This window comes from Rhea pennata, unplaced genomic scaffold (assembly GCF_028389875.1).
Source record: "Rhea pennata isolate bPtePen1 unplaced genomic scaffold, bPtePen1.pri scaffold_26, whole genome shotgun sequence".
NCBI lineage: Eukaryota > Metazoa > Chordata > Aves > Rheiformes > Rheidae > Rhea > Rhea pennata.
The window spans coordinates 3,447,516-3,516,962 of record NW_026907677.1 but is presented as its reverse complement, the minus strand read 5'-3'; the positions used below and the strand labels follow the sequence as shown (position 1 = coordinate 3,516,962).

The 69,447-nt window shown below is 55.6% G+C and overlaps 1 protein-coding gene and 3 non-coding genes across 4 annotated transcripts; 2 read left to right on the top strand and 2 right to left on the bottom strand.

Moving 5' to 3' along the window:
• Nucleotides 1-8,164: 8,164 nt before the first annotated feature.
• Nucleotides 8,165-9,100, bottom strand: LOC134154362 (olfactory receptor 14C36-like). Its single transcript, XM_062601113.1, has one exon. It carries the CDS (start codon nucleotides 9,098-9,100, stop codon nucleotides 8,165-8,167), a length of 936 nt encoding a protein of 311 aa, XP_062457097.1.
• A 23,956-nt stretch (nucleotides 9,101-33,056) lies between these two features.
• TRNAA-UGC (transfer RNA alanine (anticodon UGC)) lies at nucleotides 33,057-33,128 on the bottom strand. The gene has a single exon. It is a non-coding gene; the product is annotated as a tRNA-Ala (tRNA).
• Nucleotides 33,129-49,250: 16,122 nt separating this feature from the next.
• Nucleotides 49,251-49,322, top strand: TRNAA-UGC (transfer RNA alanine (anticodon UGC)). Its single transcript has one exon. It is a non-coding gene; the product is annotated as a tRNA-Ala (tRNA).
• Nucleotides 49,323-59,024: 9,702 nt separating this feature from the next.
• TRNAA-CGC (transfer RNA alanine (anticodon CGC)) lies at nucleotides 59,025-59,096 on the top strand. Its single transcript has one exon. It is a non-coding gene; the product is annotated as a tRNA-Ala (tRNA).
• The last annotated feature ends 10,351 nt before the right edge of the window (nucleotides 59,097-69,447 follow it).

The following is a 69,447-nucleotide window of genomic DNA, read 5'->3' as shown; positions in this document are numbered from 1 at the left end:
AGAGGAGGAAGAACCTAAAGAATAAATGTGGCATCTCCAGCACAGTTGAGATCAGCTGCCAATGCTTATTCTCCTGGGGGCTGGGCACTGGTGCCATCACTTGGGGCTGGCGCACGGCTCCTTTCATAGAGTCTTCAGGGCTGGCTGGAAGGATGTGGTGCCCGACATAACAACCTTGAGTGGCTTGGCCATGGATCTGGCCTGTTCTGACCTGGCTGGCTGCTGCTCTCAGGAGCCACAGAGGTGAGGAGCGATGCTGGGTCTGCCTGGCTGGTGGCACTGGGGCCAGCCAGCTCTGAGTGCTGTAAGGCTGTAAGGGTGAGTGAGAAGGGCAGCAGCATGGCCCACTGTGCCTAGGGCCACAGAGGCCAGAGAGGTGCCCCAGCCCTCCTGGGGGCAGAGATGCTTGTCAGCACCTGCTGCCAGGCCCTGCCTGGCCTCACCCCAGGGGCCCAGGGGCCCCTAGGTGCTTGCCTCTCCTTGGGGCCTGGTTGGCACAGCCAGCCCATTCCCAGGGGCCAGGAGCTTTCCCCCGGGAGCAGCAGCCTCCATGGCGCCTGTGGGAGCAGGGGAGGAGACCCAGCGCTCCTGCCAAATGCAGTGTTGGGCTGTGGGAGCACTGAGACAGAGCCGTGGTCCTCTGTGGCTCAGACAGCCTCTGCTGGCAGTGCCTGCCCTGGGCTTGGGCTTAGGCTCTGCCAGCGCAAGGGCTGGAGCTAGCTGCAGCTGCGTTTGCTGGAGAGGAAGCAGCTTTAACTGCTTCTGATTTCTTAGGAGTAGGAAGGGTGAAGCTAGAGCTGCCAGGAGACTAGAGCCCCGCAAGCTGTAAAAATGTAGCCAAGTATTTCCACAGCTGGAGCATGCATGCCCATGAGGGCTGGAAAAGCAGCTGTTCCCCACACTGCTGTCAGGGCAGGAACTCCATTCAGACATGCTGACGAAAGCGTGGATGAGCTCTGGCCCCGGCGCCTGGCTCTAGAGGAGTGCTGTGTGCCTGAGACATGGGTCTCCTGCCTGGCCCAGGTGCCAGGTCCAGCCTCTGAGCAGCCTGCCACTGCCCCTGGGGCAGGACCTGCCCTGCAGGACCTGATGGGCAAGCAGCAGGCACATTGCTGTTGCTTATGCTTGCAAGGTCACTTCTGCCTCACAAGCTGACAGGCTAAAACAGCAGCAACACTGCTTCTGTTTGAGCTGCTGAGGTCACTTGTGCTGCAGCGTCTCCCAGGCCCACAGCACGCACATGACTTTTATGCTGACAGCAAGGTCACGGCTGCCTCAGTACCTGAAGGCCAGTATGAGGCAGTTGTCCCTGGACTTGAGGAGAGCAAACATTGCCTTCTTCAGGGACCTGCTTGGGAGAATCCCATGGGATAGGTCCTAAAAGGAAGAGGGGAAAGTGGAAGAAAGCTGGTTAACATGCAAGGAGCTCCTCCTCCAAGCTCAGGAGTGGTCCACCCCAAGGAGCAAGAAGTCGAGCAAAGCGGACACAAGACCTGCATGCACGAGCAGGGAGCTCCTGGCAAAACTCCAACATAACAGGGAGTACATAGAAGGTGGAAGCAGGGACAGGTAGCCTGGGAGGAAAACAGTCATAATGTCCCAGGACACACAGACGGGGCCTAGGCCCATCTGGAGTTTAATCGGGTGAGGGATGTCAAAGCCAACAAGAAGGGCTTCTAGAAATATATCTGTAACAAAAGGTTGCTGAATGGGCCAAGGGCCCTGGCAACAGAGGACACAGAAAAGGCAGAGAGCCTGAGTGCTGCCTTTGCCTCAGGTTTTACTCCTCACATCGGCAGTAAAACTTCACTGCTCAGACCAGCCCTCAGCAATCCTAGGCCCTGGAGAACACGGGGAAAGTCTGGAGAAAGGAAGACTTTCCCTTGCTGGAGGAGGATCAGGTTAGCAGTCACTTCAGCACACTGGACATCTACAAGTCCATGGGCCCTGACATGGACATCCATCCAGGAGTGCTGAGGAAGCTGGCCAATGTCATTGCAAGGCCACCCTCAAGCATCTGCAAAAGGGCAAGGTGATCAGGAGAGGTGCCCGAGGGCTGGAAGAAAGCCAGTGTCACTCCAGTCTTCAGAAAGGGCAACAAAGAGGACCCAGGGAGCTACAGGCCAGTCAGCCTCACTTCCATCCCTGGAAAGGTGATGGAGCAGCTCTTCCAGGACACCATTTCCAAGCACATGAAGAGCAAGATGGTGATATTGACCAGCAGCAGTCAGCATGGATTCACCATGGGGAAATCATACTTAACCAACCTGATAGCCTCCTATGATGGAATGACTGGCTGGGGAGATGAGGGGAGAGCAGTGGATGTTGTCTCCCCTGACTCCAGCAAGGCTTTTGGCACTGTCTCCCGTAACATTCTCGTAGGCAAGCTGAGGAAGTATGGGCAAGAGGAGTAGGCAGTGAGGTGGACTGAAAACTGGCCCAGTGGCAGAGCTCAGAGGGCAGAGCGCAAAGTCTAGCTGGAAGCCAGCAGCGTCCGCTGGGGTCAGTACAGGGGCCAGTCTTGTTCAGCTTATTCATGACCCGGATGATGGGACAGAGCTCACCCTCAGCAAGTGTGCTAATGATACAAGTTTGCTGAGCAGGCTCTGATGCTATTCAGAGGGACCTCGACAGGCTGGAGAAACAGGCAGAGAGGAACCTCATGAAGTTCAGTAAAGCAAATGCAGGGTCCTGCACCTAGGGAGGAATAACCCCATGCTCTACTACAGACTCCACTGGGAAGCAGTGCCGCAGAGAAGGACCTGGCGGACACCAAGCTGACCACGAGCCAGCAAGGTGCCCCTGTGCCAAAGGCAACTAAAGGTATCCTGGGTTGCCTTAGAAAGAGCATTGCAGGCAGGTCGACAGAGGTGATCCTCCCCCCCTGCTCAGCCCTGCTGAGGCCACACCAGCAGTACTGAGTCCAGTTCCACATTCCCAGGTATGAGAGATGGAGCTACTGGAGCAAGCCCAGTGAATAGCCACTAACAGGCAAAAAATGGAAACACAGGAAGATCTAACTCTAATCACGGTGATCTTGCTTCCCTTTAGCCCTTCCCGGCTTGTCACACTGCAATAGCTTGTGTGTCATGAGTACGCCTCAAAGTGCATGAGTGACACTTTCTCCTCTGGTGGCATTCCTGTATTTCACACCTCGTACAACTTCACCTGAAGCCTGCGTATGCCAAGTGACAGCTGGGCATAGAAGAAGCTGAGCACAAGAAAGAGGTTTTCGACTCTGCTTGCTCTTGTTCTGGGCATCGGCCTGTTCAGGTTGGGCTGCCTCTGTCAAGGTTTGCTCACTTGAAAAAGATGCAAAGCAAAGAGATAAGTGAGAGTGTGTGTGTGTGTGTGTGTGCGCGCGCGTGCGTGCGTGTGGAGGGACGGGGGAGGGGAGGGAGATGCAGGGCAGGAGGTTGGAATTGCAAAGGTGCAGAAAGCAGAGACCTGAAGAAAGGGAGCTATGAACAAAGTTGCACAGGATGCTGCTCTCCTGCTATAGGCAAAGCAGGCAACGGAGATCAAGAAGACAAAAGACACTTTTCCCTTCCCTTAAAATTTGTCAGGCAATAGTCTGTAATTGATCCATGGTATTAGCTTCTCACGGACATGGACACACAACTCAGGGGCATGATTTCACTTGGACTTAGACAAGTACAAGGGGAGAGGGCAGCGGGAAGATGCTACGACCTGGCTCTGCAGCACACTGCAGGGCAGGGGTCTCGTGACATGTAAATGACCATGATGACGATCAAGCCCACCTGCCGAAGGTCAGCGCTGTGGCTAAGCTCTTTTCCCCCTGTTAGGGTGGTCAGGAGGGGACATTAGCGGGTGGTGTCACAGTCAACTGAGGGGCATGGGAAACCATGCTGCCACAGCACGTGGCCCTTCCTCTACAGTCCTGCGCTCCTGCTGTCACAGGATGGCTGGTCTGTGCTGAGAGGGATTTCTGGCTGGAAACAAGCCCCGGGGAGGATGAAGAGGGTCACAGGGGAGGAGAACTGCTGCTTCCAGGCCTTGCCTGGACCCACAGCAGCTGGCAGACACATCCTGAAGCCGTGAACATGGAGAGAGTTCTAGCCTGGGGGTTTTCACGCTGCATTAGGCAGGAGACGCTGGCAATATTGGCAGTGCCTGGCGGGGCACAACCGTCCCCTCCATCAGCTGGTGCCAGCAATCTGCTGTCCTTCCTGGAGGGAAGGTCCTTCGAACACAAATCCTCCTTCGGCCCTCACACATCAGCTCTCCTCTCCTCTTCACCTTCCTTCTGGCGAGGACACACAGGTCACTCCTTCTCCCATAGCCCAAGACCATTGCAAATTCCTGGCTGCCCTCCAGCTCACCTGCAGCCACTCGCACGTTCACTGACACTGCATCTGAGGACACTCAGGTCTGTCCTGCAGCCATCAGCACAGCTACTCAGCACTGCTGGCCCCACACACAGCCTGCCAGTCTCCCAAGAAAGCCCTCCTCCAGCACCCCTCCAACACCACACAAAGCCAGGCAGGACACACTTTAGTCCCTTGAGCCTCACAAAAGTCCCATTGAGCAGGAGAAAGGCATTTGCAGAGTAAGACCCCATGGAGGTGAGCAATGTACATGGGCAGTAGAAACACAACCCTCATCCCCCTGGAAACTCCTGCTCCTCCTGGGGCTCAAGTTTCAGCCCTGCATCTTCCACGGGGACAGATGGGCAGGGGGCTGGGAGGGTAGGAGCTGCCTTGGGGCAGGGGCTGTCAGCAGGAAGGCTCCTGGTCTCAGGACTAGAGGCAAAATCTGAGTCCTGGCTCTCCCCAGAGCCCCCAGAGTCACCCCTGCCCTGCCCCACTGCTTCAGGGATGTGCTGGTGACTCCATCCCCGCCACCATCAGCAGCAGTGGTATTATTCCCTCACATCTACACTAGGGATCCAGGCCCCTCCCACAACTGCTTCCCAGCTCCATACATGGGGCCCCAGCACAAGTGCTCCAGTCTGGAGTGGAGCCAAAATATCCCCAGCCCCAGGATGTGCTACTGCCCACAGAGGGCCTGTGCAGGCCCTAGGGCTGGAGGAGCTCCCAGCCCAGCATGGGGATGTGCTGCCATGGGAGAGGGTGCTGGTGACAGCCTCTGCCTCCCTCCTCTCGTGGAGGCCAAGATCCTGCTGTTTGCAGTGCTGCAGAGCTCTGGCTGTTCCCAGCAGGGAGCCCAACTTTGCCCTGCCCATGCTAGGGGATGGAGGGGGCTCACACAACCCCACTGCTGGGCTGTGGCTTGGCTGCCAGGGCAGAGGAGAGCTGCCCCTCCCGGGACCCAGGGCTGAAACCCTCCTGCAAAGCAGAGCCAGCTCTGGGCAGCACTGGGGCTGCGGGGGTTATCGTCTGCCTCCTCGAGAGAGGCACCAGACTCTGGGCAGACGTGTCTGGCTTTGTCTCCCGGCCTGATGGTGACTGCCGTGGGGGAGAGGTGAGCTGTGCTGGGCAGCTTGGCAGGGAGAGGAGAGCTGCCAGCAGTCATATGGCCTCATGCTTTCCTGTGACTGGGAAGGCTGAAATCAGTAAATGAGTGGAGGATGGATGCGTAAGAGGCAGGGTGAGGGGGAGGACAAAAGTGAGGAAGGAAAAAGTAGCAATGGGGAAAGTAGGGAATACAAATCACAGCTTAGGAAGGAAAAATTAACACCAGGAAAAAAAGCTGTTCCCAGAAACAGCCCGTTATTCCCTCGCTGGGGCTCATCAAGAGATCAAAGCTTTTTCTATAAGCGCACAAACCACAGCCCACGAGACCTCAGCAGTCCGCACCATGCTCTCCCTGCAGCAGCACCCAAGCCAGGAAGACAGTGGTTTCTCTCTGGGCTTGCTTCCCCAAGCAGGCTCACAGCACATAGCCACTGTGCCAGCTCCAGCCTCACACCTGCTCCCAGGGATGGGGCTGCAGGGGCTGCTCCTGCTGCCTTTGCAGACACAGGTGCCACAAACAGGTCCTAGAGGTGGCCTTTTCCCCGCAGGTGACCAAAACACTCCTGGGCCCCTCTACTCAGGGCCAGGCAGGGGGACAGGGGTCCCCTGTGCACCAGAGTCCCAGTGCTCACAGCTCACAGCACCACTGCAGCCCAGGGCCATCAGCACTTGGGACCTCTCTGTCTCTCTCTAACTCCTATCCGCCACACACTACCATTTATGCAAAACAGCACACACCTCTCATTGCAGTTTCTCATTACTGGTATGGCATCTCACACCATCCCACTGTGCTGCTATTGCATACCTTCATGCATTTCAGAGCCATTAAACCTTCACATTTGGTAAGGTATTGTACTTTTCTACTCACTGAGTGGCTTGCAGCTCCTTCACTGCCCACCCTGCTGCCCAGGACAGCACCAGAGCCCTGACCCTGTAGTACCTCCGGTAGCTCCTGCTGCCCCAGGCAGAGCGCACTCTGATCTGAGATGGTGCTCAAACTTGTTTCTTGCACTCATTTTCTCTCTCTGAGCTCTGTCCTGCTTGTCTCCTGGGATGTCCCTGCTCCCCAGAGAGTCTTTCCCCAGGTGAGTGGGTCTGTGCTGACCTGCACAGCAGTTCATGCACCCCTCCCCTCTGCTCCTCACAGGGTCTTGCACTACTGCTACACTGCAGTGCTATCAGATGGTGGGATTACAGCACCGTGGGGTGACCCCTGACTCCTCACTGGCTGTGCTGGTTGGGGTAGGAAGGAGAACCAGACAGACATGGCTCAGCACCACCGACACTGCTAGCACGTGTTTGTGCTCATGGATGTGCTGAGAGTGATCCCAGGGTGTTTGCAATGGCAGCAGATGTGTTTTTGTGTGCCCTAGCTCTGGCCTGTGGTGTTACATGAGAGTGCATGGATCACTCTCCAGCCCCCTTTCCCTAGGTGTCCCAGGTCCCCACTGCTTCTGCAGGGATTGCAGAGCCCTCCTTTCCTATGCATACCTGGGTATAGGGCTTTATGTGACTCCACCATGAAACATCCCTCACTTTGTGAGGCTCCACTCCCTGCCCACCCCTGAGGCACACACTCTTCCTAGAGATCCCCCGAGCTCTCCTGGTGGCCAGCTTCCTTTCCAGAAGGATGGCATCTGTGAGCAGCCCCAGACAGGCATCACAGAGACCACTCACCATCTCTGCTTGCACTGGTCACCACGAAAGGAGCCCCAAATCCAGCCCTCGGTCCCTGGTGGATCACACTGGGACTCTGAGCTCATCCTGCTGGGCCCATGGAGTTCACAAGCAGGACAGCAGGCCCTTTTGTGCTGCAACCCTTGGGTGTGTTTTTTACTCTCCTTTCTGAAGAAAGGCAAGACTCACGGCACAGCACGGAGGAGATCCCCTTTTATTACAAAACGTTATTTGGGACCCCAGGTCTGACATAAAGGTGCCCATTGCCTCGTCCTGCCTGTGCTCACAGGAATGCACGGGGAAGCATAACCATACCACCACCACATTAGGAGAGCTCTTAGGTCGTATATACACACTAGAGCACAGCAGCACAGTGTGGCAATGAAGAGAACAGCTCCGAACAGAGAAAATCCTGCTGTTGTTGGGCAGACGTGTTTCCAGGAAAGCTGCAGCCCCCATGTGACAGCTGCAGGGAGGAAATACTTGCTGTGGTAGAGGGAGAATGGTCCTGCAGAGCATAGGGTCTGTCCCCACAGGCTGCATCCAGACACTCCTCCACTTCTGCTCTGTGCACTGCAGCCCTGTAGAGGGAAGGGACTGGCCCACTGTGATAGCTGCCTGCCACCCTTGCAGAAGAGGCATGTGAGATCACACTCTGACTGTGGCCAGGGGAGTTGAGCTCTCCTAATGCACATGGGACCCATGCTGTCAACCCATCTGTACTTGCGCAAGCCTGACTCTTCCCCCCGAGCTCCTTTGGTATCACTGCTGAAAGAGACACTGCAGTGGGAAACTCTCCTCGTTGCACTGGGGCATCCGAGGGAGCTCAGACTAGTATGCCTTTGAGGTTCCCTCCTCCCTGCTGATGAAGGGGGAAGCCTGGCTTCCTCCTTCAGCACAGTCGCTGGGTCAGATTCAAATGAGAGTTTCCAGAGGACAAGTAGCACTTTTATTTTTTTTTTACAGGAGTGTAAATAATAAAAAAATGAATAACACATAGCTTTGATGCCAAATACGCTGGAAATGGGAAGGAGGTGCACATAGGGCAGTTACTGCTCCCGACATTGTACCCACCTGATCCGCTTCCTCACTGCATCTTGCAGCTCCTTGTTCCTCATGCTGTAGAAGAGCGGGTTTACTGTTGGAGGCACAACAGAGTACAGAACTGCCATCACCAGATCCAGAGATGGGGAGGAGATGGAGGGCGGCTTCAGATGGGCAAACGTAATAGTGCTGACAAAGAGGGAGACCACAGCCAGGTGAGGGAGGCACATGGAAAAGGCTTTGTGTCGGCCCTGCTCAGATGGGATCCTCAGCACAGCAGTGAAGATCTCCACATAGGACAGCACAGTGAAAACAAAACACCCAGAGACTAAACAGGCACTAACCACAATAAGCCTGACTTCCCTGAGGCTGGTGTCTGAGCAGGAGAGCTTGAGGATCTGGGCAATTCCACAGAAGAACTGCTCTAGGACGTTGCCTTGGCAGAGCGGTATTGAAAATGTGTTAGCAGTGTGCAGGACAGCACAGAGAAAACCACTGGCCCAGGCAGCTGCTGCCATTTTGACACAAGCTCTGCTGCCCATGAGGGTCCCATAGTGCAAGGGTCTGCAGATGGCAATATAGCGGTCATAGGCCATGGCAGTGAGAAGAAAATACTCAGCAAAAATGAAAAGGACAAGAAAAAAGAGCTGGGCAGCACATCCTGAGTAGGAAATGGCTCTGGTGTCCCACAGGGAATTGGCCATGGATTTGGGGACAGTGGTGGAGATGGTGCCAAGGTCAAGGATGGAGAGGTTGAGGAGGAAGAAGTACATAGGGGTGTGGAGGCGGTGGTTGCAGGCTATGGTTGTGATGATGAGGCCATTGCCCAGGAAGGCAGCCAGGTAGATGCCCAAGAAGAGCGCAAAGTGCAGGAGCTGCAGCTCCCGCGTGTTGGCAAATGCCTGGAGGAGGAACCTGTTGAAGGAGCTGCTGTTGGACATTTGCTCCCCCTAGGCATGGGGGATCGTCCAAAAAGACAAGACATAGACAAGTTAGGACAGAATTCTCTGGGCCAAACTTTCTATTTCTTAGTACTCTGCCCCTCCAAAAAACATGTATCACCTGTCCCCACCTTGGTTTGCAGCCCAGCCAGATATCCCACAGTCAAATGGTTAAAGGTCCTAAGGATGGGATGTTCTGAAGAGAGAATTGGCTCATTGCTAGCCCCTCTCCCCTGCTCCTCCCCCCGCCCCAGCACTGCCCAGAGCCACAGAAGCTGGAGGGGGACTTGATTACCTTTCTCAAATATACATCTCTATGGCAGGACCTGCAGGGTCAGTGTCTGAATTGCATCTCAAACACTCCTGCCCAGGGAGTCCAAGTGGAAGGACAAGAACAGCATAGACAGGTAGGGAAATACAGGGCAGTATCGTGGCATTTCTTCTGAGGGAGGCAGGAACATGGAGACTCAGGGGAACACTCAGGGTTTTCTCCTCTCCTGGGTGTCCATCAGCCAAGGAAAAACCTCATGCCATGGATCCTACAGGCTTGAGGGCAGAGAGCTGGAACAGGTTGCCCAGAGGGGTTGTGTTTGTGGAGTCTCCTTTTCTGGAGATACTTAAAACCCGCCTGGATGCAATCCTGTCTAATATGCTGTAGGTGACCCTGCTTGAGCAGGGAGGTTGGACTAGATGATCTCCAGAGGTCCCTTCCCACCTTACCCATTCTGTGATTTGGTGAGCTGATGGGTGAGAAGAGGAGATGTTGAAGTCTGCAGTTTCCTCCCACACTTTGACCATGACTGCTGCCTGGAGCTATCCCTGCAGGGAGGCGTTTCTCTGTCCCCACGTCTCTCTCCTGTCACTGCTCACAAACCCCATTCCCCTCATGGGGCGCTCAACCTTGCCCTGCAGACACCTCCCAGGGGCAGGCAACTGCCCAGGGGCATCTCAGTGACACAGGGGCTAAGGAGCAGGTGAGATATATCCTGATGAGGCTGGAAAGGTGATGCTCGTTCTGTCTGTAGGCTGTGGGCTGAAGAGATTTGCTGAGTTCCCTCCAGAATTGCAGCTCGCTCACTGTCAAGTTTTGGAGCCTCAGTTGCCTGTCTAAATCTGACAGATCCAGCAACATTTCATCCCACCCACAGACATACGACTGAAGGTAGAGACTCATGGATGTCCCTTCCCTTTCAAGTATGCCCTGCCTTGACCTTCCTTTTGGAAACCCCCCTCCAGAATGTTCGCAGGGTGAGCTGGAGCTGTGAACAGCCCTGACCCAGGCAGCATCCCCTCCACAGCAGAATAACCTGTCCTGCAGGGGTGTGATCCTCCCACCCAGAGCTCCTCCCCACAGCACTGTGGGGAGTTCCCTGGGCACGCTGAGTGTTGACCCTCGCAGGTGGCAGAGTCACTGCCCTGGGCACACTGCACCCTGTGGTGCAGAAACACTGCTCTGAATTACAGCCCTGGGCAGACCTGAGTGCACTCCCTGGCTTCACAGCCCTGCAGCATCCCTGGAAGAAGGAAGCAGGATGCCCCGTCCCTCTGACAGGGTCCCTAGGAATCCCTGCTCTGAAGCACCAGCTGCTCCACACCAGAAAAATGGGGATACCCATTGTGAAAGGTCCTATAGGCCATGGAATGTGCTAGCTTCAGAGAAAGCCTCAGGGTACCTCACCTGCACTGCCCTGCAGCCACAGACTTACTGTGTTAAGGGCGGCAAGGATTTATCTCCCAGTGAGCTCTCAGCTGTCCTCCCACTCCTGATTGCCTTTAACTTCCTTCTGTCTCACTCATCTTGCTCACCTTGCTTGTCTCCTCTGAGCACCTGCCAAGTGCACACCTGCAGCCCTGCTGCTGTATGCAGAGGAGCTGCTCCTGGGCAGAGTTGCTTCTCAGCAGTGCTGCCACATTGCCATGAGCTCATCCCTCCATCTCAGGAGCCTGGCCCTGCTTGGGAATAGTTGCCCAGCTGAAGGTGTGACTTTATCTGTCCTTCGGACTCCCTCCTCCTGGGAAATGTTCACTGAAGCAGACTGAAACAATCATCTCTAGTCTCTCCCTAGGAGAGACTGAAGAGACACCGATTCCAGCATTGTAATTTGTCACATCAGGGGATGGTTTTCTAAGGGAGGTGGAAATGTCCCACTCTGGAAGACTCTATTCTCAGCTCAGGACACCCCAAGAGGGACAAGAAGGGAGTTTGTTTCCCCATGGCTCAGGTACAGTTCAGATGAATCAATCCAGGCATCATATGCCCTTTAGAAGTCCCTGGTCTGGAATGGGATTCAGATCCCTCCTTTGGACTCCACAAAACACAGGTGGTGGCATTCTCATTGCCCACACTGAACTGTGAACAACACAGATGTCTGCATGCAAGCTCCCTGTCTACACTCCCATTATTATCAATGGAGATGGAGGGTGGGAATCAACTGTTCAGACAAAAGCACCTTGTGAAATATGAAGAGACAGCAGTGATCCAAGATACGTGACAGTGTCTACCTACTCTGAAGGAGAAGCTGTGAGCCCCGTGTCCTTCTAGAGCCTGAGGTGAGAGCCAGGTGAGGAATTTTCTTGGCTCCCCGAAATGACACTGGATGCCTACTATGACTAGAGCTCTGCTCTCTAGGAAGCTGAGACTCGTGCACATCTCTACATTGCAGATAGTTAATGTAATTCAGGGCAGACACTTGATTTAGTGACAGAAAATAGATGAGCAGGACCATGTCAGATGCTCGGGGTGTCCAGCACAACCACCGCTCTAGCAGACACAGCATGGGACCTACACCCCTCCAGACTCTGGAGACAAGAGAGAAAGTCTGGAGAAAGGAAGACTTTCCCTTGGTTGAGGAGGATCAGGTTAGAGAACATTTAGGCAAACTTAACATCCACAAATCCATGGGCTCCAATTGGATGCACCCACCAGTACTGAGGGAGCTGGTGGATGTTACTGCTAAGCCACACTCCATCATCCTTGAAATATTATGGAGAACAGAGAGATGCCTGCAGCCTGGAAGAAAGCCAGTGTCACTCCAGTCTTCAGCCAGGGTGAGAAGGATGACCCAGGAAACTACAGGCCAGTCAGCTTCACCTCCATCCCTGGAAAGCTGATGGAGTAGCTCACCCTGCAGGTCACCTCTAAGCATATGATCATGCTTAGAAGGAAAAGAAGGTGATCAGGAGTAGTCAGCATGGATTCATGGAACTGAGATGTGGTGGGACCACTCATACAGCTAGAGGGCTGTGAGGGCAGGGTCCAAACTCTTCAGGAGAGACTGCTTGAAAGGTAGTTTCAGACAGGATGGAGCTTTTCTTGGTTTTGGCAAACAGCATGAGAAGGGGAAACAACTACAAACTGCAGCTTGTAACGTGCAGATGTGACTTCAGGAAAAGAAATGTCACCTGAAGTGTAGTGCTTTAGTGCAACAGGTCACCCTGAGGGAGTCTGTGATCAGCTACTGGCTTTGTGTTTCAAGGAAAAGCAAGTGAGGGCAGGGAGACATCAGTAAAGGCAGAGAGATCCTGCAGTGGTAGTGAGGTGAGGGAGCAGGTTGGGTGTCTACAGTCTGCAAGGAAAGAGGAGGAGGTATGAGACAGCGTAGGACAGCCTGTGGTGGAAACAACCAAGGGTGAAAGCCGAGGCTGAAAGCTCCCAGCAGAACTGAGGTCTTTGTCCTTTGGCTATGGCTGTTGTCTCTGCCACTAAGACCTCTGAGAAGAGGTTGTTTCCTTACGCCACTGAGGCCTTGCTGCCTCCTTGTTCCCGGGAAACCCAGGAGGTGCTGTACCATTGTCCTGCTCTCGGTATGGCGCACCCCCACACTCACATTGCCCTAGGAAGAGGCCTGAGCACAGCGCGAGGGAAAGCATCACCCTACCCAGGGCCAGGGTGTCAGTGCCTGGCCATTTTGATTGACCAAACTCACCCAGCTTTGCATGACATTGGGGCCACCTGCACATTTCCCTTGCCTACTTGCAGCTAGTGCCTCCAACTTTTGGGTGTAATCGGCCCCTGGGGAGGCTTTCTGAGTAATGGCCCTCAGTGGGACTCATTAATGCTCCAAGAAGCTTTGGCATTTGCTGCTGACTTTAACTACTTGAGAGGTTTGTTCAGTCTCCTTTCAGTACCTGAGGCTCTGGATCAGCACCAAATACACTTGACGGGTCATTAAAATACTCAAAGCCCTAGCAACCCTTCTCACTCCCCCTGATTTTCTTCAGTTCTTGGGTGGCTCATGGGAGAGGTCTCAGGAGTGTATTTACAAGAGCAAGCTGTCAATGAAGACCTGAAAAAGAAAGGGCTTCTGCTTTTTAAGCTCTCTTTACTTTTCGGGTTACAGAGAAAGTGATAGCCACACTCTCCAGATCATAGTAACCTGGAGTGTCTCTGCCAGAATGAAGTCTGAGCATGGAGGAAAAGCAGTAGTTTTGACAGGAGACATGTATGGACAACCTTCCTCCTCACTTCCCAAACCCAGACAATCTTATGCCTCTTGGTGGCCTATCAGCTACTCAGGCACACAGGACCTCGCAACCACTCATCCCAGACAGCAGTCAGGTGCTCCCATCAGCTTCACCTATAGAAGTGACCTCACAACCACTTTCCCATCCATGTTCCTGCTCCCGGTCCATCACCTGCAGAGACAGAAGTCACAAAGTCACCTCTAGGTCAGGGCCTCCTCCCATTCAAGGAGCTTCTGAGAAACAATCTCATTAAAATGTCACAAAAATATCAGCCTCCTGGTGGCCTACTAGCTCACCAGATACAACTGATTTTGTAATCACCTACCAAGCCAATGGGCCTCCTGCTGCTCTTTCCTCTTCCCTTATGGAAATGACCTCAGCATGTTCTGAATGACCTCACAATCAACACCCTAGCCCTGCGCCTCTTGGTGGCCGATCAGGTCCTCGCACAGAACTGACCACACAAACAGTTACCTGAGGCATGAGCCAAGGGCAGACCTATGGGCTGCTCAGACAGAGGTGACCTTACAATCATCTACCAAGCTCGTGTGGACACTCATGACCCTTCAGCTTCTCACATGGACCAAGTTTCCTTTCTTGCTTATGAGATCACTTCTGTCTCAGCCTCTGATAGGCTAGTAGCAGCATCATGGCTGGGGCATGGGCGTGTGAGGACACTCCTGCCTTAGTAGCTGATAGAGCAGCAGCAGGCACATGTCTTGGATGCTGATTATGAGGTTCCTTGTATCTCATTAGGAGTAGTCAGCATAGATTCACCATGGGGAAATCACGCTTAAGCAACCTGACAGTCTTCTGTGATGGAACGACTGGCTGGGTAGATGATAGAAGAGCAGCAGATATTGTCTCCCTTGATTTCAGCAAAGCTTTTGACACTATCTTCTCCCATAACATCCTCACAGGTAAACTTAGGAAGCCTGGGCTAGATGAGTGCACAGCGAGGTGCATTCACAACTGAATGGCAGAGTTCAGAGGGTTGTGATCAGCGGTGCAGAGTCTAGTTGGAGGCCTTCAGCTAGTGGTGTCCCCTCAGGGCTCCGTACTAGGGCCAGTCTTCTTCAGCTTAGTCATCAGTGACCTGGATGAAAGGACAGAGTGCCTCCTCAGCAAGTGTGCTGATGATACCAGATTGGGAGGAGCAGCTGATACACCAATGGGCTGTGCTGCCATTCAGCAGAACTAGACAGGCAGGAGAGTTGGGCAGAAAGGAACCTCATGAAGTTCAGCAGAGGCAAGTGCAGGGTCCTTCACCTAGGGAGGAATAACCCCAGGCAGCAGTACAGACTGAGGCTGACCTGCTGGAACGGAGAAGGACCTGCAGGTCCTGGTGGACAACAAGTTGACTATGAGCCAGTAATCTGCCCTTATGTTCAAGAAGGCCAACAGTATCCTGGGGTGTATTAGGAAGAGTGTTGCCAGCAGGTCCAAGGAGGTAATGCTCCCCTCTACTCAGCCCTGGTGAGGCCACATCTGGAATACTGCGTCCAGTTCTGGGCTCCTCTGTACAAGGGAGACATGGCACTATTGGAGAGAGTCCAGCGCACGACCACGAAGAGGATTAGAGGACTGGAGGATCTCTCTTACGAGAGTGCTGCCAAGATCCCACAGCCCATGCCAGAGTGAGAAAAATCCAGGTTCTGCGGGTGGTCTCCCTGTTCGACAGCAAGCAAGAGTCAACGCTACAGCCCACCCTGGCAGAGTGCTCCATGCACATGGGGAAGAGCTCTCTTTCGGGGTGATGCGGCCAGGCCCTTCCTGATATGAGGGCTCACCCCTTCCCAGTGTCAGGCTGGAACGCTGCAGCAGGCAGAAGGACCCTCTTGTACTGGGTGCCCTCAACTTGACCAAGAGCAATTCATGCTCTGCACAGCTGAGTGTTAGAGCGGATACAGGAAGATGAGGTTTCCTGCCAGTTCCTCCCAAACCTCCTCTGCACCCAGACAGCTCAGCATTCTACTGAGTATACCAGGGCTGCTCTGTTTGGTGTCACACTGGAACCCCACAGCATGACCATGATCAGCTGTTCCCAGTTGAGGAGGGGACACACATGCACCCTCAGCAGGACCTGAGTGTCCAGAATGCCCATCTCCTCTGTGGGACCAGTCCTGTCCTCCCAGTGCTGCTGAGGATGCCCCAGCACCTCCCCCTCACTCCACTGCTGATGTCCTGTGACAATCTGCCCTTCCTGGCTTTGCAGGTGCTGCCCACAAAACCTACCACTGCAACCAGCGAGACCCCACAGAGGCTCCACACAAAGCAGTGATGTAGATTGCCTTTTGCATAGGAGACAGCAGAGCTGGTGAGGGCTTGGGACAGGGCAGCAGAGTGTGCTGGCAGCTCGGCCCCACTCCTGGCTTGGGAAACGGGACCAAGGCCCTTTTCCTGGTGTATCTGAATGAAGGGCCCTGAAGGGGGGCACAGTGGGTCCCACCACATCGTCTGCCTCATGGGGCTCTGACCTAGGATCTGCACTGACGTCTAGAAGCCTGTGTCAGTGTGTCTGAGGCGCAAAACTCTCTCCACTGCCCACAGCACCTGGACAGCTGGTCTATGCCAGTGCGACAGGATGGGAAGGGACGATACAATGCCTGTTCAAGTTTCCCTGGAAGGATCCAGGATGCACTGCTAGCAGAATCCTGGACAGTCACAGGGAGGTCTTTCAGGAAGGAGCCTTTGAGCTCCCTAGTGAAAATCTGGGTTGGCACTCCTGAAGACCTTGTTAACCAAAAGACAGCACAAGGCAGAAGGTGGCTCAGAATGCAGCAGGTGTGGCTGGATGACTTCTGTTCTGGAGGAAACAGGCTGGGAGCTGAGAAAGCAGCTCCCTTCAGCACAATACCCCCCACCCCAACTTTGCCCCTACCTGTGATTGATCCCCAGGTCTTAGGTGGAGGAAGAGGCCAGGTGGAACCCTAACAGCACTGTGGCATCGTTGGCTTTGGTGCTCAAGCAGCCCCTCCCGCAAATGCTGCTAGGTGCCTGGCACTGGCAGCAGCCCCTGGCAATGCCCACGAGGAAATCACTGCCATGTCGGGAGCAGGCAGGCAGGACATAGGCACATCTCTCTCCACATGCTGAGAGCAGGGAGATGGGCTTACGGGGAGCTGGGCCAGATCTGTTGGCCAGGGGTGATAGTGGCAGTGCTGGGGACAGCTTTCTGCCACCTGCCAGGCTGCTCTTCACCCTGGGAAGGACACTGCTGTCAATGGAAAGCTCCAGGGAAAAAACCTTCCAACTTGGTCTTGAGCCAAGGGAAGAGACAGATGCTACAGTTGAACTCTCAGCAGAGATGAGAGATGCCTCTCCTCTGCCCTCACTTCTCTCCCCTAGAAAAGGGACTGGGGACAGATGGGAGTCTGCTCAGCAGCACAGCGATGATGCCACTTGCCAGCCCCTTCCCCAGGACGAGGGCTGGCTTCATCCCTCTACCTGCAAATGCCTCCTTTCCTTTTTCAGGCAACAAAGAGGGCCAAGAGGACCACATCAGATACCCGGATAGAGCAGGACATGGTGAACAGTGGCATCGGTGCCCAAGTATCACCTAAGCAGACAGCTGAGGCCACAGACCTCAGCAGGAGGGGCTTTGTTTGGGCTCTGCCACTGGGCACAGGTCCTGGGCTCCTGGGCGAGCTCAATGTCATGGTCAGCTCCTGCACCAGAACAGCTTAATCATAGCAGCCACAGCCTGGGCAGAAGAGAAGATCATCTTGCCCTCTCTCATGGCCCTGCCAAGGAGACCCATCCTTTCCTACATTCTCCATTGCCTCACTCTGAATCCAGCTTTGGACCAGCCTTGGGACAGACATGTGGTGCATTCACCCCTTCCCTGAGGAACAAGCTGCCTTTGCAGCTGGGGCTTGGATGTGCTGCTCCATTATGCTCCTGGGAAAGGCACAGCACTGAGGCCATGCTGGCAGCATAGTATTCAGGCCCATGTGCCAGCCAGCTCACCTCTGATGCGAGAAGCCCCCAGTCAAGGCATCTCTTTTCCTAGGTTTTTGCAGCCTCCATTTTTTCAGCTCCTGTCAGGTCAATGGACTGGTTCCCTGAAACAAGGGGAAAAATGAGAAAAGTAAGAGGCCACTGCCAGATCAAGGATGTCAAGAACCTGAGAGCCTGCATACAGCAGCTATCAGGCATACGTGGAGCTGTGACAGTCTCCCAGCCACTCTTGTCCTTCCCTGAGCCCAGCCAATCCCCAACACTACTCAGCAGTCAGGCACAGACTGGGGCTGACAGTGAGGGATGACATGGGGCTCCTGCTCAGTCCCAACAGCCATGGCAGAGACTTGTCTCCATACAGCTTGTGGCTAGGGGTTGCGAGACAGGCCTGGCACTGGTGTGCCCCAGGTTGTTCCTTCTCCCGAGGACCATGTCACACAGCAGCCTGCGCCATGTTCCACTAGGTCCTGGTACCAAGGCTGCGCTGCCACCTGCGTGATGGCAGTAGGCCTCAGAGGGATGTGGGAGGATCGCTCTGGGTGCCTTCCCCAGTGCTGAGCCCAGCACGTGTGATTGCAGGACACGGCAATCCCTGACCAAGCTGATATCAGGAGCCCACATTGCCACACCGCCGATCTTCAACAGACCACGGCAAGGAGGGGCAGCAAGGAGACGTGCCAAGGACAACACGGCTTGTGGGGGGGCTCCTGCGCCCTGCTCCCTGCTGCTGCTGAGGAAAGGGTGTGCTTGAGAGGGAGCACCAGGAGAGATGGATGGCTCCTGCAAGCAGAGAGCTCAGCCATGGGCACTCCCAGTCCATTGGGCTGGAATGCACTGGTAACGCAGGCAGGAGAGTGCCCAGCAGGTGGGCCAGGAGTGGGAACTGGCTGGGCCGCAGGGGCCTCCTGTGCCCCCAGCCCTCTGGTCGGGGTCTGTTTCCCTTGGGGTCCTCATCTGCCCCATTCTTAATCTCAATATTCCTCTTTGAACGTTAAGAAAATGCTATAACCATCGTTTACATGATGTGAATACTCATCAGTTTAAACAAATACATGGAAATGTAAATGCTGCAATAGTTATTATTTTCAAAAAACATTTCAACTTTTTTTTTTCTTGGATGGGGGGGGAGGAAGAGCTCCTTCTACCTTAGCACCAGGCTTACACTTCCCAGAGGCCACTTCAGGGGGCTCCGATGGTTATACTGCTCTTTCTTCCTCCAGCAGAGGTTGGGCTCAGTGCTGCCAGAGAGGGAAGGACTTGGCAGGGGGCAAGGTCTTCCTCGATGGCTCCTCAGGTAATACACCACAACTTCCATCCCTCTGTCCCTCAGCGGCATGTGTGCAGGCAGGGGCAATAGGAAACCACTCCGCCACTGAGATGCTCCATCCCCATGTCCACTGAGGTGATGTGGAGCTGCAGAGAGGCCACAGCACCTGCAGACAGACTGGCTGTGAACCCAAGCTGAGCCCTGGCAGAGCTGGGACACAAATGAGGCCTGAAACCGGCACTGGGCGAGAGAGATGTGCTGGGAGACGAGCAACACGGCTGCGCCTGACCGCACAAAGGCACTCTGTTCTGCACGCACCACAAAATACACACGGGGTGAGCCCCGGTCTCCCCTACAGCACCCTCGGTGTGCTTTCCGGTGCCCCCGGCACCCTCCCGGTGCCCTCCGGAAAAGCTCAGACCCCTATGCCTGCCACCGAAGGATGGCGAGCTCCGGCCCAGCCTCACGTGGTGGGCGGCGGGTGCTAGGCCAGGCTGGCCCGGGTGGGTGAGCACAGACAGCCCCACAGGGGCATGCCATTGGGTGCTCTCCTTGGTGGATTGAGAACTGGCTGAAAGGCAGAGCTCAGAGGGTTGTCATCAGTGGCGTGGAGTCTAGTTGGAGGCCTGTGGCTAGTGACATCCCCCAGGGCTCAGTACTGGGTCTCATCCTGTTCAACTTTTTCAACAATGACCTGGATGATGGGATGGAGTGCATCCTCAGCAAGTTTGCTGATGATACCAAGCTGAGAGGAGTGGCTGACACACCTGAGGGCTGTGCTGCATACAGAGAGACCTGGACAGGCTGGAGAGCTGGGCAGAGAAGAACCTCATAGAACCTCATGAGGTTCAGCAAGGGCAAGTGCAGAGTCCTGCAACTACGGAAAAATAACCCTAGGCATCAGTACAAGCTGGGAGCTGACCTGCTGCAGAGCAGCTCTGCAGAAAAAGACCTGGGAGTGCTGGTGCACAACAAGTTGACCATGAGCCAGCAATGTGCCCTTGTGGCCAAGAAGGCCAATGGCCTCCAGGGCTGCATTAGGAAGAGTGTTGCCCGCAGGTGGAGGGAGGTGATCCTGCCTCTCTACTCAGCCCTGGGGAGGCCTCATCTCGAGTACTGTGTCCAGTTCTGGGCTCCCCAGGACAAGAGAGACATGGAGCTACTGGAGAGAGTCCAGTGTAGGGCTACAAAGATGATCAGAAAACTGGAGCACCTGCCCTAGGAGGAATGACTGTGAGAGCTGGGCCTCTTCAGCCTGCGGAGGAGAAGACTAAGGGGGGATCTTATCAATGTGTACAAGTACCTGAAGGGAGGGTGTCAAGGCGACAGGGACAAACTCTTTTCAGTACTCCCATGTGACAGGACAAGAGACAATGGGCAGAAATTGAAGCACAGGAAGTCCCGCCTGAACGTGAGGGGGAATTTCTTCACTGTGAGAGTGACAGAGCACTGGAACAGGTTGCCCAGAGGGGTTGTGGAGTCTCCTTCTCTGGAGATCTTCAAGGCCCGCCTGGTTGCAACCCTGTCTGACTTGCTCTGGGTGACCCTGCTGAGCAGGCACGTTGGCCTAGATGATCTCCAGAGCTCCCGTCCAACCTTACCCATTCTGTGATTCTCTGCATGTCTCTCACAGCACAGCCCGCCCCTCCCAGGCACTCATTGGCTCTCTGCCTCCCCGCGCTAGCTGATTGGACAGGCAGCACAGAGGGCTGGGGCAGCAGGAGGCGCCGTTGCCAGGCGACGGGGGCGGCGCGGGCGGGGCCGGCGCTTCCCTCCCTGACAGGAACCAGGAGCCTGGCGGCTGGAGCCAGGAAGTTCAGAAAATGATCTCAGGTGAAGAGGGGTTTTGTTACACTTTTCAGGTTTTAAAATTCTTTGTGTTCTTATTGTCCTTCACTTTGTTGTCGTTTTTTTTTTATTATTCTGGTCTTTTTTGGGGGGGGGGGGGGATTTTCTTCCTTTTTAAAGGAAAGTGATTTTCGGAACTGCGGTGGGATGCAGTCACAGGGTCATGGGTGTCAGTGCCAGTGTAGGTACCTTGTTCCCCTCTGCCTTGCCTCCATCTGCGGCTCCAAGGGTCTCTGATCTTCTGCAGGTCCCCTGGGAGGGCTGCCAGGGCCGGGCAGGTACCTCAGATATACGAGAGCCTCTCCAAGGGCCCCTGGATGCTTGCAGTGAGATGCCTGAGCTCTGCCTGAAAAGGTGAAGAACCGTTTTCAACATTTGCCAAACAAGAACACACACTCATCAGCTAAGATGACTGAATGATTTTAATATAAATGTCAGTGTTCCCCATGAGGAACTAATGTAAATTTTCAGGCAGGGTATGAGTCTCAGGAGAAGAATACAGCCGTTGACTCGTGTTACCACTGCTCTGCCTGTTTTGCTGTGGATGTAATCTCACTAATCGCATATTTCCACATATGCTGATGAAAGGGATCATTTCTAAAGGCACCCTAGGAACTGGACATATGCACTTTCCTTTGCTTTCTGGGACTGGAAATGCCCTGAGGACCCTTCCCAGTAAAACTCCTCTGCGATTGCATGAATGGAAAGACCCTGAGCACAGAGCCAGGCTCCGCCTGTCTTGTGAGCTGCACTACTGATGAGCAAGGGGCAGAGCCCGTGGCCGGCCCCACCCTCCTTCATGCACCTCTACCTCTGAGCAGGACAGAGCCTGGGTCCAGGGTAGCGCTCTGCTCACAGCCCCACCACAGGCTGCTCCCTGTACAGGGTGAAACCCCAAAACTCCCAGCATGGAGCTGCTGCCAGAGCAGCATCCTCAGGCCTCAGTGGCCTCCGTCCTCCCCCGTCCAGCTGCTGGGCCCCAAGTTGGGCTGCTCACCCTGCCCCAGTGCTCCCCGCCCTGCCCTGTCCTTGCTCTGGTGCTGGCTGGCCACCCCGGGCCAGCTCAGCTCCACCAACCTCATGAGGGAGAAGGGGCTTGGGGGAGCCTATCGGTGGGCTGAGGGGAGGCTGGCATCCTGCTGCCTGTCTGGGGCTAGATCCTCGGTGTGGGGAAAGGTGGGGAGGGGCAGAGTTCATTGAGCTGCTGCCTGCAGAGCTGGTCCGTGCAGTGCAAAGAGAGGGGCTGGGAGCCAGAAGTGAGGGAGGCAGGAGGCCAGGCAGGGGCCGGGGTGGCAGGGCTGCGGCAGGGGCCACAGTGGGTGCTGCTGCAGTGCGACGGCTGTCCAGTTGCCTCCCTTGCGAAAGGTCCCCCTGGGCAGGAACAGGCTGCTCCCCGGTTCGCATGCTGCCCTCCAAGCAGGATGGGACATATGAGGAGGGGCTTGGGCTGCCCCATGCTCAGGGCCAGCTGCCTGGGGCTGGCACAGCTTGCCCTGAGGCACCTCCAGCTCATCAGCCTCTGCTCCAGTATGGCTGGTGTGGGGTCAAGAGCCACTAGGGCAGGACAGAACAAGCGCTGCTGGGAGAGTTTCAGGGGAAGATTCATAGGTCTCTGGCAGAGCCCGGGGCTTTGGAAAACTCCCTGATGCACCCCAAGTGGCTCCGTCTGCCTCTTTCACCCTGCCCTGTGCTCCTCTCCCATCTCTCCAGGACTCTCTTTCTCACAGGGAGAAGAGGGAGGGCCTCCAGCAGCCCCGCACTGCCGTTTCCACCCCCCATCCTTTGCAGTTGCATGTACCTGGCTCTGCCCACTTGCCTTCGCCACAGCCATGCTTGCACTGGAAGTCCATTAAAATCCCAGTGCTATGATCCTCAAGCTGCCATCCACCCCGAACCTGGACCCTGGACCTGTGATGCCCACAGAGGCATCAGCCATGCAGTGTCCCAGCTATGTAGCCAAGGGCAGGGGTCTCCACCCCAATTGCCCTGCTCCTCCCCTAGCTCCTGGCACTGCTGCTGCTGTGCCCATGCCTATCCCTCCTGCCACCAGACTGCCTTGAGGCCCAAGGCAGCTCCAGCTTCCTGGAGGTCTGTGCTGAAGCCTTGGAGGTTGGACTGGCACCAGCAGGGTGGGTTGGGAGAGGGAAGCTTCCCTCTGGCATGCTGGGGCTGGGGATCACTCTGGAGCTGGGCACATCTTCTCCCCTGGTGCAGGGGAGGAGGGAAAGAACTATCCCAGGGCAACTCTGAAAGCCCCTTTCAGACAGGGTTTGTCCCATGGGAGCACACTGAGCTGCTGGGGGCAAGGCACTCACCAGGCCTCAGCAATAGCCTGCTGCCTTCGGCCTCTCCCAAACCTTTGGTGCAAAATGACCAGCACAGGAATATCTGATGCCAAAGCGGTGGTAACCTCAGGAGTCTGACGCAGGCCAGTGAACAGCTCAGGGAAGGACCTGCACCGCAGCAGCAGGTGATGAGGAAAAAGCTGTTCTCCTCCTCCTCCACCTCCTGCACACTTCTCCACAGCCCCACACTGCCCCAGCCTCCTCTATACAGCTCCTGCACAGGCCTGGCAGCTCCTGGCAGCGGAGCGGGACTGAGAGCAGCCGCAGTGCCTGGCCACCCCCAGCCTCACCAGGACGTGTGTTCAGAGGCCATGGCTGGGCAGGAGAGAGCAGCCTCAGGGCAAAGAGGGGGTTGACAGCACCTAAAATGCAGAAGGAACTCAGCATGTGTATACACACTAGAGTGTGCACACACCGTGCAAAGTACTCACTTACTCAAAAGTGTGCACATGCACCGTAGTATACACACACCCCACAGTGTGCATACACACACCAAAGTGCACATGCCTAACCAAAGAGATGAGCAGTGCAAGCGTACTCCAAGAGCACCCCTTCACAATGAACTGGACTGTGTGGTGGAAGGACCATGGGAGCAGGCAGAGCTGGTGCTGGGCAGGGAGCTGCGCAGAGCCCCTCAGCCAGGCTCCAGGCCTCCTCCTGCACCACACTGCCAACCAGCACCCGGCCATGGGCAAAGGGCAGCATCCCCCTGCCTGGGGCTGGGCATGGGGCTGGGCTCAGGGACGTTCCCATGCCCACACCACCAGGACAGTGCTGACACTGGAGCCCCCGGCACAACCCCAGGTGGGGGGTTTCTGTGGCACAGCACGCAGCACGTTCGGCTGTAAACAGAAAGGTTGTTGGCTGGAGCCCACCCAGGGACGGTTCCCCCGTGGTGGGGTGCCTGGGGGACTGTGCTGCTCGGCACCCTGGATTTTGCTCACAGTCCCCAGGAAGGATCCCAGTCAAAGCAGTGGGAACCTCAGGGGTCTGACGGAGGCTGGGGAAGGCCCAGGGCCCAGGGAAGGACCTGTGTCCTGAGGCAGGGCTCCTGTGAGCAGGGGGGTCACGGCTGCTGGGCTGGTGCCACTGACCTTCCCCTTCACCCCTGTGTGTGTGTGCAGAGGTAGGTCTTGCTGGGGGTGGGGGGATGGGGAGGCTCACCGGGAGGGAATGGGGAGAGGAATCAGAAGTGTTTAGGATCAGCACCAAGCAGAAGGCACACCCTTTGCTAGGGCTAAAAGAGAGTAAATCAGGGTTTAGTGAATACTATCCATTCTGCCCTCTGTCCTCCGCAAAGAAGAGCAGAAAGGCAATCCTCAGCAGACACAAATGGAACCCAAGAGTGTTCCCAAAGCATCTCATGGCCCCGTCTTCACCAGCCCCTTCATGTGATGCCACCTCCATACACCTCCCTGCTCTTTCATGAGCGGTAAACTCCCTGCACCTCCCCTGCTCGCAGGGAATGCTCTTTTCCACTCCCAGGAACTGACATGGGAAACCCAGAGGGAAAAGGCAAAATTCCCCTCCCCACTTCTCCAGAGGTCCAGCCCTGGCCAGGTGTCTCTGGGACAGCACATCTGCTGGAGGCTAGCACATGCACGCTCCTGGGGGATGTCCCTCTGGACCAAATGGGATGGGCAGGGGACCAGGAGAGCAGCACGGAGGATGCATGTGTGTCTTGCTGAAGCTGAGCTGAGCTGTGCTGTGCCATGCCCATCCCTGGTAGGAAGGACAGGAGAGGGATCAGCATGTGCCCGTGCTGGGTGGTCATGTCTGTACCTCTGCTTCCTGAATGGGGAGAAGGGAGGGAGCAGTGCCATGGGGCAGCCAAAGGGGCCAGCTGAGTCCCTGCTGCCGTGACCGTGCAGGGATGTGGGAGCACTTCAGAGCTCTGCTTGCTGTGCAGGCGGCTCTGCCAGAGACCCCTGTAGCCGGGACAGTGCTTCATTTGCCCTGAGCACAACGTGGGTGGAGAGGACAGCGCTCACCACCCAGCCTGTGCTTGATCCTTGGCCTGAGTTGTTGGCTGGAGAGAGGCTGAGACTGGAGACGCAGCGGGACACAGTGGGTGGTAGACGCAGCTGAGCTCCAGCTGGGAGAGCAGGGTTCAGCAGCAGCAAGAGCTGCTGTGGGGCGGCAGGAGCAGGGCTTCTCCCTCTGTGCAGGGACAGGGAGCTGGAGCTGGGCTGGGCAGGGCTGGGCAGCCAGATGGGGGAGTAGGCTTGGGTGAGGGAAGTGGGGAGGATGGATGGAGGCATTGGTGCCATGAGCTGGTCGTGAGGGGACAGAAAACGCAAAAGTCAAATCTCTGTGCAATGTTCAGGAAAAGTTTTATTAAGAAATAAATAACCCCCCCCCCAAAAAAAAGGAAATTTGGAGAAGACTAACTGCTTGTCAATGGAAGCAGAAGCCCCCTTCCTGATGGTCCTTGCCTCTTACAGATGCTTCTGGAAAAAAGCTCTGGAGGAAATGCTGGTCTTTCTCCAGGGGAGTTCTCCCAAAGCACTCTTCTCTCTTCTGTTGCCTGCTTGGGTCTCCAGCCAAGGACTCCAGAAGGGGAAATCTTCACAGGGCTTCAGATGGGAGGAAAGACAAGAACGCCCTCGCCCATTACCCGGAAGTGATATTCCACCTGGAGGGCCACAGAAAAGAAACGGCAAAGAGGACTGTTGGCATCTGTGCTTTCCCAGGGCGCAAAGGGCATTTCTCATCCTCTCTCCTGCCGCTTGGCTTGAGCCTTCCCGGCAGCGCTCTTACGCCCCGAAGCTCATAGGGGCAGGTCTCAAAATCCCAGTTTGGATCTCACCAATGAGCTCAATAATCACAGAACTAAAGGGAAACTGCCCATGCCGTCTCCCTGAAAGGCCCAGCAGGTACCTTCCCACGGGAAAAAGGGCCAAAGAGGGGCTTCTGAGGTGCTTCCTGAGAATGCCGGAGGGACAAATGCCCTCCAGAACTAGCGGGTGACCTGCACCTTTTCAAGCAAGGCCCAGATGTGGTTGGTCACTGGCCAAGTGAACACGCAGGCAGGGATCTCTCCTACCCACTGCCCATAGGACTACGCTTTTCCACACGTCCCCGTGGCACAAGCAGGACCTCAGGCTGTAGCACGCACCTCTCCTGGCCACCTCTGGATTTTCTTCACCAGTTTCTCTGGTGGGGGCATGGCTTCAGCACTGCCCTTTGTCCTGCCTTGCACCACCTTCCTGGAGCAGCTGCCTGCGATGGCCGGGAGCCCCCTGAAAAGACACCTTGTGGGCAGGTGCTGGGAGCACAGGGGCACTTGGGTCTCCGTCCTGCACTCACCGGCTGGGCACCTGCCTCTGCGGCACAAGGCCCTTCTGCCAGAGAAGGAGATGGGTTCCGCTGACTGTGTTCACACCCACAGGGACAGAGACCACCCCCAGCTGAAATGCCCGGGGCTGCAGGATGTGCCCTCGGGAACGCTCTGCGTGCCCAGACACGGGCTCGCTCTGGATGCAGCCCGGAGAGGAGCAGCCTTCTCTACCAAGACAGGCTCCAAGAGACACCCTTACCCCATCCTGCCAAATGTATTACAAATGGCCTGGCGGTCCCCAGTGCCCTGTGCTTAGGCATGGAGAACAGATTGTTCCTGGAGACGCAGGGTCAGAGAAGGAGAAAGTGGTCAGGGCTGTCAAGGCATTCTCGCCATTGAGGGCTCAGGAGTCCCCGGGGCATGTGATAAAGGACATTCAGAGCTGCTGTGAACCTTGTGTGCAGAGGAAACATCTCCCCCAGACACGCACTAGGCTACAGGCTCACCCTCACCCACTCCTCCATGGCTCTCACCTGCCAGCAGGCGCTTTGTCCTCTGCTTTCTTCCCTTTCCCCTTCTGCTTCGTGGGAGCTGTTATTTTGGCTGGAGGATGCCTCGCTCTGAGGGGGAGGTGCTTGGCGGGAAGATTTCCTGTAAGCAGGAGAGAAGAAAACACTTCAGGACAGCATTGAGGAGGCCTTTGGAATGGGAAGGCTCTTCAGATGTGCTCCAGCCTGTGATAACAGTGTGAGGCCTCAAGATGACTCCTTCTAGGCCTTCTTTCCTGGGTGGTCTTTGGCCCTTCCGCACACTGGCTTCTCTCTGCCTTGTTTTTCCCAACCTACTCTCAGGGGCTTTTCTCATTCAATGACAACTCACTGGTCCCATGAAATAGCTCAGCCTCTCTGTGACCTGCAGCTCCCGGCACAATTTAGGATTCACATTGCACAAGGACAGTGCTAACTTTTGCCTCCCTTCTGCACCAACACCTCCAGCGCAAGAACACTTTGCAGTGCACCCCAGAGCACTGAGTGCCGTGGCAAAGGGGGAAAGTTTATCTGGGAGGCATCAGCTGCAGCTGGGAGTGTTGGGCTGCCGGGAGGTCGTGTTCCCTCAGGAATCACTCCAGATGTCCCGTACTGGGAACGCAGCGTCACCTCCGGTGCCTGATGCTACCTGAGCCATGGCACTGTCGCCTTGCCTCCACTGCCTGGCCAAAGAGGACGGAAGCAGAAGGCACAAACCCCTGCCAGGACCCAGCTTTCCCATTACCTTTCTTGGCCCTGGTGTCCTCTTTTGCCTTCTCCTCTTCCTGCGGGGGCTTTGCAGGTGCCACAGGGGGCTTTCTAGATGGACTGTCAGCATTGTACCTGGAAAGAGGAAAAAGATGCCAGTCTAAAGGGAGGGCACCACACTTCCTTTGCACCTTGTGTCCATAATGGGGACAGAGGGGCATTAGGGAGCTACCAAGAAGCCCCTCTTTGTCCAAAGCACAATAGGCAGAACATGCCAGATGCTGGAGGAGTGTATCAGCAAGCTGAGAGACATGCTGAAGACCTCCAGCATCTGCAGGGGCAGGAGCTTCCTTCTCTGCCTCTTGCAGAGCTTCCCTAGCCTTCCTGTGAGAAGGGGTGCTTGGCAGCACCAGTTCTAATGCCCCTCTCACCCACCGTATCACCTGCAGGCTCTCCAAATCTCATCTCCGTGCCTCTGCAAAAAGGAACCACCATCTCCCAGACAACTAATGGGACAAAACACTGAGCAGGATGGGAGCCAGCACAAAGCTCTCCATAACCCCACTGCGCACAGGCTTCGCTTTGCCCTAGACAGGCCTCCCCACAGAAGACATTTGACCCAAGACAACATGTTCAGCACACATTTGATTCATGCATGTCTCACAGAAGACAAGAAAACATCCTGAGCCAGTGACCAGCAGGAACCTGCACTTTGATCCACACTGGAAAGTATTCCTCTCCAATGACTTCCTGAGCAGCTTTCACAAGCACTGGCAACACAGGGCTACCAGACAGGTCCTGAGAAGCTGCTGGCTTGGCCAGCCGGGGCTAAGAAGTGAATGTACTCACTCAGGAAAGACAATGACACGACCAGAACGGGTCTGCAAAGCAGCAGTTTCGGAGCCTGAGAGGACTGAATCCCTCATCTCTGGCATCTGCAAAGGGGAGAGACACACAAGAGATGATGCCAAGACAGTTGTCTCAGAGCGCACAAGGGCAGCACACTTTCCCACTGCTCAGAGAAGCAGCTGCCTCTGAAACACGGAATTTCTCTGTGCCTCTCCGCAGCCCCTCAGTTGTGCAGCAGAGCAGCTTACAGGAAATGGAGGAGAAAGGGTGAGAAGACTGCCAGGCTTTTTGCAAGGCTGAGAATCGAGAGATGCAGTCAGGAGACCAGGTCCTGCCTAGTGCAGAGGTCAGGCCTGCAGCCTACTTGCATCTCTGCCTTAACCCATGAGAGGAGGCTCAGCTCAGCCTCCTTTCACATCTCAGCCTTCCTGCTGCACCTGAAGGACCACGCTGAAGGACGGGGCTGCACTAGAGACCTGGCCAAGGCCACTGGGCTCCAACGACTCTCTCTGCGACATGCTGCAGCCATCACGAGCAGCGTGCAAATGCTCACATTTGGACAGAAAGACGCCCTTCATGGTGGCGAGACTCCAGGGCCCTGGCAAGAGCTGCTCAGCACAACTAGACCGGAGCAGCAAGAGGGCTCTGGTCGCACAGGGGCCTTGGTCTGCCTAAGCCTCTGCTTCGTGTCCAGAGAGTGGGGCGAGCAATGATTCCTGCAAAAACAAACCTACTCAGAGACAGAGGCAGAAATGCCAAAGAGCAAGAGGACCAGGGGGATCCAATATTCTGAGCAGCTGCCCCATGGGAGAGATGAAAGACACTCAGGCCCTCCAGCTGCAAAGGGAGAGCACTGAGGTCAGCAGAGGTTTCACAGAGCTGCTTCACATGCCCGCTGGCCCAGGCAAGGGGAGGAGGGATCACTCCCTTGCCCTCACTCCACCCTAGGGCAAAAATGTCCCATGGAGGCATCAGGCCGAGCTCCCAAAGGGACACGCAGAAATAGTGTCACCCAGCATCAGGGGAAAGTGCTGAACTCGCTGCCTTACTGTCCCAGACACAGTCCAGGGAGACATGGGTTCAGATGTGGTCCTGACACAAAGCAGCACTAAACCATGGCTTTCTGTCAGGAGGGAAGTCTCTGTGGAAAAAGCACACAGGACCGGCCCTTTTCTGGGACTTTTCCCTCGTGCACATGAAAATGAGCTCTGGGGCTGGATGAATTTTTGGGGCAGAGCCAGCACAGCTATTCCCAGGGCCGTCCTTGTTGCCGAGTCCTCTGGACGCTCAAGACCGGCTGTCCCGGAAGCTGGCATTACTCTCAGCTGGGACTCTCCATGCACCTGGATAGGTCACAGCAGGCTGACAGCATTGCATTCACTGGTGCTTTCCAGAGGACGACAGGTAGTGCTGGAGGAATGGGGAACTCACCGCGAGAAGAGCTTCCAGCAGCTGCTCTGTCCCATTGAGCCTCTTCAGAAAGTCTCTGCAAAACCTCATTTTCACAGCTGCTCCTTGAATTACAAGCGTGCCAAGGCCCTTCAGCACAAGGGCCACGTTCTTCCCGCTCTGCAGGCAGCGGGAGAAAAGCCGCATGGTCTCTTCTATGCACGCCTCCACTGTCTTCCGAGGAACAGAGAGGGCCGAGGCTATGTGAGCGTACTTGAGGGGCTCGGAGAGCTTATGACCTGGAAAGCAGCAGAAGGGGAACGCAGTCACTAGCAGAGAAGCAGCAGCCCCAAGACATCTGGCTTGTTGACAGTTGTGAAAGCAAGTCTGGGAGAGAGGGAGCTGTAATGTGCATGACGTTGTCCTGGTGCTTTAAAACCCCCTGAAGCTGTTCTCCACAGCTGCTGAAGGAATTCTAGCTTCCTAACAGTCACTGCTGCCCAGCAGTTAGGCACACCCCAAGGATGTCCCCAGGGGAAGCAAGCGGTTCAGCCTCTCCTCTTACCAGGAGCATAGGCCAGGTCATAGGCGAGGCCGGGAAGCTCTGCAATACTCCGCGACAGATGGAACACGGGCCTGCGAACAGTGAGAAGAGCACGCTTCCCATCACCGACTTGTTCGGTTACTACGTCAAATGTGCCAAGGCGAATAACTCGGACTCCCTGCAAACAGGAAGGAAGAGAAGAACGATGAGACTGGCAGCTGGACAGGCCGGGCACTTGCCAGGGCATGGGGATGGTGCTCGGTGCCCTGCTCCATCCTGCTGTACAAAGGGGACAGACAAAGCGCTGGACAAAGCTTTGGAGAAACCTTGGGGCCCTTCTTTGGAAGACCTTTCCAGATGCTTTCATCCCCCTCCTCTTCACCCTCTCAACTCTACCAGTCAAAGCAGAGAAGTCATCCCACAGACACACAAGCTCCAGGAGAAGGCTTCCCGGGGCAGGCCCCGCAAGGCACACCCACCTGGTTCAGCATCAGCTGCCGCACAATGTAGTCAGATACCTCTTCCCAGACAGCAAGCTGCTCTGGAAGAGAAGGGAAAGACCCGTCATGCTCTGGGGGCAGCTCTCAGCTGCTCCGTACCTGCCTCAGCCGGAGGATGAGCAGTGCGAGCGTCCTCCAAGAGCACCCCCTCCCCAAACAGGCCCCATTCCCTACAGGGGCTGAGGTGGGCACTGCCTCCAGGCAATACCCTGCCAGACCTGGGGAGGATCCCTGCTAGACCTGAGGAGGATCTCCGGAAGGCCTTACCCCAGTTGGGGAGTGCTGGCACCCCCTGTCCATGCCGTGTCCCGTGGCCAGCGTCCCAGAGCTCCATCCTGGTCCTGTGTGCTCTGGGTCACCCCTGCAGTGGCAGGTGATGAGGAAGCAGCTCCTCTCCTCTTCCTCCTCCTCCTGCACACTTCTGTACAACCCCACACTGCCCTGACCTCCGCTCGCTGGCTCCTGCTCAGGCTCGGCAGCTCTTGGCAGCAGAGAGGTGCCGAGAGCAGCCCCAGCGCCTGCGCTAGACCAGCCTCACTGGGACATGTGGGGAGAGGCCGGGTCTGGGTGGGGGAGGGCAACTGTGGCTGTGACACGGGATGTCTCCTGTGACCACAGCCCGTGTCACAGAGAGGCACGGCCCCCATCACCCCCAGGGCCTGGCCAGGGCTGGCCCTGCAGCGGGTTGGGGCTGAACGGGGCACTCGGGGTGTTTGCTTTGGAGTCCTCCTTTGCTTCAAAAGGTTTCCGTCGCAGCCCTGCGCTGTGCCGCAGCAGCACCTGGCACCCAGGAGCACCCACAGCCCTCCCAGCTGTCACTGCCCACAGCCAGGAGCACAGCTTGGGTGGCTCCTCCCTGTCTCCTCCGCACCAGGACCTCCTCTAGTACAGTGCCAATCATCTGCCCCACTTGCCCCCCACTCTCTGGGTCCTCCTAAAACATCTATTGATCTTGCAAAATGAAAGCAAGGAAGAGAAAGGGCCAGGAGGGGTGGACTGAGAGGAGAAGGGGCCGCAAAGACCTGGACCAAACCCTGCTGGTACTGCACTAGCCAGGGACCCAAAGAGGGTCGCAGGCATCTATGGCTGCCCCACTCCATCATTACATCTGCCCTACCAGAACTTATGGTTCTGGTAGGTTGTCCAGGACCAGACTCAGGGGTGGGGGGCACTGAAGCAATCAGAAAATTGCAGATTCAGAGAAAGTTGGGGAGACTCCACAACCTCTCTGGGCAGCTTCTTCCAGTGCTTGGTCACTCAAGAAAGAAGTTTTCCCTCACACACACGTGGAACTTCCTGTGTTTCAGCTGGTGCACACCGCCTCTTGTCCTGCTGCTTGGCACCACTGAAAAGAGTGTGACCCTCATCCTCTTGACACCCTCCCTTCAGGTACTTGTACACGTTGATAAGATCCCCTCTCAATCGTCCCTTCTGCAGGCTGCCACTGCCCTTCTTGGCCACAAGAGCACATTGCTGGCTCATGGTCAACTTAGTGTCCACCAGCACTCCCAGGTCCTTCTCCGCAGAGCTGCTCTCCAGCAGCTCAGCCTCCAGCTTGCACTGGTGCATGGGGTTATACCTCCCCACGTGCAGGACCGTGCACTTGCCCTTGTTGAACTTCATGAGGTTCCACTCCCCCCACCTCTCCAGCCTCTCCAGGTCTCTCAAATGGCAGCACAGTCTTCTGATGCATCAGCTGCTCCTCCCAGTTTATTATCGTCGGCACACTTGCTGAGGAGGCACTTTGTACCTTCGTCCAGGTCACTGGCGACTAAGTTGAAGAAGAGTGGCCCCAGTACGGAGCCCTGGAGGGACATCACTGGCCTCCAACTAGACTCTGCACTGCTGATGACAACCCCCTGAGCTCTGCCGTTCAGTCACTTCTCAAGCCACCTCACTGGCCGCTCATCTAGCCCACACTTCTTGCCTATGAGGATGCTATGGGAGACAGTGTTTAAAAGCTTACTGAAGTCAAGGGAGACAACCTCCACTGCTCTCCCGCTCTCTCCCCAGCCACTCGTTCCATCATGGAAGGCTAGGGGTGGATGAACAGTGAGTCCAGAGCTTATGGGTGAGGATGACTAGGCAGGCTAACATGGCAGACACTGCTGTAGGTGTTTACAACAAGCCACCAGCTCAGGAAGAGGAAGTTGATGAGGCTTTTGATGGACAGCAGGAAGCAGCCTCCCAATCAGAGACCCAGGCTCACCCAGGGGACTTCCACCACCCTTATATCTGCTGGGAAGACAACACAGCGAGGCACAAAAGTCCTTGCTGGAGATGCTGGGGACTGAACCCAGGACCTCCTGCATGCAAAGCAGGCGCTCTTCCACTGAGCTACATCCCCTTACACATGGCATATGTTGTTGGGGGCTGATCTTTAGGGTGCCCTCTCCTCCCATGCCATGTCCCTGACAAGCACAGCACCCTTGTGCCCTGCTGCCCTCAGACCCTCCCCAGAAAACTCCATTCAGACCCTCGTGCCAGGCCGCGGGGGAAGCTGGCCTTGCCTCTGCACTGGGACTGCTCCTGCACAGGACCACCCCACAGAGCGCTGCCCCTGCAGCATCTCTGCAGCTAATTGGGTCAGGAGGAGAGTGTCGCTGTATATGCTGCTGCCAGGCTCTGGCCCTGCCAGGGGAGGCTCGATGGAGAGGAGCAAGCCCCTTCCCTGAGTCACCTCTGCCAGCGCAGGCAGCACTCCTGTGTGCGTCACCTGTGTCCACGAGGGCAGCAGCAGGAGGGAGTGGTGTGAGGGAAATGCCCTCCCCAGGGGGATGTGCCCACAGCTCCGATTGCCCCCAGGGTGTGGGGTGGAGGGAGCAGGGGAGCAGGCAGAGCTGGTGCTGGGCAGGGAGCTGCCCAGAGCCCCTCAGCCAGGCTCCAGGCCTCCCCCTGCACCACGCTGTCCACCAGCACCCGGCCATGGGCAAAGGGCAGCGTCCCCCTGCCTGGGGCTGGGTACGGGGTTGCGCTCAGGGACATTCCCATTCTTGCAGCACCAGGACAGTGCTGACACTGGAGTCCCCGGCACAGCCCCAGGTGGGGGGTTTCTGTGGGCCAACCGGCAGTGCATTTGGCTGTAAACAGAAAGGTTGTTGGTGGAACCCACCCAGGGACAGTGGAACAGGGAACCGAGCCTGGGGTTGCTGATTTGATTCCAAATGGAATTACAGTATAATGGCCTTGCAATACCTCTTGTAATACCTCTGCAGGAAAGCAAAATTGGACCCCCACGGGAACACCGGCGCTCTGTTGGAATGATGCTGTGGAAACCCTCCAAGAGCTAACAAGACTCAAGGACAAGGGAGAGAGGATCTTGGAAAACAGTATTGCAAAGGACAACCGGCTCCAGCCAAATAACCGTGAGGAAACCACAACACTTTGAAGAACGTCAGGAACAGAGAGGACAAAAACAGCAGAATAACCCAGAGGAACTTACAAGTTCATTAGGGCCTATTAACCTATTAAAGTGCACCCCTCAAAATGAATAATGAGATGATAATGACATGATAATGATGTTACCACCTTCTTCTCTGCTTCCTATGCTAATTAACACGGATGTTAAAGCACAAGCACAGAGCAAGAATGTGATGTGATAAAACTGTAACCAACAGAAAAATCTGTATAAAGTACTTCCTGAAAAGTGTTTATAGATAAAGAATGAGAAAGGGAAAAGGTGTGCTAGCTTTGTGGATCTACCACCAAGCACCCATCCCTGTGCAGAAATGAACAAGTATTTTGATCCTGCGCGTCTATTGGTTAGTTGCACACTCGGTAAAAGAACCCAATTTGGGACAACACTGATACAGCCCCAAACAAGCCACCATGCCTCTGGGTCAACATGCCCTGTCTGTGCTCCTTTTCCCATGGAACAGTCTGGCTCGCTTGCATCCCCTACCTCCTCAAAATCTGCTGCATTTTCCCATGCAGTAGGTGTGTGCTCTGACACTTTGTTTCTGTGTACGATCTGGTCGACACAGTTTTCAGTTTAAAGCCTGTTTGCATGTGTTCATACATGTCTGTCTGCATGGATACATAGTTATTAGTTACATGGCAGCCTATTCCACCTGGCTCTGTATTCTCTTCCAAACTTCCTTTTCACCAGCACCCAACAAGCCCAGAGGACAGCACCAGCTATCATTTAGGTTCCACATTGCCAGGTATGCTGGGAGGCTGCTGGAGACTCCCTGGGAGCTCCATTTACAACAGTCTTACAGATAGTCCAGCACATGCACCAGGTTTTTGGCTTGTGCATTTCTGAGGGATGCGGACATGTATTTTTGAGTTTCATTTCATTTGCCCTCTCCAGGTTCCTTTTCACTTCTGTGCCCTTCAAGCACCCGACTGCTGTGCTTTCCCCAACAAACTGGATACTAGTATCACAAGGACACAACACCTGAATCTCTGAAGAGCTGCTTCTGTAGAACTGAAAACATTTATGGCTGCTGAGTCAAGACACTCACTTGGAGGCAGCCTTCCCCCACCTCCTGCACACACCGACTTAGTAGACAGATGTGTATCTTTGCCTAGAGGAATAAATCTGGTAATTTCAACAGAGTTTTTTATAGCCTGAGCCCCTCAGCTCCATGTGTCAACAGCCCCCAACCTGCCACCATGACAAGAGGAAAAAAAAAGAAAGAAAGAAAGAAAAAGAGCTCCAGTGCTGTGCTTCAGGAGCTGGGCTAGCTTATCACCACACACATTTCCTCTCCCTGAGCCCTGAATCTTGGTGCTGCACTCCAGAGGCAGACTCTAGCACCTTCACTGCCTTTTGCCATCCTGATCCTGGCACACCAGAAGGAAATGAAGCCCTTGAGGTGGAAGGCTCAGAGAATTGATGTAATTCTATGAATTCTTTGCAGTAATAGGGAACCTAATGTCCTGCATGGAAGACAAAAGTTTCTTTTCCCTTCTTATTCTCCATTTCCTGCATTTTTCCCATAGTGAGACAGCAGAAAATCTTGCTCTTCCAGCAGGGTTCCCTACTTCTACATGCCTGCTTTCTGCACCTTTTCAACACCCTCTGTCTTCCCTGTCTACATCCTCTCACACACCCCAGTTCCTCTCCTTTCCTCCAGCAGCATGCTAAGATTGAGAATGCCTAAGTGGGGATGGAAAAAATAAAATAAAATAACAAGATGCAAGCATGAACAGCAGCGGGATGGCAAAGGAGGTGGTATATGAAAATGTTTGCAAACCATGTCAGACACACAGAACAACTTGTGTCCTTCCAAATCTGCAAAGTGGAAATGATCTACCAAGTGAAGCAATTCTGAATGCTTGTGGAATTTGGTACCTCTGGTTCTGCATGTTGCCAGGGACACCTGGCTGCAAGAAGCACTTGGGAGAGGGCCAAGCCTTGCAAGAGGCAGCCTCAGCTGGACCTGAGCCCTGGCAGGAGCAGAAGAGAGTAAGGCAGGTGTCTTGATGATGCTGTGCTTCTTCTGCTAGCCAGGCTGGCTGGGCAGAGGCTTTGTTGGTGTGGGGCAAGAGATGGGCAGTGGCAGCTGCCTTGGGCACCTCCAGGCATGTGCCTGCAGGCTGCCAGGCCGAGCATGCAGCCAGCCTGCTGGCAGGCAGAAACCTCCTGCTCTTTGCCAGCGCTTCCCACCTGCTTCTCGGCAGCTCCATGAAGTCAGGCAGAGGCTTTCAAGGCCACCGTCATAGCTCAGCTCTGCACCTTTGCCAGGGCATGTGCAGAAGCTCATGAGCCCTATGCATCGGGCAGCCAAGGCAGCCTGTGCCTCTGGTGGGAGCAAGCTGGGGTCCTTGCTGCTGGGGTGGGTGGAAGGGAAAGGAGCCGCCAGCCTGCACAAGAGCCCGAGACTCCAAAGCTGATGGAGAGAGCAGCAGGCCTGCAAGGGAGCTCAGAAAGTGCCTTCCCCAACTCCCTGCCCACCCACAGCACCAGCAGCAAGGGGATCTGTTCTCCACTGCCCCAGGCACCTGCCAAGACGCAGATGCCCCACGACACTGCCCCACTGCCAGGAGGCATCTCTGGAGCAGAACTGAATGCACAGGGCTGCGGTGGGGCTGTGGGTTAACACTCTCCTGAGGACACGTCACCTTCCGACCCTCGACTGCCTCTGGGGAGGTGTCTTGAGGGGCTCAAGTGCCCTCCAGCAGGGCACAGCTCTCCCACAGCTGCTTTGCTGCAATACCTGAGAGCCTGGCTCTGGCCATGGTCCTCAGGAGGCTCTGCACATCCTGCTCCTCATGGTGCCCACAGCCAGGCTGGGCTCAGAGTGCAGCTGGGGACCTGCCCAGGGAAAGCGGGGCTGTCAGCAGGGGCACCGGGATGCTGGCTGCCTCCTGCCTCCAGCCTGGAGCCCCCACAAGCCCTGCTGCACCCACGGTGTCTCCTCACAGCTGGGACGGTGCTAAGAAATGGTGACTGCAGCCGGAACCGAGCTGTGGAGCTGCCAGGAGAAGGGGCGCAAGAGCCGGAGGCTGCCGGGGGCCGGAGGCGGCCCAGGCTGGGCTGGGCCTTCCCCAGCCGCTGCTGCCACACAGCCGGGCCGTGGCGGCTCTGGCTGCCCCCGTGCGCACGGCCGCTCGCTCTGCCCAGCCTGCGGCCCTCGGCCCCGGCGCGGCAGCTCCCGGCACTGCGGCTAAAGGCTCCAGGCGGCCCCGGGCCGGGAGACGCTGCCCCGCGGCAGCAGCCGCCTCTCGCCCCCTCCCCGCCCGCAGGGCCCAGGCAGCCCCAGACCCGCCCCCACCCCTCACCGTCCTCCTCTGGGCCACTGCGCATGTTCCCCCCGCCCGGCCCCGCCCCTCCCTCTCTGCCACGCCCCTCCCCTCCCCTCGGGGCCCCTCCCCTCGGCTCCCTTGCCCGCCCCTCCCCACCCAGCCACTGCACAGCGCACGCGCACTGCTGCCTCCCTCCCGCCCCTCCCTGGTTTCCCGCCCCGGGAGGCCACGTCCAATGGGAGCCAATGGGGGAGTGCGGGGTGGGAGGGGCCTTGGTGTGAGAGGCGTCACTTCCGGGTGTGGGGGCAGGGCTTGTGTGGCAGTGGCTGCTGGTGCTGGTGTGTGGGGAAATGCTGCTGCCCCAGGACCCTGGGATGGTCTGCGGGAGGGGAGGGGGGGGAGAGAGAGAAACCTCTGCACTGTGCTGGGGGCAGCTGCTGCCTGTGAGCATCCCGGGGACACAGGGGGGGTTTTCAGCGCATGCTGCGGCCTGGCAGGTGCTGAGAAGCCCTGAGGTATGAGAGCTGCAGCACTAGTGACCCCCCAGGAATCAAGGGAGGAGGGAGAGGAACAGAGCAGCTGCTTCCTGTGCTGCTTCTGCCCCAGGATGTTCTCCCCTGGTGGAAAGTTGAAACACCCTGGATGTGGGTGGGTAAGCTGGTGGTGAAAGTAGATAGGCAGGAGCTGCTGCTGTAGAATGCTGGGGCAGTGCAGCAGGTTTTGTGATTAGCGTGTGAAATTTTGATTTATTTTCAGCTTTAGATTACAAACCTTAGCAGTCTGTCCTCTGCAGTAATGAGGAAAGAAGAGGGCTGTGAAAAGAGCAGGGCCTGAGCCCTGAGGTAGGTATATGTAGAGCTCCAGTGCTTTTTTGGTAGCTTCCTCTCTTGTTACAGTTGCTTGGGAGGAAAGTAAAAGGATGGCCACAAACAGGCACTGTCCTTGCTTTTAAAGCCGGAGTAGAAGCTGTGCTTTGCTGTGGGAGACAGAGATACCTAAGAAGAGATACATTTTTTTCTTGCTTCTTTGTTGCAGCCATCCGTGTTCCCTGGCTGTGGCTGCTTTAGCAAATCCAAGCTATCTCCATTCATTCTTGAATCTGAAGAGAAAATTGCTTTTCCTGTATGGTCAGTCTACTTCTGGCCCCCAGAATGTTTGATAAGGACAGGACAAGGGTCTCCTGGATGGTGAGTGCTCTCCTGAAACTGGAGAAAGAGGTGCTTCTGTTCAAGAGCGGGTATTACTACTGCAGCCAGGTATTTAAACTGTTGTCATCCCTGAATGTCACCTTGAGAAAGTTGTAGTGTTCTTTCTGTCTCCTGGCAGGCAGATGCTGGCCAGCTGTGACTGAAGAGAGCTTGGCAGAAACGTGTGTCTTGCCCAAAGTTGGCCTGGAGGACACACACATGTTCTGCCTGCTTGAGTTTTACTTTTGAAATAGACCCTGCTGAATGAGAATGTATTTTTATAGGCATAGATTTATGTTTACCACCAAGCCCCCAATGATTTCTGTTTGGCTTGAGTAGCCTGTTGACAGCAGATATATGGAAGCTGCAGCTAAGGATCTCAGTTCTGTTGTAGGAAGTTTCTGTGCACCTGACACAAAAGGGAGATGGTCCTGTAGTGATGGTACCAGCAGGGTTTGGGAGCAAAAGTGTTGAAGAGAAGTGCTTTTGTTGAAGAAGGTTTGACAAATCCATACAGCGTTGCCTAGTCTTCTGGCAAGCAAGCAGAAGAAACCTTGGCAACAGCTTTCAGGCTCTGTTCCTGAAGCAGAACTACTTGCAAGCCTCCATCTTTGTATCTGCTGACCAAATGCTTCAGCTGAGCATTGCCTTCCTCACTGCCAGGTGAGAAATGTGCAGCTGAGACTTACTGAAAGACCTGGCTCCTGAGGCCTCCTTTGGCAGGATGTTAAGTGGGTGCCTGTGAGTTGCTTCTCTTTTTCTGGAGGTTACAGAAGGTAGAGATTTGCAAGTTTCCTCCTTACCTGAGCTGGCTTGATAATCTTTAGGGTGTTGCTTTCCTTGAGGAAGGAGGCAAGCTTTACATCTAGGCTGGGGTGGTCTGTTGTTAGTAACAGCAGAAACCTTGGGTGCTCGATGGGGCCTCTACTGGGTGGCCTGTGGGAGAGAGACTGAAGTTGATGTGGAGGGAGAGGTATCTGAGTGTGGGCGGTGTGTTGCCTGGGGGAGGTGTGAGGTGTTGCTGACATGCTGCAGTGGTGGCAGTAGCTGCTGCTGGAGAGATCTTCCCGTTTTTGGAGATGATGCATGAGGTGCGTGGAGGGAGGAAGTTTGAGGCTGGAAATATAATGTTGGGAGTGCAGGGCACTGGGTCTCTGAGAGGCTTCCCTGATGCTGCCAAATCCTGTTTTGCCTGTTTTCTGCTCAGCATGGAGGCGTGTATCCATGCCCCTGGCCAAACTCGGGGAAAGAAGTAAAGATCAGGAGTTGCACATTGTTCAGTTAGATGATACGCCTGAGTGTTCTTAGGTGGCATGTGCCTTGGAAATCTCTGGTTCTATTGCTAAACCAGTGTTACTGCAGCTGTGTGGACTTTCATCCGTTCTTGTCTCTTTGTGACTGTGTGTGTGGCCAGGGGCCTGTGGAGGTGTCGTGGGGTCTAGCCCTAGGCATGATACTGTCTGTGGTGAGTGAGTATGGGAGGACCCACTATTTCCAGTGCAAGCAGGATGGATCCAAAATCAGTCGAGTGACCTGGATTGCACTGTTTTCTGGTTTTGTGCCTCTCCCCATGGGCAGCAGCAAGAGCATTTCACCTGAAAGTGTTCAAATCCCTTGGTCAGAAGTCTAAACCAGCCAGAGCAGTTGTGATACTATAGCTTCTGTTGGAAGCTATGGAATAGCACAAGCTCTGCCTGAAAAAAGGGAGGGGAAAGAAAAACATGGGAGAGAAAAATCCCTTCTGGCTATTTATTGGCAGAAGTGGCTTTGTCAGGATTTTGTGAAAGGGAGGATGCATGTTAAAGTGCATGAGAGAGGCCTGAGAGTGCTAGTGAAATTTCTAGGTGTAGACCGACTCTGTTGTCATAGTGGTGACCTCTGCAGTGTCTAGCTGTTTGCAGTGCTGGTGGATGATAAATTCCTTGTGACCCCATAGGAGCCCTTTGCTGCAATCAGTGTAGAGTTTAGAGAAGACTCTTCGATAATCCCTTTGTGACTGTTCGGTGGGTGTGTGAATTTTGTTGTTGTTGTTTCTTTGATGATGGCGGAGCTTCTTTGTGAAAGTAAGGGTATTTGTAGGAGCTCCTTAGGTGTTAAAAAAAAAATCAAAGCCAAGAAGCAGGTAATCCTCTCCCTGGAGACTAGCCCAAAGTAATAATTTTCTAGTTGCTTAATTTGCTAGTTTGCTGGTTCATTACACCAAATCACAGAATGAATAAGGTTGGAAGGGACCTCTGGAGATCATCTAGTCCAACCTCCCTGCTCCAGCAGGGTCACCTAGAGCATGTTAGCCAGGGTTGCATCCAGGTGGGCTTTGAATCTCTCCAGAGAAGAAGACTCCACAACCTCCCTGGGTAACCTGTGCCAGTGCTCTGTCACTCTCACAGGAAAGAAATTCCTCCTCATATTCAGGCGCAACTTCCTGTGTTTCAGTTTTTACCTGCTGCATGGCACTACTGAGAAGAGTTTGCCCCCGTCCCTTTTACACCCTCCCTTCAGATACTTGTACACATTGATAAGATCCCCCCTCAGTCTTCTCCTCCCCAGGCTAAACAGGCCCAGCTCTTGCAGCCGTTCCTCATAAGGCAGATGCTGCAGTCCTGTGATCATCTTTGTAGCCTTCCACTGGACTCTTTGCAGTAGCTCCATGTCTCTCTTGTATTGGGAGCCCAGAACTGGATGCAGTACTCCAGATGAGTAAGGACACTGAAATAACTCATTTCTGTCTTTCTCTGCTTCTCTCGGGCATTACAGACCAGCAGCAAATGTGTGTGACCAGGACAAACCAGTGAAACAAGATAGTGCAGAGGTAACTTTGTGTTTATCAGTTCATTTTTAGAGAATGATGATTGAGTATATTCAGTCATAAATGTTTGCACTCTTCCTTGTATGTTGTAGAGTGAAGAAATGCTCTGCTGCCAGTAGTTTTTCCCTAGGGGAAGGGGGAGCATTCTTCAATAAGCGGCACTTTCCCAGAGGTGGCCTGTTGCTGCTTGTTTTGTTTCTGTGCCGTTCTGAGCACTCTGTACTCTGCTGTTTCAATTCTTTCCCTCTTACCTGTTGGGTTATCCTTCAAAGCCCGCAGTGCACGGGCTCAGTTGACTGACTGTACAAGCCTGCAACATGTGTTTTGTCTTCTCTGACTTTTGTTGTGAGGTACATGTCTTGGACTTTGATCTCTGATGAGGATGACATCCAAACTAGAAACTTACCCCTGGAAGTGAGAAACAGGGATCTCAGTCTCAGCTTAATACCAATGTAGGGAGGCTTTGCAGAGCTTTCTTAACGTTCTTAAAGTCAAAACCATTCAACGTTGGGGCTCTCTGGCCGCTGTTTAACTGTGGAAACAGTAGTAGCTGGGGCCCCAGTTTGAAAGTGGCTCTCCCTGAAAAAGGACCTTGTAAACTTGGAAAGAGAGTAGTGTGCTGGCTGGTTGGTTGTGTGCACAAAATATCCTTGTAGCACTGTTATGCAGGCGGAAGGCTTTTTGCATTGTCTGCTAGTCAAACAGCTTGCTAGCACTTGCCTTGCAAAGGGTTAGCACATCCAGGGTTCACCAAAGCCTGCAGAGTCATGCTGCAGCCTGAGGAAAAGGGGATTTCTTTTTGTATTTTGTGAGCCCAGCTGCAACCAAGAAAAAGATGCTATTGCAGATTGGAGCATTTTATCCCAACAGGCCCATGCGTTGTGTGCCTGCCTTAAGCACACTTGGATGCCCTCAGCCATATTGCAGCCGGTCAAATGCCCACCATGGTGTTCCACTTGCCTGACTCCAGTGTTGTCGTCTGTTCCCCCTTGTGTTGTCAGCTCAGCTCTCTATAAAACTCACCAGCCTCCAGTTCTTCCAGGCTCGTGTCTTTGGTGCATTGGTGTGGGGAATGCCTGCTGTGGTTGGCTGCTGTGGTTGGCCTCAGTGTTGGGAGGGCTGCAGCATCATGTGGCACAAGAGGCCTTTGCTGTTCTTGTGTTCATTCCTGAGCTGCTTTCTTGTGTTTGCTGGTCCTCGTGTTTTCTGTCCACTTCCTCTCTTTCCCCTGTTACTGCGGAAGGAAGTACAATTGAAAGCAACCATACCCTTCCAGGTTAGGAGAGTGAGGCAAAGAACCAGGCTGCTGTTGCTACCTGAGCAGCAAGCTGAGGAAGCCCATGGTCTTTTGCTCTGAAACACTCTGACAGTTTGCAGTTTTTAACCTGACAGGCTTTTTAGTGGGCCTTGTTTCAGCTGACTGCTGCACCCAGGTTCGTGTGCTCAGTACCCTCCCTTGTAAATCCTTTCTACTATAACTCTTTTTTTTCCTCCTCAGGCCATGGTGAGAGGGTTCAGTGCTGCACTGGAGGAAGGCAGGCCAGAGGAGATCATGAGCAGTGCTTTGAACCTCACTGCCACCCCTGAGGACGTCCACATGCCAAGGAGCCTTTGCTAATTGAAGGATGAGGTGACACTTGCTGCAGTGCAGTGGTATTCTCATACGCGTTGTTGCTGTACGTGAGTTTTCTTTTCAAATTGTTTGTTGACTTTTTCACTGCATTAGCAGGAGGGAAGAAGGAACCTAAGTGTAGTGTGTAATTGCAAATTCTCAAACGCTTGTTTCTAATTATCTGTAAAAAGGGAACATTTGCTGCTTCTCTCCCTTGCTCTCTCTTTTCTTTTTTTTTTACCCCTCCCCCTGAGCTTTTAGGAACCTCTCTAAGTTCAAACTCCAGACCAGCACATGACATGAAGAGTAATGACATGTGTGAGTAACGGATTTTGCTGTGAGAAATATTAGTGCTAGTTTCATGGCAGTGGCTTCTTCCAAAGAGTGTCACAGCCTGAGAGAACTTTTATTTTTCCTGTCTTGTTGTAACTTACAAGTTGATAAGTATGACCCTACTGGAAGTATCCTCTAATCAGGGAGGACCCACCTCCTTCCTCAGAACATGTGAAATAACAGTGAGAAGTTGGTATATGCACCTTGTGCTGCATTCTCTGCATTGCCTTGTTGTGGGGTTTTGGAATGGGCACTGTTTAGGAACAGCTATTTGGGGACTTGGGTTTTCAGTCTGGAACTTATCCAAATGATGGCTGGGGTTGAAAGAGGCAAGAAGATTGCCTGATGCCTTCCATCGCAGAGGCACAAGCCGCTTTTAGTCTGCTCTGATTTGCTCCTCAGGTGCTAAGTTGTCTCATTCCTCCTGTACAAAAGAAGGATGTGTGCTTGGGCAGTGGGGTGAGCCTGCAGGCTAAGAGGACACTGCTTCGCTTCCCGTGCCTGTCCTTGTGCCTCAGGTTTGAGTTCCTATTGGCCTGTTTTTCCTTGACACCTCATGCCCTCCCAAAGAATCTCCTGGCTCCTGTAGTTTAGTCACCTGTTCCAGGCAAATGTATGCCAGCACTGATTTTATAAATGCACTTAAGTTCCCTTGTGAAATATTTCCTTGACTGAATTCAAGAATTTCCTTCTCAAGGATCTGAGGCCTTCTCAAGTCCAAAGGGCATTTCCTGATGGCAACTTGATGGGTATTTGTCCTTGTGGCAGCCTTGCTTGTGAGGGTAACTGGTTCTGTGTCCCTAGAGCGACTTTGATAGTAACAGTCCTGTTTCCTCTGTCTTAGTTTGGCTATGTCCAATTAAATTCCCCTAGTGCCCTTTGGAATGATTGGTACTTCCTTTCTGGAGCATCTTCATAGCCTGCCTTTGTTGCTTTTTGTTGGAATCTCACTTCCCTTTTTTTTAAATAAGACTACAGAATTACCCACAGAACTTCCTATGGTGCCCCTCAAGTGCCAGTAGGAGCCAGTAGGAATCCTTCCATACCTGCTGGGAAAATACTCCTTTCTTCATGGTTTTAATTGTGGGTCATTAATGTGTAATTGGCTGAGGCACTCAGTTGTGTATGCAGATAAGAATTTGCGGCAACTTCCACATTACCCGAACTCGGGTTTAGAGCAGAAATTCTTGTGGTTACTCCTGCATGCCAGAATGATATTGCTGTTCTCCCCTCCTGGGTGCTCCGTGCAGATCCTGCTGCCCTGTTGTTCGAGGCCACATCTGGAGTAGGGTGTGCAGTTGTGGGCTGCCCGGTCCAAGAGAGACAGAGAGCTACTGGAGCAAGTGCAGCCAAAGCCTTCTAAGATGCTGAAGGGTCTGGAGTATGTCTCATGTAGGGTAAGGCTGAGCAGGCTGGCACTCTTCAGCGTGGAGAAGAGGAGGCTGGTGGGGGATCTTCTCAATGTGTGTAAGGATCTGAAGGGAGGTTGTAGAGAGGGTGGGGCCAGGCTCTTTTCGGTGGTGCCCAGCGATAGGCCAAGAGGCAACGGGCACAAAATAAAATACAGGACGTTCCACCTGAACAAAAGGGAAACCCTCTTTGCTGTGAGGGTGACTGAGCAGTGGAACAGGTTTCCCCGAGAGGTTGTGGAGTCTCCTTCCTTGGGGATACTCAGAGCCATCTGGACGGGTTCCTGGGCAACATGTGCTAAGTGCCCCTGCTTGAGCCGGGGTTGGACTAGCTGATCTCAGAGGTCCCTTTGAAGCTCTGCCATTGTGTTATTGTGTGAACTCTAAGATAAAAAAGCAAAGAGAGATTCATATACTTGAGTAATATCTGTCAATGTCTTGCTTTTTCTCCATTTTTCCCAAATGTCCTTTTTCCTTTTTTTCCCACCCTCCCTCGCGGTGCTTCCTGCCCTCCCCCACACTGCTTTTTTCCCTTGCTCATTCCCTGCCCCCTTTTTTTTTAATCTCATGGTACATGTGTATTTTCTTTTCTCTCACATCTGGTGGGTTTTTTTTTTTTTTTTTTTGCTTTTCTTACATTTTTCTTCTTTATTTGATATTTTATTGATGTTTTCTCTATGTCCCCCCCCCTTATTTCCTTGCTTTAACCCCATTTGTCCCATTTCCCCCCCTTTTTTGGGGAGGGGGGGGAATTCCTCTTTTCTATGGATTTCCCCTCTTTTATTTATTTCTATTTTCTGCTTTACTCTTCTTCTCTTCCCCTCTCCAGTGTTTCTCCCTGCTCATTTTCTACCTTTGTTCTCTGTTCTTCGAGTCTTCTGTTCTGTTCTTTTCTCTCTCTTTTTTTTTTCTCAGTTTTCTTCTCAGGGTTTTTTTTCGGAGCTTTTTGGGAGAGTGCTGGGGTTATTTTTTTCATTTTTAGGGTTTTGGGGGGGTGTTTTTTTTAATTTTCTTTTTCCCTTGATGTTTTCCTGATTTACACCCCCTGTCCCCATTTTCTCTTCATTTCCCTGTTTTTCTCGGTCTCTTTGTTTCTTCCCTTTTTTACTGTTTGTCCCCATTGCCCCCATTTGTCCTATGTTTGCCCGTTTCTTTTGATTCTCTGGTTTTCTCATTTTTCCTGTTTTACCATTTTCCCGTTTTGTCTCATTTATTTTCCAGCTCTGCATGTTTTTTTCCCATTCTTCTGTCATTATTTACATTTCCCCTCAGGATTTTTTGGCCCTCCTGGATGTTTTGGCCCCGAGTCTGTTGCCCTTAGATTTTTGCCCTCCTATTTGCCCCCTTTCCCCTTTTGGTAGTGGGTCAGCATTAGTCAACGTTTCGTGATGAAGTCTGGAGGAACGACAAGAATGCCTTCGTGCTGGAGCTCCAAGACCTCCATGTTTGAGGTGCCCTTACTTGAACTGAAGGGGTTGGTCAAACTCTTTGATGAGGCCTATAGTAACAATTCTATCCTAAATCCATTTTTGTCTCATCTTCTTGAGAAAGGGGACATGGAAAGCTAACAGCCTGGCTACTGGACTATTCCATCAGCGAGTGAGATGACATCTCTCATCCGGAGGAAATGGAGGGCTGTTCCCAGGGCCAGCACTGACCCCTGACCTGGGGGCTTAGCCCTCGACTACGGGAGCCTTCTGTCAGAAGAGGGACCTGCCTTGATGCCTGAAACTGTTGACAAGCCATAATTTCAGTAGTTTCTTAAGGATAAATTTTCCAATATTCTCTAAGTCATGGCATTTGGGGATAAACACATCTAGCTGAGTTCTGGATTTCCATCTTCCAGGAAACCCCATCAGCTGGAGAGTAAACTGTTTCCAGGTTTAACCTCCTTCCTTTAATGGCAGCTCTCAGAAGTTGAGGAGGTGAAGGCTGTACTCCTGCTGAAGCCTGCTGATGGAAATTGGTGGAGTTGTCTTCTCAGAGTTACTGAGACACAAGATGGAATGTAGCTGCCAACTGGACAAGATTTGGCCCGTATGAAGAAAGAGCTGTCCTTTGAGAGAAGGCATTGAAATGCTACATCACTATCTATGATGAACACTCTAACAAGGACATATTGCAATGGCACCCTGTAAGAAGGTATACTTTTAGTGAATGGATCTTGTATTCCTTTTACCTGCCAAACCGGGCATGCACCAGACTCGGGCTATAAATAAATCACTGGATTAATCCTCTAGGCAAAGCCATACATCTGTCTACTAAGTCGGTGTGTGCAGGAGGTGGGGGACGGCTACCTCCAGGTGAGTGTCTTGACTCAGCCACCATAAATGTTTTCAGTTCTACAGAAGCAGCTCTTCAGAGATTCAGGTATGGCATCCTTGCAATACTAGTATCCAGTTCCTGGGGAAAGCACAGCATTTGGGTGCTTGAAGGGCACAGAATGAAAGGGAACCTGGAAAGGGCAAATGAAATGAAACTTAATAATATATGTCCGCACCCATCTGAATGCACAAGCCAAAAACCTGGTGCATGTACTGGACTATCTGTAAGGCTGTTGTAAATGGAGCTCCCAGGGAGTCTCCAGCAGCCTCCCAGCATACCTGGCAATGTGGAGCCTAAGTGATAGCTGGTGCTGTCCTCTGGGCTTGCCAGGTGCTGGTGAAAAGGAAATTTGGAAGAGAATACAGACCCAGGTGGAATAGGCTGCCATGTAACTAATAACTATCTATCCATGCAGACAGACATGTATGAACACATGCAAACAGGCTGTAAACTGAAAACTATATTGACCAGATCGTACATAGAGACAAAGTGTCAGAGCACACCTACTGCATGGGAAAATGCAGCAGATTTTGAGGAGATAGGCAATGCAAGCAAGCCAGACTGTTCCGTGGGAAAAGGAGCATGGAGAGGGCATGTGGACCCAGAGGCATGATCGCATGGCTGGGCCGTACCAGTGTTGTCCCCAAACTGGGTTCTTTTACCAGATGTGCAAGCAACCAACAGACACACAGGATCGAGATACTTGTTTATTTCATTTCTGCACAGGGATGGGTGCTAGGTGGTAGATCCACAAAGCTAGCACACCTTCTCCCTTTCTCATTCTTTATCTATAAACACTTTTCAGGAAGTACTTTATACAGATTTTTCTGCTGGTTACAGTTTTATCACATCACGTACTTGCTCTGTGCTTGTGCTTGAACATCCATGCTAATTAGCATAGGAAGTGGAGAAGAAGGTGGTAACATCATTATCATGTCATTACCATCTCATTATTCATTTTGTGGAGCACACTTTTTAATAGGTTAATAAGCCCTAATGAACTTTTAGGTTACTCTGGGTTATTCTGCTCTTCTTGTGCTCTCTGTTCCTCACGTTCTTCAAAGTGTTGTGGTTTCCTCATGGTTATTTGCCTGGAGCTGGTTGTCCTTTGCAATACCGTTTCCCAAGATCCTCTCTCCCTTGTCCTTGAGTCTTGTTGGCTCTTGGAGGGTTTCCACAGCATCATTCCAACAGAATGCCAGTGTTCCCGTGGGGGTCCAGTTTTGCTTTCCTGACAGGCGGTGAAGGGGTATTTCAAGGTGAAGGCCATTATACTGTAATTCCATTTGGAATCAAATCAGCAACCCCAGGCTCCATTCCCTGTTCCACTGTCCCTGGGTGGGTTCCACCAACAGCCTTTCAGTTAACATCCGAACGCTCTGCGTGTTGCGCCACAGAGACCTCCCCACCTGGGGCTGTGCCAGGGGCTCCACTGTCAGCACTGTCCTGGTGCTGCAAGAATGGGAACGTCCCTGAGCCCAACCCCGTACCCAGCCCCAGGCAGGGGGACGCTGCCCTTTGCCCATGGCCGGGTGCTGGTGGGCAGCGTGGTGCAGGGGGAGGCCTGGAGCCTGGCTGAGGGGCTCTGGGCAGCTCCCTGCCCAGCACCAGCTCTGCCTGCTCCCCTGCTCCCTCCACCCCACACCCTGGGGGCAATCGGAGCTGTGGGCACATCCCCCTGGGGAGGGCATTTCCCTCACACCACTCCCTCCTGCTGCTGCCCTCGCGGACACAGGTGACGCACACAGGAGTGCTGCCTGCGCTGGCAGAGGTGACTCAGGGAAGGGGCTTGCCCCTCTCCATCGAGCCTCCCCTGGCAGGGCCAGAGCCTGGCAGCAGCGCCTGCAGCGACACTCTCCTCCTGACCGAATTAGCTGCAGAGATGCTGAAGGGGCAGCGCTCTGTGGGGTGGTCCTGTGCAGGAGCAGTCCCAGGGCAGAGGCAAGGCCAGCTTCCCCCACGGCCAGGCAGGAGGGTCTGAATGGAGTTTTCTGGGGAGGGTCTGAGGGCAAGAGGGCACAAGGGGGCTGTGCTTGTCAGGGACATGGCATGGGAGGAGAGGGCACCCCAGAGCACACCCCCCATCTACGTATGCCATGTGTAAGGGGATGTAGCTCAGTGGAAGAGCACCTGCTTTGCATGCAGGAGGTCCTGGGTTCAGTCCCCAGCATCTCCAGTGAGGGCTTTTGTGCCTCACTGTGTTGTCTTCCCAGCAGATATAAGGGTGGTGGAAGTCCCCTGGGTGAGCCTGGGTCTCTGATTGGGAGGCTGCTTCCTGCCGTCCATCAAAGGCCTCATCAAGTTCCTCTTCCTGAGCTGGTGGCCTGTTGTAAACACCTACAGCAGTGTCTGCCATGTTAGCCTGCCTAGTCATCCTCACCCATAAGCTCTGGACTCACTGTTCATCCACCCCTAGCCTTCCATGATGGAATGAGTGGCTGGGGAGAGAGCGGGAGAGCAGTGGAGGTTGTCTCCCTTGACTTCAGTAAGCTTTTAAACACTGTCTCCCATAGCATCCTCATAGGCAAGAAGTGTGGGCTAGATGAGCGGCCAGTGAGGTGGCTTGAGAAGTGGCTGAATGGCAGAGCTCTGGGGGTTGTCATCAGCAGTGCAGAGTCTAGTTGGAGGCCAGTGATGTCCCCCCAGGGCTCCGTACTGGGGCCAGTCTTCTTCTACTTAGTCGCCAGTGACCTGGACGAAGGTACAAAGTGCCTCCTCAGCAAGTGTGCAAACGATAATAAACTGGGAAGAGCAGCTGATACATCGGAAGACTGTGCTGCCATTTGAGAGACCTGGAGAGGCTGGAGAGGTGGGGGGAGTGGAACCTCATGAAGTTCAACAAGGGCAAGTGCACGGTCCTGCATGTGGGGAGGTATAACCCCATGCACCAGTGCAGGCTGGGGGCTGAGCTGCTGGAGGGCAGCTCTGCGGAGAAGGACCTGGGAGTGCTGGTGGACACTAAGTTGACCATGAGCCAGCAATGTGCTCTTGTGGCCAAGAAGGGCAGTGGCAGCCTGTAGAAGGGACGATTGAGAGGGGATCTTATCAACGTGTACAAGTACCCGAAGGGAGGGTGTCAAGAGGATGAGGGTCACACTGTTTTCAGTGGTGCCAAGCAGCAGGACAAGAGGCGGTGCGCACCAGCTGAAACACAGGAAGTTCCACCTGTGTGTGAGGGAAAACTTCTTTTTTGAGTAACGAGCACTGGAAGAAGCTGCCCAGAGAGATTGTGGAGTCTCCCCCAACTTTCTCTGAATCTGAAATTTTCTGATTGCCTCAGTGCCCCCCACCCCCTAAGTCTGGCTCTGGACAACCTGCCAGAACCATAAGTTCTGGTAGGGCAGATGTAATGATGGAGTGGGGCAGTCACAGATGCCTGCGACCCTCTTTGGGTCCCTAGCCAGTGCAGTACCAGCAGGGTTTGGTCCAGGTCTTTGCGGCCCCTTCTCCTCTCAGTCCACCCCTCCTGGCCCTTTCTCTTCCTGGCTTTCATTTTGCAAGATCAATAGATGTTTTAGGAGGACCCAGAGAGTGGTGAGCAAGTGGGGCAGATTGGCACTGTACTAGAGGAAGTCCTGGTGCAGAGGGGACAGGGAGGAACCACCCAAGCTGTGGTCCTGGCTGTGGGCAGTGACAGCTGGGAGGGCTGTGGGTGCTCCTGGGTGCCAGGTGCTGCTGCGGCACAGCGCAGGGCTGCGACGGAAACCTTTTGAAGCAAAGGAGGACTCCAAAGCAAACACCCCGAGTGCCCCATTCAGCCCCATCCTGCTGTGTGCAGGAGGAGGAGGAAGAGGAGAGGAGCTGCCTCCTCATCACCTGCCGCTGCAGGGGTGACCCAGAGCACACAGGACCAGGATGGAGCTCTGGGACGCTGGCCATGGGAAACGGCGTGGACAGGGGGTGCCAGCACTCCCCAGCTGGGGTAAGGCCTTCCGGAGATCCTCCTCAGGTCTAGCAGGGATCCCCCCCAGGTCTGGCAGGGTATCGCCTGGAGGCAGTGCCCACCTCAGCCCCTGTAGGGAATGGGGCCTGTTTGGGGAGGGGGTGCTCTTGGAGGACGCTCGCACTGCTCATCCTCCGGCTGAGGCAGGTACGGAGCAGCTGAGAGCTGCCCCCAGAGCATGACGGGTCTTTCCCTTCTCTTCCAGAGCAGCTTGCTGTCTGGGAAGAGGTGTCTGACTACATTGTGCGGCAGCTGATGCTGAACCAGGTGGGTGTGCCTTGCGGGGCCTGCCCCGGGAAGCCTTCTCCTGGAGCTTGTGTGTCTGTGGGATGACTTCTCTGCTTTGACTGGCAGAGTTGAGAGGGTGAAGAGGAGGGGGATGAAAGCATCTGGAAAGGTCTTCCAAAGAAGGGCCCCAAGGTTTCTCCAAAGCTTTGTCCAGCGCTTTGTCTGTCCCCTTTGTACAGGAGGAGGAGCAGGGCACCGAGCACCATCCCCACGCCCTGACAAGTGCCCGGCCTGTCCAGCTGCCAGTCTCATCGTTCTTCTCTTCCTTCCTGTTTGCAGGGAGTCCGAGTTACTCGCCTTGGCACATTTGACGTAGTAACCGAACACGTCGGTGGTGGGAAGCGTGCTCTTCTCACTGTTCGCAGGCCCGTGTTCCATCTGTCGCGGAGTATTGCAGAGCTTCCCGGCCTCGCCTATGACATGGCCTATGCTCCTGGTAAGAGGAGAGGCTGAACCGCTTGCTTCCCCTGGGGACATCCTTGGGGTGTGCCTAACTGCTGTGCAGCAGTGACTGTTAGGAAGCTAGAATTCCTTCAGCAGCTGTGGAGAACAGCTTCAGGGGGTTTTAAAGCACCAGGACAACATCATGCACATTACAATCACACTCCCTCTCTCCCAGACTTGCTTTCACAACTGGCCACAAGCCAGATGTCTTGGGGCTGCTGCTTCTCTGCTACTGACTGCGTTCCCCTTCTGCTGCTTCCCAGGTCATAAGCTCTCCGAGCCCCTCAAGTACGCTCACATAGCCTCGGCCCTCTCTGTTCCTCGGAAGACAGTGGAGGCGTGCATAGAAGAGACCATGCGGCTTTTCTCCCGCTGCTGCAGAGCGGGAAGAACGTGGCCCTTGTGCTGAAGGGCCTTGGCACGCTTGTAATTCAAGGAGCAGCTGTGAAAATGAGGTTTTGCAGGGACTTTCTGAAGAGGCTCAATGGGACAGAGCAGCTGCTGGAAGCTCTTCTCGCGGTGAGTTCCCCATTCCTCCAGCACTACCTGTCGTCCTCTGGAAAGCACCAGTGAATGCAATGCTGTCAGCCTGCTGTGACCTATCCAGGTGCATGGAGAGTCCCAGCTGAGAGTAATGCCAGCTCCTGGGACAGCCGGTCTTGAGCGTCCAGAGGACTTGGCAACAAGGATGGCCCTGGGAATAGCTGTGCTGACTCTGCCCTAAAAATTCATCCAGGCCCAGCGCTCATTTTCATGTGCTCAAGGGAAATGTCCCAGAAAAGGGCCGGTCCTGTGTGCTTTTTCCACAGAGACTTCCCTCCTGACAGAAAGCCATGGTTTAGTGCTGCTTTGTGTCAGGACCACATCTGAACCCATGTCTCCCTGGACTGTGTCTGGGACAGTAAGGCAGCGAGTTCAGCACTTTCCCCTGATGCTGGGTGACACTATTTCTGCGTGTCCCTATGGGAGCTCGGCCTGATGCCTCCATGGGACATTTTTGCCCTAGAGTGGAGTGAGGGCAAGGGAGTGATCCCTCCTCCCCTTGCCTGGGCCAGCGGGCATGTGAAGCAGCTCTGTGAAACCTCTGCTGACCTCAGTGCTCTCCCTTTGCAGCTGGAGGGCCTGAGTGTCTTTCATCTCTCCCATGGGGCAGCTGCTCAGAATATTGGATCCCCCTGGTCCTCTTGTTCTTTGGCATTTCTACCTCTGTCTCCAAGTAGGTTTGTTTTTGCAGGAATCATTGCTCGCCCCACTCTCTGGACACGAAGCAGAGGCTTAGGCAGACCAAGGCCCCTGTGCGACCAGAGCCCTCTTGCTGCTCTTGCTGTGCTGGTCTAGTTGTGCTGAGCAGCTCTTGGCAGGGCCCTGGAGTCTCGCCACCATGAAGGGCGTCTTTCTGTCCAAATGTGAGCATTTGCACGCTGCTCGTGATGGCTGCAGCATGTCACAGAGAGAGTCGTTGGAGCCCAGTGGCCTTGGCCAGGTCTCTAGTGCAGCCCCGTCCTTCAGCGTGGTCCTTCAGGTGCAGCGGGAAGGCTGAGATGTGAAAGGAGGCTGAGCTGAGCCTCCTCTCATGGGTTAAGGCAGAGATGCAAGCCGGCTGCAGGCCAGACTGCTGCACTAGGCAGGACCTGGTCTCCTGACTGCATCTCTCGATTCTCAGCCTTGCAAAAAGCCTGGCAGTCTTCCCACCCTTTCTCCTCCATTTCCTGTAAGCTGCTCTGCTGCACAACTGAGGGGCCACGGAGAGGCGCAGAAAAATTCCATGTTTCAGAGGCAGCTGCTTCTCTGAGCAGTGGGAAGGTGTGCTGCCCTTGTGCGCCCTGAGACAACTGTCTTGGCATCATCTCTCGTGTGTCTCTCCCCTTTGCAGATGCCAGAGATGAGGGATTCAGTCCTCTCAGGCTCCGAAACTGCTGCTTTGCAGACCCGTTCTGGTCGTGTCATTGTCTTTCCTGAGTGAGTACGTTTGCTTCTTAGCCCCAGATGGCCAAGCCAGCAGCTTCTCAGGACTTGTCTCGTAGCCCTGTGTTGCCAGTGCTTGTGAAGGCTACTCAAGAAATCATTGGAGAGGAATACTTTCCAGTGTGGATCAAAGTGCAGGTTCCTGCTGGTCACTGGCTCAGGATGTTTTCATGTCTTCTGTGAGACATGTATGAATCAAATGTGTGCTGAACATGTTGTCTTGGGTCAAATGTCTTCTGTGGGGAGTCCTGTATAGGGCAAAGCAAAGCCTATGCCCAGTGGGGTTGTGGAGAGCTTTGTGCTGGCTCCCATCCTGCTCAGTGTTTTGTCCCATTAGTTGTCTGGGAGATGGTGTTGCCTTTCTACAGCTGTATGGAGATGAGTTTTGGAGGGCCTGCAAGTGATGTGGTGGGAGAGAGGGGAATTGGAACTCGTGCTGGTCATTTGAGCTTTCTCACAGGAAGGCTAGGGATGCTCTGGAAGAAGCGGATGAGGGAGCTTCTGCCCCTCCAGGTGCTGGAGGTGTTCACAAAGTCCCTCAGCTTGCTGATACATTCCTCCAGCATCTGGCATGTTCTGCCTATTGTGCTTTGGACAAAGAGGGGCTTCTTGGGAGCTCCCTAATGCACCTCTGTCCCCATTATGGACACAAGGTGCAAAGGAAGTGTGGTGCCCTCCCTTTAGACTGGCATCTTTTTCCTCTTTCCAGGTACAATGCTGACAGTCCATCTAGAAAGCCCCCTGTGGCACCTGCAAAGCCCCCGCAGGAAGAGGAGAAGGCAAAAGAGGACACCAGGGCCAAGAAAGGTAATGGGAACGCTGGATCCTGGCAGGGGTTTGTGCCTTCTGCTTCCGTCCTCTTTGGCCAGGCAGTGGAGGCAAGGCGACAGTGCCATGGCTCAGGTAGCATCAGGCACCGGAGGTGACGCTGCGTACCCAGTACGGGACATCTGGAGTGATTCCTGAGGGAACACGACCTCCCGGCAGCCCAACACTCCCAGCTGCAGCTGATGTCTCCCAGTTAAACTTTCCCCCATTGCCACGGCACTCAGTGCTCTGGGGTGCACTGCAAAGTGCTCTTGCACTGGAGGTGTTGGTGCAGAAGGGAGGCAAACGTGAGCACTGTCCTTGTGCAATGTGAATCCTAAATTGTGCAGGGAGCTGCAGGTCACAGAGAGGCAGAGCTATTTCATGGGACCAGTGAGTTGTCATTGAATGAGAAAAGCCCCCGAGAGTAGATGGGGAAAAATGACAAGGCAGAGAGAAGGCAGTGTGCGGAAGGGCCAAAGACCACCCAGGAAAGAAGGCCTAGAAGGAGTCACCTTGAGGCCTCACACTGTTATCACAGGCTGGAGCACATCTGAAGAGCCTTCCCGTTCCAAAGGCCTCCTCAATGCTGTCCTGAAGTGTTTTCTTCTCTCCTGCTTACAGGAAATCTTCCCGCCAAGCACCTCCCCCTCAGAGCGAGGCATCCTCCAGCCAAAATAACAGCTCCCACGAAGCAGAAGGGGAAAGGGAAGAAAGCAGAGGACAAAGCGCCTGCTGGCAGGTGAGAGCCGTGGAGGAGTGGGTGAGGGTGAGCCTGTAGCCTAGTGCGTGTCTGGGGGAGATGTTTCCTCTGCACACAAGGTTCACAGCAGCTCTGAATGTCCTTTATCACATGCCCCGGGGACTCCTGAGCCCTCGATGGCAGGAATGCCTTGACAGCCCTGACCACTTTCTCCTTCTCTGACCCTGCGTCTCCAGGAACAATCCGCTCTCCATGCCTAAGCACAGTGAACTGGGGACCACCAGGCCATTTGTAATACATTTGGCAGGATGGGGTAAGGGTGTCTCTTGGAGCCTGTCTTGGTAGAGAAGGCTGCTCCTCTCTGGGCTGCATCCAGAGCGAGCCCGTGTCTGGGCACGCAGAGCGTTCCCGAGGGCACATCCTGCAGCCCCGGGCATTTCAGCTGGGGCTGGTCTCTGTCCCTGTGGGTGTGAACACAGTCAGCGGAACCCATCTCCTTCTCTGGCAGAAGGGCCTTGTGCCGCAGAGGCAGGTGCCCAGCCGGTGAGTGCAGGACAGAGACCCAAGTGCCCCTGTGCTCCCAGCACCTGCCCACAAGGTGTCTTTTCAGGGGGCTCTCGGCCATCGCAGGCAGCTGCTCCAAGAAGGTGGTGCAAGGCAGGACAAAGGGCAGTGCTGAAGCCATTCCCCCACCAGAGAAACTGGTGAAGAAAATCCAGAGGTGGCCAGGACAGGTGCGTGCTACAGCCTGAGGTCCTGCTTGTGCCACGGGGACGTGTGGAAAAGCGCAGTCCTATGGGCAGTGGGTAGGAGAGATCCCTGCCTGCGTGTTCACTTGGCCAGTGACCAACCACATCTGGGCCTTGCTTGAAAAGGTGCAGGTCACCCGCTAGTTCTGGAGGGCATTTGTCCCTCCGGCATTCTCAGGAAGCACCTCAGAAGCCCCTCTTTGGCCCTTTTTCCCGTGGGAAGGTACCTGCTGGGCCTTTCAGGGAGAGGGCATGGGCAGTTTCCCTTTAGTTCTGTGATTATTGAGCTCATTGGTGAGATCCAAACTGGGATTTTGAGACCTGCCCCTAAGAGCTTCGGGGCGTAAGAGCGCTGCCGGGAAGGCTCAAGCCAAGCGGCAGGAGAGAGGATGAGAAATGCCCTTTGCGCCCTGGGAAAGCACAGATGCCAGCAGTCCTCTTTGCCGTTTCTTTTCTGTGGCCCTCCAGGTGGAATATCACTTCCAGATAATGGGCGAGGGCGTTCTTGTCTTTCCTCCCATCTGAAGCCCTGTGAAGATTTCCCCTTCTGGAGTCCTTGGCTGGAGACCCAAGCAGGCAACAGAAGAGAGAAGAGTGCTTTGGGAGAACTCCTCTGGAGAAAGACCAGCATTTCCTCCAGAGCTTTTTTCCAGAAGCATCTGTAAGAGGCAAGGACCATCAGGAAGGGGGCTTCTGCTTTCATTGACCTCTCCAAATTTCCTTTTTATGGTGGGAGTGTATTTATTTCGTAATAAAACTTTTCCTGAACATTGCACAGAGACTTGACCTCTGTGTTCTTTGTCCCCTCACGACCAGCTCACGGCACCAATGCCTCCATCCATCCTCCCCACTTCCCTCACCCAAACCTACTCCCCCATCTGGCTGTCCAGCCCTGCCCAGCCCAGCTCCAGCCCCACATCCCTGCACAGAGGGAGAAGCCCTGCTCCTGCCGCCCCACAGCAGCTCTTGCTGCTGCTGAACCCTGCTCTCCCAGCTGGAGCTCAGCTGTGTCTCCAACCCACTGCGTCCCGCTGCGTCTCCAGTCTCAGCCTCTCTCCAGCCAACAACTCAGGCCAAGGATCAAGCACAGGCTGGGTGGTGAGCGCTGTCCTCTCCACCCACGTTGTGCTCGGGGCAGATGAAGCACTGTCCCGGCTACAGGGGTCTCTGGCAGAGCCGCCTGCACAGCAAGCAGAGCTCTGAAGTGCTCCCACATCCCTGCACGGTCACAGCAGCAGGGACTCAGCTGGCCCCTTTGGCTGCCCCATGGCACTGCTCCCTCCCTTCTCCCCATTCAGGAAGTAGAGGTACAGACATGACCACTCAGCACGGGCACACGCTGGTCCCTCTCCTGTCCTTCCTACCAGGGATGGGCATGGCACAGCTCAGCTCAGCTCAGCTTCAGCAGCACACACATGCATCCTCCGTGCTGCTCTCCTGGTCCCCTGCCCATCCCATTTGGTCCAGAGGGACATCCCCCAGGAGCGTGCATGTGCTAGCCTCCAACAGATGCGCTGTCCCACAGAAACCTGGCCAGGGCTGGACCTCTGGAGAAGTGGGGAGGGGAATTTTGCCTTTTCCCTCTGGGTTTCCCACGTCAGTTCCTGGGAGTGGAAAAGAGCATTCCCTGCGAGCAGGGGAGGTGCAGGGAGGTTGCCGCTCATGAAGGAGCAGGGAGGTGTACGGAGGTTGCATCACATGAAGGGGCTGGTGAAGACGGGGCCATGAGATGCTTTGGGAACACTCTTGGGTTCCATTTGTGTCTGCTGAGGATTGCCTTTCTGCTCTTCTTTGAGGAGGACAGAGGGCAGAATGGATAGCATTCACTAAACCCTGATTTACTCTCTTATAGCCCTAGCAAAGGGTGTGCCTTCTGCTTGGTGCTGATCCTAAACACTTCTGATTCCTCTCCCCATTCCCTCCCGGTGAGCCTCCCCACCCCCCACCCCCAGCAAGACCTACCTCTGCACACACACACAGGGGTGAAGGGGAAGGTCAGTGGCACCAGCCCAGCAGCCGTGACCCCCCTGCTCACAGCAGCCCTGCCTCGGGACACAGGTCCTTCCCTGGGCCCTGGGCCTTCCCCAGCCTCCGTCAGACCCCTGAGGTTCCCACCGCTTTGTCTGGGATCCTTCCTGGGGACTGTGAGCAAAAGCCAGGGTGCCGAGCAGCACAGTCCCCCAGGCACCCCACCACGGGGGCACCGTCCCTGGGTCGGCTCCAGCCAACAACCTTTCTGTTTACAGCCGAACGTGCTGCCGGTTGGCCCACAGAAACCCCCCACCTGGGGCTGTGCCGTGGGCTCCACTGTCAGCACTGTCCTGGTGCTGCAAGAATGGGAATGTCCCTGAGCCCAACCCCGTACCCAGCCCCAGGCAGGGGAACGCTGCCCTTTGCCCATGGCCGGGTGCTGGTGGGCAGCATGGTACAGGGGGAGGCCTGGAGCCTGGCTGAGGGGCTCTGGGCAGCTCCCTGCCCAGCACCAGCTCTGCCTGCTCCCCTGCTCCCTCCACCCCACACCCTGGGGGCAATCAGAGCTGTGGGCACATCCCCCTGGGGAGGGCATTTCCCTCACACCACTCCCTCCTGCTGCTGCCCTCGTGGACACAGGTGACGCACACAGGAGTGCTGCCTGCGCTGGCAGAGGTGACTCAGGGAAGGGGCTTGCCCCTCTCCATCGAGCCTCCCCTGGCAGGGCCAGAGCCTGGCAGCAGCGCCTGCAGCGACACTCTCCCCCTGACCCAATTAGCTGCAGAGATGCTGAAGGGGCAGCGCTCCGTGGCGTGGCCCTGTGCAGGAGCAGTCCCAGGGCAGAGGCAAGGCCAGCTTCCCCCACGGCCAGGCAGGAGGGTCTGAATGGAGTTTTCTGGGGAGGGTCTGAGGGCAGCAGGGCACAAGGGGGCTGTGCTTGTCAGGGACATGGCATGGGAGGAGAGGGCACCCCAGAGCACACCCCCCATCTACGTATGCCATGTGTAAGGGGATGTAGCTCAGTGGAAGAGCGCCTGCTTCGCATGCAGGAGGTCCTGGGTTCAATCCCCAGCATCTCCAGGAAGGACTTTTCTCCTCCATCTCCACCCCTTAGCTATGGTGCTAAGGGCTGCCTTGGCCAGGGCCCCTCTGCGGTTCTGTGGAGACTGATGCCATGCAGGGACGGGGCCTGGGTCTCTGAGCCATGTGTCGTTACAGCCTCTGGGCTTCCCCTGCTGCCACACAAGTCAGCTGGAAGAGACTTTTCCCAAGGGCTTGTTTTAGTTCGACCTGATGCCCATATGCAGATCTGCAAGGAGTGGTAAATACTGGAAAGCTAGGTAGAGAAGTGCTCCATTCTCAGCAGGTGGCTGGGTGCCTCCGCAGCCTTTCCTCCAACCATCTCGTGCCTGTTTTGCCCCTTTCTCCCTTTGCTGTTGGCCCTGTAGCAACCACAGGCTCTGCAGGTGGGCTTCTCCCTTGTGTTCTTGAGAGCAAGCTTTTGGCCAGGCAGGGAAGCAGCCATGGGATCAGGTAGGGACAGTTAGGATTTACAGTTGCATATCCATAATTAGTGATTGCAGTTAGTAAAGGCAGCAGTGGCCTGGTATTTCTCTGGCTTTTATAACCATGGAGATGCCTATCAGTTAGTTTCGTGCAAGGAACAGCAGAGTTTTGGTTAGGAAATGTGGGAGGGATCCTAAGCCATCGGGACAGATGCCACTTCCTCACTGGAGGAGCTGGCGGGGTGGATCTCAAATGTGGGCCAGAGAGCCCAGGAGGGGCAACTCTCCTGCCTTTGCCATGGCCAGACTGCTGGCGCTGGCTGGGGCTTCTCTGGGCCAGAGCAAGGAGGAGTGCAAGAATAAGTTGTGCAAGCTGTCCCACTGTTGCCAAAGGGCTGGTAGAGGTCTGTTGCTTTGCCAAAAAATTGATGGTCTCACGTGAAAACGCATCATTTTTGTCAGCTAGCTACTGCTGCTGTGAGATGGGATTTAGAGGGAAAGTGGCACACAGAAGCACCTCTCTAGTCAGCCTTCTTCCTTAAGGCATTTGAGACTGCTCCACAGAAGAACACTCTGTGGATGAGATGAGGAGCAAGGTCACAATATCTTGGCAAAAGTCATTGTCCTGCTGTAGATCAGACATGGGCAGTGAGCCAGCCCTTCATTGGGCTGTGAAAGCCCCATGCTTCATTCTCGAAAAGCAGTAGGTTTGAAAGCTGACCTAGGGTACATTGAAAGCTCCACAACACAACCACATGCTTTCACGTGCCTTAAAGAAATCTTCTGGTGAAGCGCCTGGACAACATAGCCTTTGGGAATGATGGGGGTCTACGCAAAGGCAAGAGCCTCTGCAGTGCTCACCTTTCGTGTTACAACTAACCCCAGGCTCAACCCCCGTTGGGCATTTTGGAATGGTCCGTCTAAGTCAGGAAGAAAAGCATGCACCTTCCTTTTTGCAGAGACAGCGTCGGTGGTGGGAGTTGAAAGAAAACTTGCCCAAGTAAAGAAGTAGCACCGAGTCAACTGGTGAACTGGTGTCACACTGGCTTTGTGCTCTCTTAGGGTGAGCCTAGAGCACTTTGTCCCCAGGTGCTCACTTTGGGTTGACAGTGTCCACTCTGTGGGGCCTGGGGGCACCCAGGAAAGCAGTCAAGGGCTCTGTTGAGCAGCAGAGCCCCAAGTGCATGCTCGTGGGGCAGACGGAGGGGTTTAGGGGACCTGAGCCCCGACAAGTGAACTGGTGCATGAGAAGGGTCTGTGGGGAGCAGGGGGCAGGCGGAGGCTGCCCAGGGATGGCAGAGCCCTTGGTGACTGTGCTCCTGTGACATCTCCCCGTGTCACAGTCAGGCGCTGGCACGGCCTCAGTCCCGCAGTGTGCAGGGGGACAGGACAGGGCAGCAGTGCGCAGGACTCGTGGAGGAGGACCCTGAGCGCAGCCCACGCCTTTCCCTGCAGCCCTCGGGCAGCCCCACGGGACCGAGGCGTTTTCCTGAGGCCTCCCCAGGTCCCACTCTGTGTAAGACATGAGGGGTGCCATTTGCCTGGGGTCCAGGGTGGCCGAGCGGGTGGGGGGAGGTGATGATGCGGGGCTGGGACAATGGTGTCCACAGCCACCACTAACCCTGCAGGGTCAAGGTGTCCCAGGAAGGGCTGGGACCCGCCACCAGGAGCACCGGGGAGACACCAGCATCACCTGCTCTGGCTCTGGGAGGGGCTGCCTGGGAGCAGCCTGGCCCCATGGTTGGGCCTGGCTTGGGCTCCATGGCCCAGCACAGCCAGGGGAAGGCAAGGACACTCCGGGATTGCTGGCATCACCCCCACTGGCTTTGCTTGTAAGAGGCACTCCTGGAAGCGGTGCCTTGGCAAAATGTGTTGGCATCTGCCCAGCGAAGCCCTTCGTCTGGGAAAGGCACAGCCACGTGCCTGATTTCTGATGTTGGTCCCTTGCCCACTGCAGCCAGGTGATGCCGGTGTTTCTGGAGGGCCCCCAAGAGGCCTTTTCCAGGGCATTTGCTGCTTGCTGAAAAACTGTTGCCCCGTGTGCCTGCGCAGCCTCCTTTAGGACCACTGTCTGCCCACTGTGGCGACACAGAGATGCGGCCAGGCCTGAGCGCAGGCTCCCCCTTCCCCAACGCTCAGCACCTCCTCTCCTTCCCACAGGATGGCTGAGAGACCCCCCAGCAACCCCAGGGTGGCCTGGGAGAAGGACAGGGAAGATGGAGCTCCCCAGGAGATCGGCTCCCAGACACAGCTCCCCGGCGTGTGCGTGCCTCAGCCTCTGCAGATGGGTGAGTGAGTGGCACCATGGAGCTGGGCAGGGATGGGGGCTGCAAGACCACCCCACTCTGCCGCACGCTCTCCCCTCCATGGCAGGCTGGGGAGGGGGGTGTCCCCGGAGCCCTGGGGGCACCGCGGTGCCGGCATGCCTGGGCCTGCTGTGTGCTCGGGGGCCGGCCTGGCACAGCATCCTTCCAGGAAGGAGAGGAGCAGAGGGGACCCGGCTCCCGCTCTGTGGCACAGGCTGGGAGGGGCAGCGATGCTGCGGGGCAGGGACCTTGCCTGCCCGTCTCGCAGCGAGTTCCTGATCCCGGCACCCCTGGGCTGTTTCCCCAGGTCACTGTGCTCCAGAATCACGCACGAGCTGTCGGGCACCTCTCAGCCCCGACAAGCGCAGGGGAGCTGGAGTCCGTGCAGCAGGCAGCGTGGCTGCACAGAGGGCACAGCTCTGCCACCCACCTCTGCTGCCTCCTGCCCGTCCCCACAGCTCTGCCTGCTCTTTCTTTCTCAGGGCAAGGGGATTCTGCCACCAGCTGCTCCGACGTGCGGAGAGAGGAGCAGGAAGCCCTGGCGTGCATCCAGGCCTTTCTCACAGGCAGAGGAAGGGTAACTACAGACATTGCCACTCGGGCTGCACTCTGCTACCACTGGCCGAGCCTCCCGCCGTCTCATGCTCTCTGTTTTGTCTCTCTCCTCCCCGCTGTCAGGAAGAAGCTCAGCAGCTGAAGTTTGTGGCCTCTGTCTGCACCCTCAGCCGCTTGGCCAGGCCACAGAGCTGTGGCCGGGGCAGCCCTGATGACAGAACTGCCGAGGCTTGCAGCGTCACTGTGGCCACGTGGAGGGCAATGGTCTCCAAGCCCAGCACGTCGAAGAAGGTGCTGTGGGAGCTCCTCAAGATGCTGGTGGAGCGGCCACTGCGCAAACCGTTCACCAACGTCAGGGACAGAACCCGCATCCTTCCCCTGGCCGTGAGTTACTGGATGAGACCTCCCTCACCCCCAGGGCTCTGCTCACCTGTCTGGGGCAAGCGGCAGAGCCCTCTGTGCCCTCTCCATCTGCCCATGATCCATGAGCGCCTCGTAGTACGTGCACACAGCACCCTGGGGCCACTGCCAGCAGGACAGGCTCTGGCAGCGCAACAGGGACGTCTCTGCAGTGAGAACCATTTCTGCGTGTTTTCTGTAGGCAACCAGGGCACTCTATGAGCTCCTCCAGCAGTGCAGCTGCTCGCAGGTGGTGAAGACATTTTTCTCCCACCTCTGCCTGGCGCTGCTCTTCCAAATTGGCTTCACAGCAGAGCTCACGCCGCAGGACATTGCGATCTTCCGGAGGGAATGCCACCGATGGGACCCATCCGCTCCCACCAGCCCTGTCAGGTGCTCCATCCCCGTCCCCTCGTCCCTCCCTTGGACCTGGAGCCAGGGCCAGGCTGCCGGTATGAGCCAGCCTTTGCTCTGCACACAGCTCAGCAGTGCAGACCATGGCAGCTTTGTTCTGCTGCGCTGGCTACGAACACCAAGCCCTGGTCCTCAGGACGAAGGGAGGCTGGGACATGCTTCTCAGCCCTGACACTCTCCACTTGGGAGTCATTTTACTGGCCAGGTGAGAGTCCTCTTTGCCCAGCTCTACACAACACAGTCCCCTTCCTCTGAGGTGCCAGGGAGTCCCCAGGCGTGCCAGGACCGCCTGCTGGGGCAGCAGCTGGTGTTAGCAAGGGTGAGAGAGGGTGCCTGGTGGGACCAGTCACCTCCCGGGGACCTGGAGTCCCCTCCCTTAGCGACTGGGCTCAGGCCACGCAGAGTGCCATGGCTCTGTCTGTATGCAGCTCTACTGGAGAGGGTTAACCAGGAAAGGGGCAAGATGCACAGGGCCATGTGCACGGGAGGAGCCCATGGGGACAAGCCTCCCGCATGGGCAGGAAATGGGATGTGTGGACAGGCCCTGACTTGGTGGTGGGAAGGGCGTCTTTGTGCTCTGCCACCAAAGGGAGCCTGAGGATGCCACACTGGCTCTGCAGAGGTGGTGTGCGGTGGGGAGAGACGGCCACTGGGTGAGCAGCTGCCACTGGCTGCGCCAGTGGAATGCCACTGTGGCCTTGCCCTGCACGTCCTGGCCTGTGGGGCAGCAGCTAGACTTTAGCGGTGCAATCGCAGAAGAGGTCTGCGGGATCAGCTGCATACTGACAGAGCCTCCTTCCCCCTGCTAGAGAGATGAGGAAGATTCCAACGCTTGACCAGTGCTGGATCTTCAACCAGCTGGCAGTGCTGCTCCACAGGGAGGACCAGTTTCAGGAGATCCCGGCCATGGCCTTCTTCACTGAGGTAGACCTGACGATACGCAGTGCCTGTCCTGCGCTGGTGTTAGCCCCCCTGGCTGTGGTCCGTGACTGCTGGGGGGTAACCCCTGTAACTCTCTGCGTTTTGTGCCTCCCTGGTGCCAGCTCTCGCTGTTCAATTGCTCCTCAAAGGCAGGAGCACAAGAGGCTGCAGAGGGTTCAGAGGGCGGAAGAGCAGGCGGGCGATCTGCATGGTGTACCCTGGGGCCCAGGGCTTGGGTTGAGGGGCCACGCAGGCTGCCTGTGGTCACAGCTACCCGCAGGACAGGCTTTGGAGGGCCATGGAGCACCCTGCTCTTGGCTGTCGGTGGGACCGAGCATGGCCTCGTGCTGCAAGGGAGCGCTGTAGGCTCTGTCCCTCTCTCATGACGTGTGTTCCAGCTGCTGGTCTGCACTGACTTCGCCAAGGAGGGGGACCGTGTCCTCAACCTCTTGCAGAGGTATCTGCCACATCGCTCCCCAGTGATGCGTTGGCTGGTGCTCAGAGGCCTCATCACAGCGTCTGAGAGACCCACGATGGTGAGTAGGGGACATACACACACACTTGTGTGACAGCGTGGGGGTGGGCAGAAGGCAAGGAGTAAGGCAGTGTCTTGGACTTTGTGGGCAATGAGAGGTGTGCTAGCTGGTCCCAGCTCCTCCAGATGCCTTCTTCCTCAGTCCGGCACGTTTCAGGCCAGGCCATTGGCTGTGCAGCACCAGGAGAAAGGCACCAGTGCCTGCCTGAAGGGGCTCCTGGTACAGGCACATCCCGGCTGCGTCAGAGAGAGTTTTTGCCAGGGCAGGTCATCGTTGCCCCACAAAAAGGGTGTTCTGTGCTTCTTGCAGGCAAGAAAAATGCACTCGCTGCTGCCAGACTTCATGAAGTGCCTGCAGGATGCCGACAGGGACAGCAGGGTGAAAGTGCTGATGGTGCTGAGGAACATCTTCCGCTACATGGAGAGGCAGAGAGCCCACCCCAGTACCTTGCAGCTGATGGAGATGCTCCTGCCCCTCTTTGATGATGTAAGGCCGGCAGGAGAGCCCAGGGCTCTGCCGCACATTTGTACATGGCCGCAGGTGTGATGTGTCCCTCTCCGCTGTGCCCACTGGTGGGGGAATGTGTACCTCCCGCCACGAGTCCTGGGAACTGTCAGCAAGTGCTGTGCTCAGGCCACTGTCCGCTGCACTCCCAGCCGCTCCGTACCGTGCTGAGCCCTTGCTGCTCTTGCTGCGGCTTAGGGCGGAGGTAAACCAAGAGCCAGGAGCAGAGCTGAGCCCAGGCACAGGCTGCCCCTGTCCATGCAGTTCTGCTGGGAGGACCTGAGCAACCCCAGGGCGGGAGAAAGAACGTCCCATGTGGAGGGAGAGGCACTGAGGGCCTGGGAGAGCGTGTGCTGCCTCTGCAGGACAGCCCTCTGCCCCAGCTTCCTCAGCAGCAGCCTGCTCAGCAGAGCCCCAGCTCTGCCCTTCTGCTGGGCTCGGGGACAGCTCCGCACAGAGAGGAGGAGGCGCCTTGCTGGGGCACCCCTGCTCATGGCCGGCTGCCACGACCATTGCCGAGGTCTCCTCTGCCCTCTTCTCTCTGTCCAGGAGGCCAGCCGGGTGCGAGAGCTCTCCATGCTCCTCTTCAAAGACATCATGGAGACTCTGGTGTGGAGTGACAAATGGAGGATGAAGAAGGATGTGCAGAGGAGCCTGCTGCCTCTCTTCTTTCATTTGAGTGATGAGGCACGGCAAGTGGCCCAGGTGGGACTTCTGACAGCAGCAGTGATTCAGGGGGTGGATGCTGACGCCCCACGGGTGGGCCTCCACACCTCTGAATGTGTGTCGCTGGCCTCCTGCATCCCAGAGGACAGTGCAGAGCTGCCCTCTCTGCCTCAGACCCACCACAGCCTTCAGCTGGGGGTTGTTCCTTTCCCTGGCTACACCTTCCCCAAAGGGGCTGGGCTGTGGTGGCATCTCCCCCTCTCTGCTATTTGGCAGGCCTCTCAGGAGACCCTCCTTGAAGCAGCCCAACTCCTGCACTGGGAGCGGCTCAGGTATCTGACAAAAACAGGGCAGACGTGGAAGATCAGCGAGTGCATGGTAAGCAAAGCCCCAAAGTCCCCAAGGGCCCGGGCCAGCTGAGGCCTTGTCCTCACGCACAGGGTATGGGGCACCGTGGCACACAGCTCTGCCCCTCGCCCACTGCTGCAGCCCAGAGCTGCAGCCTGGAGCTGCTCCTTGAGCGCACAGCCCTGACGCGCTCTTCTCCAGGCCCCTCTGCCCTCACTGACTCTTGCAGGCTGATGGGCAACCTGCTCACGCTGGGGCTGGCAGCAGCACAGGGGGCTCTCAGCGCCTCCCGACCACGCTCCGGTCCTGTGCTGCCTTCGCACCTCATCAGCACGGGGCTCCTGGCTGGGAGCTGTGACTGTCCTGGCACGGGAGGGATGGGGAGGGTATCCCTGGGAGGAGGGCTGGGCCGAACCTACTGGGGAGGGTCTGTGTCATCCCTGTACCCTTGTGCTCTCTCCAGCTGGCACGGTACAGGAGCAGAGCAGAGGAGTACGTGAGCCAGAGCCTGCCATACCTGCAGGACCCTCAGGCATCCTTGCGAGAGGTGGCCGTGAGGTTCATCGGTGAGCCACAACCCTTGGGGCCGCCCTCTGAACCCTTGGGTGCCTGCAGCCCCGACCGCTGGGTGCTGGCCTGAGCACCCAGGGGCTCCGTGTCTCCCTCTCCCATCCTTGCCCACGTGGACAGGCTGATGGGAGCTCTCTCTGGTGCCACACACCCTCCTCGGTGGTTGCACTGTGCTGCACAGGGTCAGACCTGCCCAAAGGGAGGAGGGCATGTGGCCAGGCTGGCGGGGTGGAGGGGAGCTGTGCTGCTGGGAGCATGCTGGGGAGCACGAGGAGTGATGGGCTTTGTGTACCTAGGGCTCGCCGCGCAGCATGTGAGGCCCCAGAGCGAGGATAAGCTGCTGGCTATCTGTAAGGGTGAGTGTGGGCAGCGTGGTGTTCTGTGGGCTGCTGGGGGTGGGGGAAGGTGCCCGAGAAGTGTGCTCCACTCCCTTGTGCAGCACCAGGCAAAGAGGGCCCTATGTCCCTCTGCGGAGGGGAAGGGTATGTGCGGGGGAGGTGGCAGAGGTGAGGGGAGAAGAGGCGAGGAATCATTCAAGGCACTTGGGGCAGCCTGACCAGCAACTCTTAGCTGCCCCGTTGGTCCCCCAGCTGCCTCGTGGTCATGGGAAGGCTGGTGGGCTGGTGCTGCCTGGGGAGAACGCCTGGGGTTTCTGCAGACACAGGGGCTGGATCTCCGCTCTTTCCTTTGCCAGCCCTTCAGCCTTTGCAGAATGACAGCCATCGCTCCGTCAGTGCCCTGGCGACACAGACCAGCCTGCTGCTGAGGCCTCTACTGGAAAGGTCCCCATCAGGATTTCACCTACAAGGCCTGAGCTACCGGCTGCGCAGCAGCTGGGGCAGGTGGAACCTGCTTCTGGGATGTTGCTCTGAGCAGAGCTAGAGCAGCAGATTTCATCCCAGGCTGCTCTGCTCCCTGAGGACCCACAGCTTTGTGTGCCGGGCAGCCGGGCTCGTCCCGGTCACCTCCCCTTGCCTGCAGGGCAGCTACCGTGCTCAGGCCCATCCCCTGCCCAGTGCTGCTCCATCAGTTCACCCCTCTGTTGCGTTGTCACCAAAGAAGCAGCCCTGTTTCTTCACCGTGTGTGTCTTTTCTTTGGGGAGACAGAAGCAAGGGAGAAAACTCAGCCCCTACAAGAGCTGGGCTCTCGTCATGCGAGTGCTACAATGTCCACTCTTCCCAGCAGCCCATGGCAGTGCTCTGCTGGGCCACCAAACACAGAGGAAGCTCTCCTTAAACATCCCAAACTCTCCACAGGGCTCAGGTATCATGTGGATGGGGGTGGCAGGGGATGGTGTGAAGCTCTGGACCATTTCAATAATAATCGGCTTCAAATTCAGCCCTGCAGTTTCCCACCTTTTGTCTCAAGAGCTCTGCCCTGCCACTGAGGGACCCGAGGGCAGAACATGGTGGGTAGTCCTCCGAGGTGGAGTGGGAGGCTTCAGTTACTCTTCCGGAGTGCCCCATTCTATTAGAAGATGCAGGAGGCTCTTCCTCCATCTGGCCTCAGTCTCCACACCCCAGAAGAGACAGTGACCACGAGGTCTTGCCCCTTCCAAAAAGAGGCAGAGGGACCGGGATGCGGGGCAGGGGGATGCTGGCCTTGTGGGAGGATGGGATTCTGCCTTGGTGGTAAATCCCTTATTCTGCCACTGCCTGTGCGAGGGAGGGCACAGGGTTAGCCTCTTGAGTGCTCTGGATGGAGGGGATGTGACCGAGCCCAGGTATTCCATGGCCACCAACACTCTGGCCCCAGCTATGCAACCTGCTCCCGGGCCCCAGCCTGGGCTCAGCAGCAGGGTCCTAGGACAGACGCAAGCCGGCCCTCTCCGAGTTGCTGCAAGTATTGCCTCTTCCCAGCAGGTCCCTCTGGCAGCTCTCAAGCAAAAGCCTCTGCAGAGCCCCAGGCTCCAGCGGGCAGCAGGCCCCTGGGTGGCTCCTCAAGCGCAGAGGCAGCCCCACTGTCAATGACAAAAGCCCAAGGCAATCCAAGGTGCGGTGCCGGTCAGGCCTTGGCTACTCTGCCTCCCACATCGGCTGTGGGGGCAGCCAGCGGCTCTGCACGTCACAGTCCCTTGGGCTTTCCCTGCATCGGCACTGGTCGCCTACAACCAATGGTTGCAGGCCCTCAGGGGTGCACCCTTTGGGCATGGAGCACCTCTTCCCAAGAGCATATTTCCACCTGCATATCTCCTCAGCAGTCTCTCCTTCCATGTCTCCTCAGCAGCTTCTCCTCACACCTCTGGCTCCTAATACCTGCCCGTCTCTCTTAAAGATGCCTCAGCTAGGGCACCATGGGCTCCTCGGACTAGCTGAGGACTTTGTCTGGGAAGGGTTGCTCACGTGTCTTTCAAAGCTGGCTGGGAACAGTTGTCCCTGGCCCAAGGCAGCTCGTGGCCTCCTCCCACACAGACCACACTTGTCCTACGAAAACTCTACTTGTAGGAATCTAGCTCAGAGAGAGACTTTGTTCTCTCACACACGCACGGGCAGCTGTAGGGGAAGCACGTCCGCCCGATGCATGCGTCAGGCAGAGGCGTCCCCGATTAACATGAGTAAATGCCTGCTACACATTTCTTTGCTTGCAAGCATTACTATCTAATGCTCTCTTGATTGGCTATACGTCCAAGCTAAAGAGCAAAGAAAATGGCCATTTCCACTGGAAAACTTTGCAACTTCTGACCAGATCTCCCCCATTTGAACTACT

Bases quoted from the DNA above. Each gene is read 5' to 3' on its own strand.
- LOC134154362 (XM_062601113.1), bottom strand. From the start codon at position 9,100: ATGTCCAACAGCAGCTCCTTCAACAGGTTCCTCCTCCAGGCATTTGCC.